General features: G+C 45.5%; 6 protein-coding genes across 9 annotated transcripts; 3 read left to right on the forward strand and 3 right to left on the reverse strand.

The window, feature by feature from the left end:
- Positions 1–27,472: 27,472 nt before the first annotated feature.
- On the reverse strand, positions 27,473–36,920 carry LOC105186231 (uncharacterized). 2 transcript variants are annotated; one of them, XM_011146289.3, is made up of 6 exons: positions 36,808–36,920; positions 36,479–36,704; positions 33,879–34,065; positions 30,874–31,052; positions 29,754–29,900; positions 27,473–28,177 (listed from the first exon to the last, which is right to left on the reverse strand). In XM_011146289.3, the coding sequence occupies exons 4-6, from the start codon at positions 31,001–31,003 to the stop codon at positions 28,047–28,049; spliced, it is 408 nt and encodes a 135-aa protein (XP_011144591.1). In that variant the 5' UTR covers positions 31,004–31,052; positions 33,879–34,065; positions 36,479–36,704; positions 36,808–36,920; the 3' UTR covers positions 27,473–28,046. The 2 variants fall into 2 exon arrangements, with proteins under 2 accessions (XP_011144591.1, XP_025156396.1); XM_025300611.1 differs by lacking the exons at positions 33,879–34,065; positions 36,479–36,704; positions 36,808–36,920 and having other exon boundaries at positions 30,874–31,108.
- LOC112589020 (defensin-1-like) lies at positions 32,474–33,227 on the forward strand. The gene is made up of 3 exons (XM_025300673.1): positions 32,474–32,562; positions 32,659–32,862; positions 32,949–33,227. The coding sequence occupies exons 1-3, from the start codon at positions 32,474–32,476 to the stop codon at positions 32,989–32,991; spliced, it is 336 nt and encodes a 111-aa protein (XP_025156458.1). The 3' UTR covers positions 32,992–33,227.
- Positions 36,921–36,981: 61 nt separating the features above from the next.
- On the forward strand, positions 36,982–41,356 carry AIF (Apoptosis inducing factor). The gene is made up of 12 exons (XM_011146286.3): positions 36,982–37,517; positions 38,059–38,330; positions 38,418–38,454; positions 38,557–38,723; positions 38,797–38,927; positions 39,107–39,282; positions 39,362–39,553; positions 39,634–39,824; positions 39,912–40,164; positions 40,248–40,408; positions 40,499–40,729; positions 40,837–41,356. The coding sequence occupies exons 1-12, from the start codon at positions 37,433–37,435 to the stop codon at positions 40,906–40,908; spliced, it is 1,968 nt and encodes a 655-aa protein (XP_011144588.1). The 5' UTR covers positions 36,982–37,432; the 3' UTR covers positions 40,909–41,356.
- Positions 41,357–41,374: 18 nt separating this feature from the next.
- On the reverse strand, positions 41,375–46,048 carry LOC105186255 (protein broad-minded). 2 transcript variants are annotated; one of them, XM_019842836.2, is made up of 8 exons: positions 44,224–46,048; positions 43,690–44,027; positions 43,417–43,610; positions 42,919–43,341; positions 42,507–42,826; positions 41,952–42,129; positions 41,660–41,875; positions 41,375–41,571 (listed from the first exon to the last, which is right to left on the reverse strand). In XM_019842836.2, exons 1-8 carry the CDS (start codon positions 45,900–45,902, stop codon positions 41,452–41,454), a joined length of 3,468 nt encoding a protein of 1,155 aa, XP_019698395.1. In that variant the 5' UTR covers positions 45,903–46,048; the 3' UTR covers positions 41,375–41,451. The 2 variants fall into 2 exon arrangements, with proteins under 2 accessions (XP_019698395.1, XP_025156393.1); XM_025300608.1 differs by having other exon boundaries at positions 41,375–41,875.
- A 60-nt stretch (positions 46,049–46,108) lies between these two features.
- Positions 46,109–49,907, reverse strand: LOC105186229 (TBC domain-containing protein kinase-like protein). 2 transcript variants are annotated; one of them, XM_025300609.1, is made up of 12 exons: positions 49,445–49,907; positions 49,114–49,363; positions 48,805–49,033; positions 48,455–48,729; positions 48,212–48,358; positions 47,820–48,102; positions 47,575–47,752; positions 47,313–47,519; positions 46,980–47,254; positions 46,798–46,925; positions 46,420–46,582; positions 46,109–46,348 (listed from the first exon to the last, which is right to left on the reverse strand). In XM_025300609.1, the coding sequence occupies exons 1-12, from the start codon at positions 49,647–49,649 to the stop codon at positions 46,241–46,243; spliced, it is 2,448 nt and encodes an 815-aa protein (XP_025156394.1). In that variant the 5' UTR covers positions 49,650–49,907; the 3' UTR covers positions 46,109–46,240. The 2 variants fall into 2 exon arrangements, with proteins under 2 accessions (XP_025156394.1, XP_019698396.1); XM_019842837.2 differs by having other exon boundaries at positions 46,980–47,239; positions 49,445–49,906.
- Positions 49,908–50,689: 782 nt separating this feature from the next.
- Zir (dedicator of cytokinesis) lies at positions 50,690–59,329 on the forward strand. The gene is made up of 21 exons (XM_011146283.3): positions 50,690–50,778; positions 50,926–51,062; positions 51,499–51,676; positions 51,748–51,926; positions 52,015–52,156; positions 52,231–52,434; positions 52,500–52,691; positions 52,771–52,995; positions 53,071–53,345; positions 53,416–53,731; positions 53,814–54,119; positions 54,207–54,412; positions 54,499–56,262; positions 56,457–56,584; positions 56,658–56,920; positions 57,016–57,275; positions 57,375–57,809; positions 57,899–58,251; positions 58,337–58,539; positions 58,680–58,999; positions 59,080–59,329. The coding sequence occupies exons 3-21, from the start codon at positions 51,536–51,538 to the stop codon at positions 59,132–59,134; spliced, it is 5,967 nt and encodes a 1,988-aa protein (XP_011144585.1). The 5' UTR covers positions 50,690–50,778; positions 50,926–51,062; positions 51,499–51,535; the 3' UTR covers positions 59,135–59,329.
- The last annotated feature ends 8,548 nt before the right edge of the window (positions 59,330–67,877 follow it).

Below are 67,877 nucleotides of genomic sequence, written 5' to 3' on the forward strand. Positions count from 1 at the left end.
TCCCGAGCTCGCGGAAAGCGCAGAAAAGTGCGGTAATCGAAGAGTCATTTCTCACGAACGCGATAAGAACTCTATTTATTTGTATGTACAACGAGAGCTCCTCCCTCTTCCCCTCAGCCCTCTTTCCTTCTTCGCGTCGAGTCTTCGAGTTCGCGTAACCGCCGAGACTTTGATCTTGATCATCAGTAGGAGGACTGAAGTGCGTCCATTGACATACTTTGCCTTCTAGACGACGCTCTGCTCTCCCGAGAGAGTGTGTGCGTTGCGTAACGATAATTAGATAAATCAAGTCTCGCTATAGAGGCCGAACCTGATTTTCCCCGGTCGCGAGCACGTTTTCCTCGCATATGCACGTGTACGACGGAATAAATGGTCAACATTATTGACCGAAGGAGTTGTGTGTACGTCCGTCGGCACGTTGCAAAATACTCGCGCGCGCGACATGGAAAGGGTGATGGAATCTCTCTCAAGCCAGCCGCGGGATGCCACGAGTACGTGACGTAATATTACGTGCCTCACGGTCAGAAGGTGAAAACGCACGGTCGGCGTCTGTGCTGGCGGGATTTTCCCGCCGGAAAAGCCGTACTAGTGCATCGTCGTCGAGCGAATTTGTCGAGCAAGTCGATCGACTGGTTATCCAGTTGTGCTGCTGCCGTTGTTGCTGTTGCTGCCATGGCTGCTACTGCTACTGGATTCTCAGTGCCGGATCCGATGTTACGCGGCGCGGAATATAGATGTATGATCCGAGAAGTGCCTCGAATCGCGCCGTCTTCTTCGCTTTAAAAGCGGCAGTCTCCACGGGCGCGGCGAAAGGAGATTTCTCATTAGAGGGAATTTCATGGAAGACCCAACAACGAAGTTACTCGACGGGAAAACACCGAGGAGCCGTGGGTCGAGTTTTAATCTCGGCGTTTAATTCCACAAATTCTCAAAAAAATTGTTTTCGCGAAATAAAAGGTCCCATTTGAAATTTAATATGTGCCAGCTCGGCAAGTAATTGTTACGCAACGTCGAAATTACGAAGAAGTCTCGTTTAGTGGCCGAAATATGAAACGTAGTGAGCGTTTTCAAAATTTTAATTACTAACACCATTTCAGGTCTCTGTATTACGCTCTCTTCCATCCTCCTTCCTCCCCCTCTCTCTCTCTCTCTCTCTCTCTCTCTCTCTCTCTCTCTCTCTCTCTCTCGTACGCTTTTGTAGCAAATGCATATTAAAAGCGCACACGTCGAATGCAGATGCGAGCATCGCATGTGCGGATAGCGTGCGCGTGCCCATTGGAACGCTTTCTCGTTCGCATATTTATCGGCGATCATCGATCTACGCGGAGAGGGAGATGGGAGCGGTATGATCCAGTGATTTGTGTAGCTCTAGTTAGAAGTTATTCAAATACATAACGAAGCGCGTACAGCTGACGGACAATGCGGGAGAAGTTGCCGTGGAAATACAGTGTTACAGAGAGAGAGAGAGAGAGAGAGAGAGAGAGAGAGAGAGAGAGAGAGAGAGAGAGAGAGAGAGAGAGAGAGAGAGAGACCGAATAATACTGGCATAAAGTCGGCAGACCGAGCTCGCATTTACGGTTGGCTACTACGCGCGAATCGACCAATTCCTGTTTTTTAGTATAGTCGTAATTTTGGATACCATGTAAGAGACGACAACGACGACGTCGTCGACGAGGACAACGCAACGCCGACGACGACGACCAGTGTAAACGTCTCTCGGGAATATCGTTATCTTCTCTCGGAAATTCTGCCGATATCACGACGCTGGCAAGATTCACGGAATTATGTATCATTAACATTGCGAACGCGTAATACGTATTAACATTTCCTACACGCGTTTGGGTATTCCCTCCTCTCTCCCTCTCTCTCTCTCTCTCTCTCTCTCTCTCTCTCTCTCTCTCTCTCTCCCTTTCTATTGTTCTATTATTCTATTGAAATTTTCGTTTAACGTCTAATAAAAAATTAATTAAAAATGTCGACGTGAGCAACGTGTCGCGCATATTCGCGATAAAATTTTAAACTCTCGAATATCCGCTCGGATTTTTTCTCCGCCGCGCTGCCTGCGAAATCGCATATCGCAGCGCACGTTAACTAGATCTACCAGCTACGCAATTGAGCGCGAGTTCACGTGGGCGGACCGGTTTCGTAGGAACGAATGTGGATCTGCATCCGATGTTTCGTCGAGAGCGCGGCGGGCGATCTTTTCGCAGGATTATTGGGTTATCACGCTGAAAATCGCGACCGTGCCACCGCCTTGTTGTCTCGCTGTGAGGACTGCCATCGATATGGCACGCACCGGTAATGAGCCGCATTGTCTACCGAGCGATGCTTCATACAAAGCTTTTCAGGAACCCCTCCCTTATCCTCCTTCTCCGCGAACGCGCCGTTAATTATGTAGGTGTACCTCGGTGGCGGTCGCTCGTTTTGTCAGATACGGTTTCTTGATATCGGGCTGCGTCGACGCAAGCTGACTGTCAGGCTTCATAATGACGGATCCTGAGTAGCTTTACGCCGTGAGCTTTATCACGTCATGTAACATTGGCGTCCAATCGACCGGTTAAGCTATGGCTTGTTATAGTTAGCCGTTGGATTCTGGCTGTTGTTACTCGACTGTAAATTCACGCTATGAATATCCGTATGCGAATATACGTCGCACTTCGCAGGCGTAAAGCGCACCGCGTCGCTGGATTTACCGTTCGGTTTCAGCATCACACGTGTGTAATGTGATGCAATGAGAATGTTATGCGATCACTCGGAGAGCATCGTTACCATCCGCGGGCATCTCGAAGGGAGACTTTAAATCGACGCGGTGAACAACACAACGTCTCGTAAATCACGCAGCTCGCTCAGTTCTCGCTGTGACATGTGAAATCCGCGCGACTGCATTGTCGCGACTGCATTGAAAGCTCGCGAGATGCAAGCTCCGAGCCGACGTGCAACTCCTTAAGGGATGCATAAGCGACGTTACGCGGCGCGGAACGTCCCGGCGTGTGTCATAACACACGACGACGATGATACAGCATTCGAGGCATTTGTCACGGATGAGTCGATGAGAGAGGTGGAGCTGCTCTCTCTCTCTCTCTCTCGTATAATATGCTCGCAGCGCGCCTTACTTCTTACTTACGAGCGCCGCGGGCATTAACAGTAAGCCCAATTAAATTAAAGCCACGAACGCAAGGAAGTAGGATCTTGTACGACCCGCTGGATACGTGCAGCGCGAAAAGTTCGGATTTGCGTGCGCATTCGATGCTCGTCGATCGATATCCTCTCCCCTCCTGCTGCTCCTCCTCCTTTTCCTCGCCAAGCGGCGCGCAGGTCATCGCACCGCGCCCGTCATCGAAGCTCGTTGCGCTTATTTCGAAACGATTAAATCGCGAGAAGATTACGTCGGCACGTTTTACGACTTCGCTCAGGGGTTTTTGCACGCGCGATTACACGGCCGAGCGCGAAACACGCTCGGGATAAATTGCAAATTTGCCGGCGGGCGCGAACCGCGCGTGACCGTCGGGCCGGGTTAGAGGGAGAGGAGGGGCACGAGGGGAATTAACGCGTTAATAATGTACGGGTTGACGCGTTGCGTCGTGGCGGCGCTATCAAAACAATGAGAGAACCGTGCGAAAAGGGGACTCGCGAGGCCTGAATGAACCCACGGCAATCTCTTCGTAACGGACGGACAAATGCCGGGAAGAGCTCTAAAACTCACTGTGGCAAGGCTACATTGTGGACTAAGTATGCAAATTCGGCTCATAAAACGTACACGCTAAATGCAAAGCGGAGAGATGAGCGGATCGACGAGGGAGGGAGGGAAGGGGGAGAATAGGGCGGGCAGATGCGCGACTGCGAAAAGTCACGCGACGTTACGGCCGATAGAGATGTAAATCGTGCAAACGACAAACGCACGCTCGTCGTCGTTGCGTGATTTGTGGGCGCATTCCATTATCGAACAAGTTTTCGAGAAATATCTTTCAATTCCGCTCGCTTCGACGTTTCTCGGCTTATAACGGCTACAACGCGAGGATCTCTCTCTCTCTCTCTCTCTCTCTCTCTCTCTCTCTCTCTCTCTCTCTCTCTCTTCCTCCTCTCTTTCTCTCTTTCTCTCTCGCTCATTATCGATTAATACGAAAATGTTATTTCGCGACAATTAAGGTAGATGAAACAGTATTAATCCGCTATGTTACCGCGTTAATATCGACGGAAATTATAGGGCAAATTTATTAATGTAATACCAATCGCACAACCATGTCGCCGGTAAATGCGGCATGTTCCGAATGTTAATTCGAATTCCACGTAAAATGTCATGGTGAAAAGAAAAGGGGAAGAAAAGGATGATAGAATGATATTTCCCAGTGACGAATCTATTATCGGACGGATTAAGCGCTCCGGAACTAACTGCTCACGGTAAAATCGGAAAAATGGGCCCGCAGAGCGGTGACGCGGCAGATGGTCGCGATGGTCGCTCGCCCGAGTCGGCCCTTAGCTCGCAACCGCGAATTATAGTTCGTACGGAATTCAAAGGGATCCGGGGCATAAATGAAACCTGGCCGCGAACGATTACGAGACACGAGGGACGGAAGAGCGTGACCGGTTCGGACAAATTGCCTCTCGATTTATGGCGACAGCCACGAGAGTCGGCCGTGGTACGGGCACGATTTGTGAGCTCCGCATGCGGGAAACACTCGGCGTAAATACACGCCGACGGTGGAAAAAAGTCAGGATCGTCGGCGCGGCGGCGGCGGCGGCGACATTCGCCGCCGAATGGAACTTGGACCGGAAAATTTCCTTCCAACCCGACGAGAAACTCCCGCGTTACATGCTGCATATATCGAGAGTAATTCGTATTAATTGAAGACGAAGACGCGGAGTTTCACGTCGAGCCAAGCTCCGATAACTTCGCTCTCGTTGCAATCTTCGGCATACATAACATCTTAGGCGAAATGAGAAATCTACGTATAAAAGAGAAGGGCAGAGAGAGAGAGAATGAGTTTGCGTAAAAGAGAAGCGGCGGTTACTCAGTGATTAACTCGTGTACAATTTTCTGAGGATTCGTAAGAGCGCGATGCACGCTCTCTCTCTTCTTTTTTTTTCTCATTCCCTCTCATCACTTCGCTCTTCCTCCGTAGCGTTAATTTCACCCGAAATATGAAAATAATAGACCGATCGAGACCGTAAGTAGGAAAATATTTTCGGACAATCCCACCGGTCGCTTTCGAGTTACGTGCCCAGCGTGGGATCTGTTGCATGTAATTAAGCGGCCAATTAAAACGATACGAGCGCGTGACTAATTGCGGTGCCGATAATGAGTTGGTCGAGGTTCTTCTCTTTCTGTTTTTTTCTCCCTGTTTCAGCGTGTGGCGTACTCGCCGTCTTTCTTTCCGCCGATGAAATTACAGACGTACGAGTGGCGAATGTGTTACACGGACGTGGAAAGGAAGACGTAGCGCGCGATATCTCGATCCTCGAGGAACGCCGCGCCGCGACGAGTTTAACGGCTGGATGTCGCGAGGCGCGCGATATGTTCGCGAGACAGCTGAGAAGTCCCTAACCTAAGAAGCTAAGAATGAATTTCATTAGAGACGTAACGGATAGGATTCGAACGGTAACGTCCAAATGTCCAAATGTCCTCGTCTCTTCGTCTTCGTCGTTGTCGTCGTCGACGTCGTCGTCGCTGTCGATAGTACTTCGTGAATCACTGCGCACGTCTATCGAGAAATCGATTCCGCTTGGGCGACTCTAAGCACTTTAGGGACGGTACTCGCGAGGGAACTTGAAGCCGCTCTTATCCGCAACTTAACTCGCTTCTAACACGCGTCTTTGCGCTCGCAAGCTTCGCCCCGACGATCTCCGGCGATGTTCAAGTTACCTCGAGTTCTCGCTAACGTTCCTGCCCTCATCGATACGCTATTTTCTGCACTCCCATCGTTGTCTGCGGTTGTCTGAGACGACGATGAATTCGTCATGGCTTAATCCAGTTAACTCGATGTTAGATCGCTTATACATGTATAGGAAGCGCGCTTGTATAAAATATAACATCAAGAAACATAATTCAGTGGGTCAAAATTTGACAGGTTTGATTTTCTCAACCATAATTCCATATTAGCGATTTTTACTTGAACTTTATCTCAAATGAAATATTCAGAATCAAAATTAAAATTAGATATTTTTCAATGAAATTACGATTGCAAATATAATCACGTAAAATAACATCGTGTGTATGATATATAACATCATGTATGATATATCTTGAAATTAAATTGGAAAATTTAGAATTAGTTCCAAATACATACTTGCTTATTTGACGTGGAACAAGTTTGAAGGGTTATTAATATGAGACGCATTCTCTATAAAGATCACTTTTCGGTCTTGGGAGCCGAATAACATACGAATGTAGGCAATTGCCGAACGATGTAAATGCCGACAGATATAAAACTTTAAAAAATTGTATATTTGAACCACGTATAGGATCAAAGAAATAGATTTTAAATGATTTACTGGGAGGGGGAGAGGGGTTCAAGGGTTACTGCCGCGCGATAAAACAGCTTTGTAGTGGTCTAATAATAATACATTTCTAAAATATCAAAGAAAGATGTCTGAGTGAACGAAATCGTTCAGAAATCCCCCGACGCGCGACTGAATCTCCTAAAACATGCGGTAATCGTCGCAGCGCATACACGAAGAAATCCGAAGAGCTCTTTGAGTTATCGAGACTTGGGGTTTTCCTCTCCCGAGGCCTGACGCTTCAATTGACACTCGAGGCAAAGCTCCACTCGTCCGTCCACATACAAGAGTCGAATTTTGCGAACGTAAAGACACGTTATGAAGTAGCCACTCGTCCGGACTTGGCGACAAATTCTTTTCCCTGAAATAATGGCGCGCCTTCGCACTTTGTCGTCATCTTCGTCGTCGTCGTCGTCGTTGTCACGCGCTCCCTTCGGAAGAGTTCGAAGGGCTTGAGGGCCTGCTCTCTCCTTCGTTCCGTCGACTTTGACGATTCGACGCCCCGGACGAAGGGCCTCTCGTGCCAAACGAGGTGTAAGCATCGGGGGTATTCGCGCGAATTATCGAGCGAGCGACGACGACGACGACGACGCCGACAACGACGGTCCAGGTTCGCCAGGAATTGATTTTCCACCTCTTCCGTTTCATCCGCCCTCTCTGCCTCCTGTCGATGACCCGTCACCCCATCCGTCCCATTCCCTTTCTGCTCGACGTTCACTTCCTCTACGAACGCGGCCCCATAACCGCGACCTTTCTCTCTCATGTTCTCGCAAGTTTTTCATGTTTACGCACTGTGTCGTGCATTCTCGCGATTGCAATTGCTCGCACACCTATATAACTCCCGTAACTCTTCCCAACGCCGTCATCGCCATCGCCATCGCATCGCCGGTTACGGTCAACGCCGGTCTTTGAGAAAAACTCGACGTGCGCACGCTCGGTAGGCGACGTATTAAATAATAAACCTAAAAGCAAACGGCCGGTTTTCGCGTTTTACCGGCGTCGGAGTTCCTTTTGTCGGCGCGTTCGTTTAACGCCTTGCACCTCGCATAAGTCAGTCTCTTTTCACACACGGCTGCTACAGAGAGAGGAAGAAGGAGAGGAAGGTTTCGCGTGCATCAACAACGCGCTCCCCGCGTGTCGCAGCCGCGCGCGGATGCAGAGGAGTATGGATCGATAATCTCGCGAGCGAACCGTATATTGGCGCGATTGGCAAGCTCGCCGATTGATCACGGACTGGACACGTGTAGGCGCTCGAATCAGTGTGGCGACGATCCATCGGTGGAGCGAACAGCGGCTGCACCGTGGACAGCTGCCAATCGCGAATGTAGCAATTCCAGTTTGGCGCGACGCGACAGCCCCGACACGGTGGAATTCCACTCGAGGAATCACGTGAGAATTCTGTCGCGCGGGAATTCGAGCGTTTTTGTTTCTCCCCTTCGCTCACGGCATCTCTCTCTCTCTCTCTCTCTCTCTCTTTCTTCCTCCCTGTCTCACCGCTTCTTCCACGTCTCGGTTCCTCGATGCTAAATTTCCAAGCTTTTCCACCGGTATTCCCGGCACGCGAGGATCGATAGTGATCTCGGACTTCTTTGCTCGCGCGATCGTCTATCGGCGTTAGAGAATTCAACCCGCCCGTCTTTTTTTGCCCGGTTCCGCTCCTCTGCGAATTCCTGGCCGTAAGCCACAGTCCCTTCGTGGTCCCTTGAAATATCGGCCGAAACGCGACTTCAACACCTAAGTAATCGTTGGCCGATCGGATCGGTATATCACACATAATTCTGATATATATATATATATATATATGTAAATCGCGAATTTATAACGCCAAGATTTTAATGGCGAGCGAACGAGCGAGCCTCGCAGAAAGAAATGACTACAAAGTTTCGCAGTCGTAATTTTCACCCCGGTCGATGCGTGACTCGAGCTTAAGAGTCCTGGGCATCGATTGTCCGAGCATCGCCTTCCCTTGGCGACGGATATCGAGATTCGAGCCAAACTCACGAGAGAAGCAAGAAAGAAATAACGGAACGGACAAATAAATCGGAACAAACAGATTGCTCGGCAAAAGTCCACACTGAATGGCGATTATTTAGCGACGTTAAGTATCCTCCGTTCGCTGCTTATCGCAGCGAGCAGAACTCCGAATAGCGGAGCGAGCGAGAACTCCCGATCGCGATGTATGAAATGAAAGCGTCTCCCCCAGTCAGGAGGAAGGGAGAGCCGACGTACGTATTTTCTCCCGGTTTTCGTTCGCCGTCGAACTCCGGCGCGAATTCGATTCCCCGTGGCAAAACTTATCACGATCGATCGATCTTCGTCTCACGAGCAAGCATCCTACATCATCCCCCTCGGTCGCGCTCGGCTCCTCGGGCGAATCCTCGGGCCATCAGCGAGGAGACGGCGGCGCGCGCGTACGGCTGATGCTGCTCGGCCGTAGGCTTGGATTCGCGCGTATGTATTTCCGCGCGTCGATTTGCCCAGCGGAATATTTTCCACGGTTCCCTGAACATTTCGCGCGGCCGACTATTTGCCGTCGCTCGCGCCTGCACCGCCGATCGCGGCTAAAAAACGCGAAGCGCCCGCGATCGCCCGCGCGCATAGTTTGCTGCATACGGCAACGTTTCCGGAGAAGTTGCAGCGCTCAACTACCCGCTGGAAATCAACATTTCTCGCACATCCGTACGTGCCGTGTTTCCGCGCTTCGGCCGATTCGGCCGATGCGTGCCGGCGCGCGACGCTGCGATTTCGTGAAACAGCGGCGGAACCGCGTCGCGTATATCCGATTTCCCTGCATAATCACGTGACATGTTTTCCCGACATCCGCACGCGATTCGCATTTTTATCCTCCGAGGCGCCGCGCCGCGCCGCGCGCCGGCCGGCTGACGGAAATCGATGGCACAGATATTACAGTTGAAACAAAATAATTTGATGGGATAAATGGGCGTTTAACTACACAATTGCGTGCCGCGACGGGCGACCGGATTTGATAACTGCGCGTCGTCGATTCAATAGCTTTTATTTCCGGGACGCAGAGTAATTCACCGTTTTCCGTTACCGCGTTTGCATTATTTGTTTTTATAAAAGCTGTTATAAACTCTCATTGAGAGGGTAAAATTGCGGCTTTCGCGATAAATTACAGCGGGGCCGATTCAAAGCTCGGGCTGCGCGTTAGTGGAAAAAAAAACGATGGGTGACGGGGCGAAGGCGGGGCGAGGACGGGGGCGGCGGCGGTGTTTAATCGCATCGATCGGTATCAACTTCAGTTAATTAACGGAACTGCACTTTTGCACGCTGACCCGCGGACGAGCGCGCGACATTTTTACGCGTATTTTCGTGCGATAGCTCTCTCGCCAAGCGGCTTTCGCTTGCTCTTTCGTTCGTTCGCGTCACCGCCGTCATCAATCTTCCGACCGAAGGAGCCGTCCATTGCGAAGTCCATTCGTAGCTTCTCGCGCGTCTCGATTTCGAAATTCGTGCGTAGGTTTGGAGTGGCGCGCACACATACGCATACACAAACATACCCACACATAAACATGTATACACGCGACACAGAGGGATTAACATGTGAAAGGAGACAAAAAGAGAATATGCGCGACACTGACGTAGTGTCGATCTCTTCTTCTTCTTCTTCTTCTTCTTCTTCTTCTTCTTGCAGGACGTCCCTGCGATAAAAAATCGAATATAATCCAGAAAAGACGCACGCTCGTCCTTGGCACACAATTTCGCGACGCAACGAGGCTTCCGCGATGGGAATAGCGACGAGCCGCGTTCTTTGTACGCGCGAAATCAAGTAATTCGTCACGCTTGCAATCTCGAGTCCCACAATCGCTGCCGAATGGTAATGACGTCACGCGTATTCCTTGAGACCGTCTCTTTAACGCGTCCGCACCGGGAGAGCGTTATTCGTGTTTTCGAGGCTACTTCGAACGCATCACGAGCGTCGCGGCGAAGGAGCAAACGGGCGGAACGATAAGGCACGAACAATCGCCCTTTATGGCCCTTTCGAGACCGTCGTATTCCTTCACGGCATTCATTGAAATCACATTAGTTTATTCAAGACCGTGACAAGAGAGGAGGAGGATATTAGTCGCACAGCCCGCATGCCAAATCCGTGAGTATCGATCGGCGGGCATTGCCGTCGGTTTCGCTCCTCTAATTAATTCTATCTCGGCGACGCTACGAAGTGGTTTCTCGTGTTCACGCGTGGTGTTCCTCCCGGTGCAACGCGCGCGAGGGATGTCATATCTCGGCGCCACGTGGAAAGCAACGAGCGCGCTTGATCCCGTTTGATATGACGTTCCATCTGCTTTAACTGCTAATTACCGACGGTCGCGACGCAAACGCTCGCTTATTCGAACGTGAGTCAATTGCAGACAAATCTATTGTATGCCAAACCGCTAATTGCCCTGTCCAGCCCATCGAGCATGCTCGAAGAGCAGTCAGTCCCGTCGCTTCTTTTTCCACCGATCGTCAGTTCTTCACGTCCTCGCGATGAATCTGACAGTAGATTGAATCACGGACAAAAAGATAAAGACTAACGTCTCTCTCTCTCTCTCTCTCTCTCTCTCTCTTCGATCAGTTGGGCTGGGGTTTATGTGTATTCTCGAGACACCCGGTAGCTTGGGTATTATTTAAAAATGATGTCGCGCGAATGCAAATATGCGATAAAAAGTCTCTCGGTTAGTTTCGAGGAGGGAACTTGAGAGATGAAACTTGAGAAACGATTGTTAAAGTATCGCCGGTCGAGAGTACGAAAGTTACGGAGTAAACGACGTCCAATTACATTTCTACCGAGGATACGCCGCGAGACTCCAAATTAGTCGGAGAGTTTATAAAGGAAGGAACGAAGGAGAACGCAAGAAGCACGCGAAGTCTCTTGCGACATCCCCTCGTCCTACGGTCACCTGTTCGTTTTGAGTGAATCCTGCGTCCAGGCGATATCGCTTGGCGCACGCTCGCAAAAATTATATTATTCACCACGTTAGCGCTTGATATCTTAGCACCTTGATGGTACGACGGAAATAACGAGCCCGGGAAATCGCAATTAAAAGCGCACGAGCGCGCCGCGGAATACGTTAGCAGCGGTCGAGAAATTAGTGTTGAACGTATTTCATAAAAGCATCAATTATTTTATATCCCATTCAGTTCCATCGATCGCACCATTCAGCCGGGTTTACGGCTGCGATCGGAATCCCGATACGATTATCGGGATTCATATGTCTCCACGCGGGGCGCGTGTATGTGTACATGTATGTGTGCATGTGTACACGCCCGGTGTTCTCCTGGAAGAGTTCGGAGTTGATAATCGGCACGATCGCACCTCGACTGGAAATACGGGATGCGCCGTGCCGAGCGAGCTAAGTGGTCTGGCGAGGGCCGGCAATATCGGGAGAAAGTATCCGTAACTCTTGTGACGCGAGCCTCGTAACCGTTAACTCTCACATCGGGTCGTCGCGATTGCGCAAGATCGCTATAAGAGTGCAATGGCAGCTGCATCGGCGGCGGCGGCGACGGCGGCGGCGGCGGCGGCAGTGGCGGCGGCCGAGACGGCGGAGGCGGCAGTGGCGGCGGCCGAGACGATGGAGGCAACAGAGACGGCGGCAGATGCAACTGGCGATCGCCGCGGCGCGGCGCGCTCCATGCCGCCTCTTTGCTGCTTCTTCTTCTTCTTCTTCTTCTCTCTGTCTCGTCTCCTCTCATGGCAACCTCGAGTGCACCGTGTCAAGGCTATCGGAGGCCGACGACACCGCGCGTACCGGCGCGTAGTCGTCACGTCTCGATGCTCTCTTCGATCCTACGCTCGTCCTTCCTTATCATCGACGAGAGTGGAAGGAGACGCGAGAGAGGGAAAGCGGAAGTACGTCACGCCTGTCTGTCAAACTGTCACGTCTCGTTACATCTCGAGCACCTCCCGGTAAAAAGTCCTCGCGGGAACGGTATTCCTTGGGATTTATCGGCGATACATGCGCGGTGGCCAAAATTGGCAGTTCTGCTCTTGCAAAGTAAGAGCATTCGACACGCGAAATTGTCGAAAGTTTAAATCTTTTTAGAAACGCATTCACACATGTATACGTACAAGAAAACAACTATCACTTCCGATACTTAAGATGTTTTAATTGCTAAGCATTATTTTTTGCACGCGCGACAGATAACTGTTCCTCGCAAGGTTGTGCCGCGAGAAGCGGCAGTATTTTCGAAATTGCGCTCGTATCTGAGTGAGATTTAATGTATGCAGTTTAAGAGCGCGACGCCCATTAAACTCTCCGACGTCAACCGGGATTACACGCTTGAAAAAAAGTTTCGACGCATCCGGCTGCTTGACTTTTTATTTACGCCGTAAACTCGCGAGATACGCGAGGCAAAAGAATATTGCCTACTCCGCTGGAAAATATTTTTGTTCGACCGAAGGATACCATTTCACAGAGCGCGTACTCGTCTAGCGTAAGTTTTATTCAGCCTTTTTAAAAGCGAGTCTCGCGGCCCCCCGCGGCATCCAACGCCGGCAAGAAAATTAATCTCGCTCGCGCTCCACGCGCTCGACGCACTTGCACGCGTTATCCTCCGCGCGTATACGTCGAGGAGGAACGTTGCTCCCCGCGAGAATCGCGGACGATCGTCAGTGAATTTCGGCGAGACCTCGCCGCGGATGCTGTAAAACCGAAAGACAGTCGGGCCAGCGCGAATGAGCGGCTTTTTGCCGAAGCGCGAGGCTCGTCCCGCGACAGGATACCTCGCAATTCCTTTCGGACTAAATGCGGGAAACGGTTACGAGGAAACGCACTCACGGCTCTCACCCGCGCCGCGAATGGCGGGAGAAGGAGAAAAAATGGGGGTTGCACGAAAGGGAGGGGGCGAGAGGGAGAGAGGCGCGGTCGGAGGCACGCGAATCGACCTTTTACCTCCTGCGCGCACGTCGGACCCACCGCTGTGTTGGCAAACATGAAAAACAGGATGTGTTGCAGCGAGGATATTGCGAAGAGGACACCGCATAATCATCGGCGAGAGGTTCACGAACTTGGGGGAGAGGGGAAGCGCGATAACGCGGTCGCGGCGTTTGACTGTAATGTTATAAAACCGGCGGACGTTATCGAACGCGACCTCCTTCTCACTCGCGTGCGTTAAGAAACGCACGATTTTCACTCGGGCATCGAGATTCTTATTTTTATCTCGTAATAGCTTCGTATGTGTGTGTGTGTGTGTGTGTGTGTGCGTGCCTGTCGTAAGTTCATAATATAACAGCATCGCGGATGCAACCGCAGGACGACGACCGCGACGGAGATGGCTGAGGCATTGCCACCGACGCGATAAGGATATCAGCGACAGTTTATCTGCGCATTTGCATGAATATTGCGAAAGATTGGCCACGATTACACGCCGAGATATTCACGCAGTGCCGCGTCATTGCAATTTATTATTTGATATATAGAGCGCCTTAAAAAGGAAGTGTCGTAAGTGCCGCGCGACCGGCAATGGATACGTTCGAAGGAGAGAGAATGCACAGTGAAAAAATTCGCACGCGAAACTCGGTTGCAGTAATTAACGAGCGCGCGCGGTAATCGTAAGTATTTCTCCACGCTCGGTACGTATCCGTTCGTAAGACAAATCCGCTGTAACCCGTTCGTATCAACACCGTCATCGTCGTCGTCGTCGCACGCCGTACACAGCTAACAATAATGATCATAAAAATTTGTCAACGAGGAGGATCTCGGGGAGGAAGCGCGACGGCGAGGGAGATACTCATTACTCGGCGTTAATGACAGTTAGGTTGATTATAAGTCACGGGGGCGACGACGGCCGCGTCATTAATGAAACGACCGGGCGCGATGCATTCTTCGTGCTAGTAGCGACATAACGAAGCGTGTCCGTTTTGGAGAATACTTTCGCTCGATAGAGCGTCCACTTACTTCCGTACTTTTAATTATTGAGAAATCCTGCCATTTCTTCTTCTCCGTATCATACGATCGGTATCCAACGTGCGAATCTGTTTCTGAGAGAATACATTCGTTCGTTCGTTCGTCCGTCGGACAACCTGATCGGCCGGACGTGACGGTCGCTTAACCGATTGAATTACGTTTAATTCGGTCGTGATTAATAGGCGGATATTTAATTTACATCTCACATTCTGCCGTATGCCGTTGAATATTAAAAAACGTGTTTTCATTTGGAGCGCTTGGGACGGCGGCATTAAGATAACGCCGCGTTTTCGTCCGCAATTTATGCATTAGCGCATTTCCGAAAATCGACGCGCAAATTAAATTAGCATGAAAGCGGCAGTAATTCACTTCCGTAAAATATGAGCGGTTCTTGCACGCGAACTTCGATTTACACGGTAATTCGCGGGAAAAGCATTTCTTGCGCAAATAGAGAGAACTACATATTTCTATCTGTCTGGCTCTTTTTCTCTCTCCTTTACGTATGAAGCTTAGTGTAAAACAAAATCAACCGCCGTACAACGCAATCCAGTGCCTAGCAACATTACGTAGCATTTAATGCAACGACCCGAGATTCTTAAACTCTGTGTGCCTACTTGCTCCATAATTCTACACTTCCACGCATTTGATTAGATGTAGATTCAGCTCTTAAGCGAGATAAGAGAGGCAGAGAGAGAGAGAGAGAGAGAGAGAGACCATTACTTCCCAGCAGGAGAGATCCAGCTGATGATAATTAGCCGTGCGAAATGCAGTGTTACCAGTTAAAATCAAGCGTCGCGGTTGCGCGAGCACCAGCTCTGTCAAAACATTTGATCCTAAACTTGGCAATGTATTCTGAGAGATAATCAGTGTGCTTTTCACTCCAATCCAAAGTCCTATTTGTAGAATTGTATTAATGTTGCACTTTCATTTATCAGCGATTTCACACACACGCGTTAATTCTATATGCGTGTTTCTCGATTTTTAAAACGATAAATGTTTCTTACTTCATGTACGCGGAATATTTCAGAGACTGCATTGGAAAACAAATAAATGGAAAGAATACAACCAAATTAATTGAAAAGAACACGTATCGAAGAGAAATTCCTTTAACTTTTCATCGCGTCTCTCGCGTACGTTCTACCGCGTTCGTGTATTTTTAATTTACCACGAGCGAACTGTATGCTTTCCCATGTGATGCCGCAAAATTTATGGTTAACGGTACGTATGTAAATCATGATATACGGCGCAATTTCTTCGACGTCGGCGGAGTGAAGTGGAGAGTCCGTTAATCGCCCGGACTTCTTCGCGGGGTTTCTTCGCGAGATGACGCGGCAGGAGCTTCTTTCGGCGCGCTCTAAAGAACCGAATGATCGATGACGCTCCTTCAGCGCCGTGAAACTCGCCTCGTGGGGAGAGCAGCGTGGCGGCTCGCACAAAAAAAGGTAGTTTCCGCGAGGCTCGTGGATAATCGATCCCGCGCGTCGTTTTCCGCCGGCAGTTAACGATTTTCCGCGCGACACGGCACGCGCACTCCCGACAACGAGGCGCTGCGACATCATCAGGCGGTTACGAAACCTCACTCGTACCCGTTTAATGAGCGCACGAACGGCGAGATGTTGCCGCGGATGTTACATCAAAATATGCGCAGATACATGCAGAAGCGCCTTGTAGAAATAAATTAGTTGCGGATAAGAGAGTAAATATTACCGACGATACGTTATATTGTATTCACATGTAAGGGCATACTGACACAATATGATTGCGAGGAATCAATACATCTCAGCGAGATAAACTCTGTTTTTTTTTATTGAATACGAGATTGAGCGAATTATCGTTCGGTTCGATTTATACGGAATTCTCTGATCATAGAGAATCCCGCGTAAATCGAGTTCGTATCAGTAAACACGAGATACGCAAATTTGCGCATACCGCCCGTTTCTCTTTTCGCGCGTGATTACTCGCTCTGACAATTAAATCGAACATCGCTGCTCGACGCGACGCATCGAAGCTCAGTCTCCTCCGGTCATTCCTCCCGCGAATATCCGACCGGACTCGTCGGTACGGCCTCATCCTTCTGAACGCAGACCTTATAAATTGGAAAGGGTGTCGGCTTAATAGGCGATTACGAAACGAGAGTCGTGGCTTGAAAGGAGAGAAGACGGCCGAAGGGTGCAACCGAAGAAGACCGGAGAAGGGGAGTCTGAGTGGAGGACTCGCAATTAGCTTTATTAAGGATGAGACCGAGCGCGACAGCGAACGATACCTTCGTGCCGAGTTCTCGGATCGTTTTTCTAGGCGAGGTAAATTAGGTGGCTGGTGAATGTCAGTGCGTTCAATCGGTCTCGATACGCTCGGCGAACTTTAGCAGCTGTCAAGGTACCGTGCACGTTACGTGTGTGACGTGGGGTCTCGGGCTGTGACCAGTTAATCCGACGACCGGTCTGATCCTCTCAGTTCTGACAATTCGCAGTCCCACAACAGGATTTTGCCATCCAATTGGTGCATGCAGACGATACACAAAATAAATACGCATGGTGGCGCGCAAAAAGATATAATGCGCAAATAATAATGAAAATAGGAAACGTGTTACATAACATATAAATACGCAGGAATCGGATTACCATGTAAAACGGCGAGGAATATGATAATTCCGGTCAGGGCCGAGCGATAAAAATCGCCGGTCCGAGTCACACACGTCGTGACGGCGGTAAGATTTATTAAAATATTTATCCGGCGTTGAGGGGTCCACTCGCGAAAATTCATTCGTCCCGACACGTCCTCCCCTTCCCCCGATCTATCATCTTACGCGAAGGAAATCTTTCCGCAGCCGGGATCACGGCGCGTCTACTCTATTTTTCATCGGTCAATGAAGTCCGGATTCTAAGGATAGATATATAGAGAGAGAGAAAGAGAGAGCGTCGCCCGTAATCTTTCACGGGATATCGCGCACATATACGAGAATCCCGAGAGCAGGAAGGGCTCCGTTCCGAATCGATTCGCCACGAAACGATCCGGAAGCGAGGCCCGCCACGCCGCACGCGTCCGAGAGAAACACCCCGCGACTTGGAATTAGAGCCGCTGAATACCGCCGCCGAGTCGCGGTCTATGCTAATGTCAAAATAGAAATTTTCGTTCCAAGCTCTGCTCATGAATAATTCAGGCCGATTACAGCCCATACTCTCAGATCTTTATTCGATTATTCGATAGAAACGAATAATAGTAGATCGTGGACGTTTACGAGGTTGAAACATGCAAGATACGCGGCGTGCGACACCCGAGAGAAACTCATTAAGCTCAATTCAACGGACAGAGGGAGAGGGGGAGAGAGAGAGAGAGAAGGGGAGAGGAGCACACTCTCGGTATGCAAGCCGGCCGGTACATGCTCCGTTCTCCGCGGCGACTATGCTCGCAACGCGAGGAACGCGAAACGTTCGACGGATCCTCTCTTTTATGCGCCAAGGTGCCGTCGTTATTATTACACGACGTGGCGTATCCGACGCGCGCGGAGAGACGTCCCGTGAGAATAAATTATTCGCCGGCGATAAATAACTGTCCGCGCGCCGTGGAACGTATATAAATGACGCGACGGGTCTCTGGCGACGCTACCGCGCAAGAAGCGTCATTTTTACCCTCCTTTCCCGCCCCTTTCCTCCTTTCTTTTTTCATTAATGTATTTCTGCGACGCACGGCGACGGCGAGCTCGCCGCACATTAATGATATATGCGATGCGATTCGAGCTGGTGCTCCACAGAGGCACTTTGTATCCTTGTGCGACCTTGTGTCGTAATATCCCGTACCATAAACATCTCGACCGAGAAGCGCTTTCGGAATTTTCCACCTTTCCGACAGCTAACAATGAACCGATATTTACGTTGGCCGCGAAGAAAAGAACGCTGTCTCGTTCTGTCCTTCTCTCTCTCTCTCTCTCTCTCTCTCTCTCTCTCTCTCTCTCTCTCTCTCTCTCGCCCTCCTTCTCCCTAAAGTGTTTGTAATCATGTGGAAACAATTTCCTGGCGAGTAACGCCTCTCGGTGTCGAGAGCTACCTCGTGGAAAATGCAGTCGGCGAATTAAGTCGCGGCAATTTCTCGTATCGCCAACTACATACATACGACTGCGAAGGACTGCACTTTGCGGCGATTCTTCCGCGCATTGTGTGCCCCAAGCTCCCGAGGAGGAGAAACACGACGGTGTTTTGCAGACATCTTCCACAATGTGTGAGAACAACGCAGCCCGGAGTCACGGCAGCAGCCGGGAACGCGCATGCACTCACGGCCGGAGCTTTCGATCGTGTAGAATCCGGCGTGTTACGTGCGAGCCTCCGCAAACTCGTCACGCTCAATTTACGGTATCGATCGATCGGTCGGACCGACCGCCGCGTCGTAAAGCGGAGCAGCGATATTCGGAAACGCACGGGAGATATTTGACCGCGTTGCGAGCCCACCGATCCTCTCCCGGAAAGCGAAATGCCCGTCTCCTTCCTTCCCTCCCCCCCCCCTCTCTCTCTCTCTCTCTTTCTCTCTCTCTCTATCGGCAACGTTACGATTGCGCTACGAAATTCGTCGGACTTTGACTCGACAACGGCTGTCGCTCTTTGTGCAAAATGCAGCATCGCGGAATCTGGGAAAAAGAGAGGAAGAGAGAGAGGGAGAGAGAGAGAAAGAAAGAGAGAGAAAGAGAGAGAGAGAGAGAGAGAGAGAGAGAGAGAAACGGCCAGCGTGGAATCTGCTCTTCCACCTCGATAACCTGGCGAAACTTAAGGCGCGTCGTGAACGTCAATTTTCTCGTCTCGCGACGCTCGATTGAACGTCCTCGATTCGCGGCAAGCGAATAAGATGTTTTCCAAAATTATAGACATTTCCCGTATGCAATGTCAGATAGAACAGCAGGATTGTGTAATTCATTATATCGGTTTTAACGTCGAATCACACACACAGTTTCGTTCATCTTACAGAGTCTACTTGCGGGAGTCCGCTGTTAGCGGTCTCACCCATCTATCCGAGGCAAACTTCGATGGTCAACTATCTGTTTGAGAGACGGCAGTTTCTCCAAATAATACAAAACGATTTGTTGGGTTTACACATTCGCGCGGAAAATCCGAAACTAATAAAAATAAATGGATCCTATTCTCGCGCGGAATTTTTTCTTCCTGCAAATATTTTTGTTCACAGCGCGCACGCGCGCGCGTACACGGAAGCTTTAATTTCACGTCGATGACGTTTTACGGGCTTAACTTTTGTCCGGGCGAAATCGGTCAACGAATAATTGGCGGGATACCTCTCGCAAGGCATCGCGCTATCGCGCGTCCGGGGACTATGATTTATATACCGAACGCGGGTTACAGATCGGATTTGCTTTTTTCGCGGCAGCCGAGCTTTCGCGCGCGCGCGCGGATTTGAGTATCGCTCGCGCTCGGCGCGGTTGTTACCCTTTGCAAAAAGCATCGCCGTCGATTCAGGAATTTCAACGTAGAATCCGATCTTCCGCCCCAATAAGCGCCGCGGAACGAGATAACTCGATCCGCGGCGAAATATCACGGAAAAATTCTACGCTCTCGAAGAACATGGCGGAATACGGGCTGAGGGCATTTTTTTATCGTCGCCGGTCGCGCACAAAGCGAACGACGACGAATCAGAAAAATGACGAGTTTAGTCGCCGGGGCAGTGTCCTCGCACGCATCAGGGCCCACGACGAAGAATAGCTTTCTTCGGGGCGTTACGTTTTCCTTCTTTTTCTTACTGCGCCGCGCGAGAGAGACCCCATTTGTGGTCGCGGTTATTTATCCCTCTTCGATAAATCCCTTTTTCTAACGAGAAAACACGATTCCCCGAGACGACCCATGTTGACCCAGATATTTCTTTTTTTTTTTTTTTTTTTTCGAGAATTCGTGCCACTCCATTTTTTTTTAACTTGGCGATATTTCGGCACTCGTACTCACGCACGCGCGCGCGGATATTACGGAAAATCCATTCGCACGGAGAGAATGAATTTTCACCTCGTTGTGCGCTACTTTTTACTGATCTCGCGGAATTTTTCTCCTCGCGCATCCAAAATAGCAGAAATACGATTAATTTCACGTAGAACGGTATCCATTTAGTTCGTGTTTTACTGGATTACCGGAGACTACCTTAATAGATCGCGAAAATTAATCTCTAGCGACGAGTGATATTGTTCGCGGTTAGTTTCGTGCGGCGAAGCAGATATTTTCGAATGACATTGAGTGATTTTTAAGTAACGGATGACATTGAGTGATTTTCAACTTTTGGTTAATGCTCCACTTTTGACGCGAGACAAAACAAACAAACCCGCGGAGGAGGGATAATACGTATATAACTTGTAACACACAAAAGAGCGTTGTGTTAAAGAGGGGACATGTGTGTTCCGCGCTGTAACACGCGAATACGACCCTCCCAAGAGTTACGAAGCGCGTTTCCGTTCCTCGCACTCGCCTCGCCCTGCGATCTTTATTTCTCTTTCTTCTTGGCCGTCCCCGCTTCCCTCATTTCGCGGCATTCGTACGATCGTCAGGGAGGGTTCCCTCGTTAACACATAAAGAAACGGACGTTTCTTCCGTATCCCTAATGGGAACCGACTCAAAGAACATAGCGGAAGACGGCGGCAACTTTTATTTCTCCCTTACGTGCCGCTATCATCGAGAGCTCATAAGGGCGAAAGGAAGAGATAGCTGTTGATAAGTACGTACACACGCGTTTAGTTTGGTTTCTTTCGCATCCAACGGATGTACCGAAACATCAGTGTCTTCGTTCCGACACGATTGCGAGAAAGCACTCGGCAAATTTCGCATCGTTATTAACACTCTTTCGGTGCTTTCTACGAAGATCTTCGCACATCACGCCAGTACCACCGAAAGCGCCGATTATTATTGCGATCGACGTAAATTTCCCGTCACGACGGTCGATGATAGCGATCGTGTATTTCACGGAGTTTGCGGGAGCTATTATTTCTACTTTTACCACCGTGGAAATGCGAAAGTTCCTTCCGCCTTGTCCCGACGATCGCCGTAACAAAAATCCTAAGTAAATCCTGAGAAATAGCAGAACTGCTGTTAAAGAGAACGAAGCCCGTTGCTCGAAAGATACGCACTCACCGGCGCTGAAAGATAAACCGAGCGCGGCGGAGAGACGCAAGGACGACGCAATTTCCGCGCGGAGACGAAGAAGAAGGAGGCAGCTGAAGCAGCAAGCGCGCGCGTTCGGCTCCGCTCTCACGGTTTCGCTCTTCGACGTTCGCGCGAACGCTGTCGCATTTACAAGCTTACAAATCCGCCGTATATTTCCGGCGTTGTGCGGCGCGCTCGGTGATACGAAGCAACTAATTATAAATCCCGAAAGTTGCAGGGCTACTACGTGCTTTCTGGACGGGCCGCGAGCGTGCGACGTCGCGCTCGGCCGCACGACGACAACTTTTCCACTCGGCACTCCCCGCGTTTCGCCCGCCCATCTCGCCCCCTTTCCCGCCGTAGAAGCGGCGCAGCTCGATTTTCCCGGGGCATAATTAGTGCCCAGGCTGCCTCCGCCGCCGCCGCCATCGCCGAGACAGTCCTTGTACCGGCGATATCGGCGCGCCCGATGCAGCTTTCTCGCTCTCCAAAGTTCGCCTCCGTGGGCAACGAATAAGAGGACTTATCAGCGGAAGTTTCGAAGCGGCGAGCGCGAACGACGGCGCACGGCGCTCGTGATTAAAAGGGAAAATCTCCGTTAAGCGGGGCCGCCGTTGAGCGTACGAGCGAGCGAGGGAGCGGCTCGCGAAACAGGATCGCGGCAGGAAACTGTCTCGCTTTTGGCGATAATTAAGCTCCCGCGGCGGTTTGCACGCCGATTGCACGCTTACCGCGAGATACACGACGAGAATCGCCGCGGGCGGAGGTAATGGCTTCTGTGAAAAATCTCGGAATAACTATCTATTGCGCGCGCGCGCGTGCTTTACGGCCGCGATCGAGCGGTGGAGAACCGACAGTCGCGCGCGCGCGCGATCAAGGCGGAATAATGACATCTGAGAAATTTCCGCTCTCGGAGTCCGACTTGACTCTAGATCGCACGATACGCATCGAACGCGCCGCGGGGATTATGTAAGGTGAGTGTATTTACGATTTGCAGATGACGTCGTCTCTCGGCGAGAGATAGCGTCGCCAATTCGAAACTAGAAAAATTGCACTTCTCGGTGCGAGAGCTGGCGATTTGTAAAATGCGCATATTAAAATTTCACGGACATAAAGTGGAGACATTATGACGACGATGCGAGTGAGGTGTCACGCGTCTCTCGGCGTGATCTTCAACGAAAAAACAGGGACACGAGCCTATTCGGGAAGAGGAGGGATTACGCAGTCGCGCATTTGAACCGCGTGCCCCGTGTATTCGTTCCACGTTATACTTGGCGCGATATAAATAATCGATAGCGCGAGTACGCAATTAATTATCGTCTCTTCATGACGCTGTATTCCCGGCGGCACGGCCGATCGGCCGGAACAACCCGTATTTGCGAAACTCCCGCTCGTACCGTCTATCACGGGAGATATTCGCGCCGCAGCAGCGCAGCTCTCGCGCAGTTTTAATCGCGGCCGAAGTTACATATTCGTGCCGCGCGACGACCGGGCTCGCCCTGACTCCAGGAGTTTCGCGAGCGAACTTCTGGATTCGCGAAAATTGAAGCCGCTCGGAGCGACCGTGTGCGTCGAGTCGCGACGATTTCCCGCGCGTCGCGAGCTCGTTTTGTGAACAGTAGACACCCGAGCTGATCTCCCACCCCCCCTCCCTCTCCCTCTGCCGCTTGACCCTGCGGCGGACTGTTATTTTCGGTAGATCCGCATTGTCATTTTGTGTCCAACGTAATACGCGAGATTATTGTTTCCCGAATTGCGAGAGGTTAAGCAGCGTGGAATGGCGTGAATCGACAAAGAACTGCGTACTGACGATAGAATTATGAGATGGCAAATAGAAATTCTCTTCGCACGGACTTTTGCAACCGTCGAATTATATTACGTTTTACTATTTATCTTTCAGGCAGATCCCATGGGCACTCACGGTACACGTACGGTATACATTCGGCGCAGGGATTTGTTCTCGCGCAATTGTTTTCGAACTTAGCAATTTCTTCTTTCTTTTGTCTTATTCTCGTCCGCGGAATCCGAGAATGCGCCTGGAAAAAAACCCGCGCGCACACACCGAGATATGGTTTTGCGCGACTGTTGCGGTCTCGTCTAAGAACGGGTAGCATCGAATTCTTTTCAGCCCCCGGTGAGGGCGTTGAAAAAAAGCGGGGTTGGTAGAAAGCGAAGGGTGGAGGGAGAAGGAGGCGAGAGCAGGCAAGCACGGTAAGAGCGAAAGAAGCACGGGATGCAGTTGTCGACGTCGTCGTCGTCGTCGTCGTCGTCGTCGTCGTCGTCGTCGTTGTCGTCGTCGTTGTCGTCGCCGTCGTCGCCGTCGTCGTCGTCGTCGTCATCGTCGTCGGCACGAACGATGGCGAACGGGAGGCTACAGGCGAACGATGGGAGCCAGAGGGAAGGGGGGGATGAAAAGTTCGAAATAAAACGATAACGAGCGCACCGCACGCCGCGGCGAGCTCGCCGGCAGAAGCCGTCTGCTTATTACGTCACGCTGAACGTAGTTACTAATTAGTTACATTCAAAGCGAGGACGACTGCCACGGGAGGACGGGGTAGGCGGACGCGACGGGGAGGAAAAGAAGGGAGCGCTCGCCCACCTACCACGGTGAATTTGTTTTCCCCTGCGGAGAGAGAGAAAGAAACACACGGTGTGAGAGAAACAGAGGGGAAGAGGGTGGCTTTCAAATGTAGGAACGAGGGAGACGAAAGCTACGGGAGACACGGTGAGAGGCAAAGAGGCAGCGGCGGGAGAAACGCTGGAAAAAGAGAGGCGGTTGGCGGCGGGGGTAGTTGGCTCACGGGGGTGGAAGAGGCCGGAGCAAACGAGCCGTCCTTCACCCCGTAGGTGGGTAGTTGAACGTGGTCTCCCGCGTCTCCTCTCTGTCTCTCGCACTTCCGGTCTCCGTCGTCCCTTTTTCTTCCTTCCTCTTTCTCGCTCTTCTCCTCCCGCTCTTCCCCGCCTCTCGCAGTCCCTCTTCATCCCTCCCCCCTTCTCCCTCTCTCTCTCTCTCTCTCTCTCTCTCTCTCTCTCTCTCTCTCTCTCTCTCTCTCTCTCTCTCTCTCTCTCTCTCTCTCTCTCTCTCTCTCTCTCTCTCTCTCTCTCTCTCTCTCTCTCTCTCTGTCTCTCACCCTTTCTCTCTCTCCCGTTCTATTCCGCACTCGGCTCTAGCAACCCTTTTATTTCGCGATCTCGTTTCCGCGGCAGCGTTCCTTTTTTTCCTTTCCGACCTGTATGCTCGCCCCCTTCGCCAGCTCGCCCCCCTTCCTTCGTCCCGCCCACTCCGTGGCGCCCCAAACTCGTCCGCGCGCTACCCTCTACGCGCGCTTTTCCGGCTTCTCCTGCGCTCCGCCGTTCCGACCGCCTGCGTATCCACTGCGAAATCGATCGACCGAAACGTGTTCCGGAGTGGCCGGAACGGTACGAAGGAAACAGAAGAAAATGTGGTGTGGGAGGAGGAGAGAGGGGGTTGTACGAGAGACCGGGACGATTTAAGGGAAGGTTGCAAGAAAGGGACGCAACGGCTGTCCGAGCGGAGCGACCCCGTTAACCCCCCCCCAGTCTGGAGTTTTTCTGGGTCTCCGGCACCATGTTGTTGTTGTTGTTGTTTATTCTTGTTTTCCCGCTGTATCCTCGCACCTCGGGACGAGTCCAAAAAATAAGATTGTTGCAGCAGACGTCTGAAGTTAACGCGATCACATGTGTGCGTTCGCGTTCGACTGATCTTTCTTTTTCGATTCTGACGCGTTTAGTTTTATACCTGCCGCGTTACGCGCCCGTCTCACCTAATTTATCCATGTCGCTTTTTCGTTGTGCCGGTTTCTCCTTGCCGGGAAATGCAGCGAACTTTGTGATTTTTCCATCTCTCTCGATTCCGCGATATCGCTCACATACTAAACGTTCACCGCGAATGGAAAAAAGATTGCGACACTTTTAGCTCGATGAATTTCCAAACGTATCCGATAGAAGGGAAATTTGTTGATAATACCCCAAAGATAAATTTTTCTGTTGGATACTGTTGAACGCGATCTGAAATTCATCGAGACAAAGATGTTACGCGATATCTTTCTCCTCCTCCAATCTTTCTCCCACCGAGACTGTACGTCGTTTCCTCATCATGCGCGCTCACAATCATATCTTATTATCCGTCATTATCCGTCGTCTTGTGTACTTATTAATGCATACAGAAAGATTGTTCGCGCGCTATGTCCTTCGGGTGATATGTCTCGGGGCGAAGCAAAGTTATGTCTATCCATTCAAGCCGACTTTTCGAAAGGGCGGCGGCTTCGAGAGGCAGGCACAGGCGATGTTATTAATGACAACGGGCGATATCGGGTGTCGTTAAGAGTCCGGAAGCTTGTACCGTGGAAACGGCCGGTTTAGAAGTAACGGGCGGGTACACGCGGACGCTGGTCCGGGACGCCCGTATTAACGCCCGGGAAATCGGATTATGTCGTGACCTACAGCACCGCCTGTCTACTAACTCCTGCATTAGCCTCCCTTCGAGCAAATTGCGTTTATCCTGCAGCAAGAGCGGGACGCCGATCGGTTTCCCTCTCACCCTTCCCCTCTTCTCACTCTCTCCTCTCTCTTTCTCTCTCTCTCTCTCTCTCTCTCTCTCTCTCTCTCTCTCTCTCTCTCTCTCTCTCTTGTTCTCACAACTTCTGCGTCCTTCCCCCTCCTCCCTCTCTCTCTCTCTCTCTCTCTCGCTCTCTATCTCTTCCCCATTCTGGTTTCGAGAGCACTTTACGTGGGTAAATTGCTAATTCGCAAGTCGCGCAAACAACGCCACTGCGAAAATCCGCGTACTCGCGCGCACGCCTATAATAATTACTCCACAGGTATTTAACGTGGGCTCTAAAACTTCCACAACGTCGTCTTCATCGTCGTTGCGTTACCTGTTTCTCACACAGCGCACCATGCGTCCGCTATTGCCCAATTGCCCGTTCAACGTTTATAGTTTATAAATATCCGTGCCGCGCGCGCGCTTTTATCGCGGAAATATCAGCGATGCGAATTCCCTAAGTGCCGGTAATACCGTGAGATAGAAAGTGAGGAGAACGCTTAATGCACCCGGCGGAAGATTGCGTGGCTTCTGAAGTTAACGACGACGGTCGCTCCTACCGCGATGCGATGGTTCTCCCCGCCTGCTCGCTCGCTCGCTCGCTCGCTCACTTGCTCGGGCGCGCGCGCGCGCGTTCGGCGCGTGCGATCGATAATTTCAATAAGGAAAAGTCGCCACGTGATTGAGGAGTGAAGCAGACTAAATAAAAGTCGACCACAGATGCGGAAGTAAGTGGCTGCGCGAAGACCTGATACAAACCTGCCTTTTGATTGAACGTGTTATTTTAGCAAGAAACGTCTCGCGTGTCAAACGCGATCGATGTTCCGCCACATATGCCGTCCCGCGTGAGCCCACCTCAATTAATTCGCGGAAATATATTTATAAGATTACGCGACTCTCTTCGTTTGTCGATCCCGGAAATGGAATTGGAGCTGGACGAGAACGAAATGAAATCGGAATGTTTTGTACGGCACGAATAAACTGATCGTAACGAGGGGAATGTAAATCACGCCGAGTGGATGTAACCGACGGCCTACTAACCGTCGTCGTAATCGAAAATATTACGATGGCGATTTGATGGCCATGTAGAAAGTGCGAGAGCACGTCGAAGGTTGCGGTTAATGACGACGACCGGGGGAATCGGACGTCTCTTTTGTCCGTGCAGTCTCTTTTCTCTCCCGCAACAGCAGCGACGGCCGTCGAGGGTTCTCTCGCAATCGTACCGCCACGCGTCTTCGCAAAGTGACAGGTGTAATCACGTTTACTACGTCATACAAAGCTCTCTCTCTCTCTCTCTCTCTCTCTCTCTCTCTCTCTCTCTCTCTCTCTCTCTCTCTCTCTCTCTCTCTCTCTCTCTCCCTCTCTCCCTTTTCCTCTTTCGATCGTGGCTTCGAATACTACGCGCTACCGAGCAGTTGAATCGAAGGATCGAGACCGTCTTTCGAAATCGACTTGATCGCACTCTTTGGAGGACACGCGCGTCCTCGAAAACGGCATGAGCCTGTCGCAATGACTTTTACGAGATAATCGCTCGCTCGTGTCGCGTCACGCGCCTCTCCTGGTCCATAACGCTTAATTTGTAAACATTGCCATGATTTATAATTTCATTGTGAACGAATGCGGCATTATCTCATTAACGCGAGAAACGTTTCCGTGTGTTTTGCTTCGCTACTATGAGTCGTATATTTCATGACGTCACAAATCGTACATATATACATTTATACGTACATACACATACACACTCGCGTTTCTCATATTTATTGCGTCTCGCGACGCGAGATCGCGATCGCTTACTATGTACATTTTGTTTATCAGATCGATGCACATAGATGGGAACAACGGTAATATTAATTTCCGTTGTACTATCAGTTAAATGGTCAAACAAACGATCACTGGGTGTAATATCGATTCCTAATACGATAAATTTTCGGAAAGTGAACAGTTTAATTTGTTTGTTTAATTGAAACGTTTTACTGGATTTGTTTTGTATCGGGATGTGCGGTGCGACCAGTCCAGGTCGAACCTTTCAGATTGCCGCCGCATTCCCAAATTCGGAACTTGCGCGTGTTTCTCCGAGATTAAAAATTCTAGAAAGCAAATTAAAATCAGTCGAGGTAAATTTACCAATATTTTTTTACCGTCCAATATATTTAGTACATAGCGCATATTGATGATATTTTTTGGCGAATATTCTATTTTTCATGAAGAAATAAAAAAAGAAAAAATGCATACACGTACAACGGAAGTGAAAAGTGATATTGAATATTAATGCGGAATACATCAAGCGATTATCGTTACAATTAACGTTGACCGGAAAATAGATTTTATTCTACCTCCCGGTTCGCTTCTTTCTCGCTGCAGTGTTTTCCTGTGATTGATATGTACGCGATATTATTTGAAATGTAAACGCATAATTGTAAATAACACACCCATACATCGCGTTGCACGCACGATGTATAATAGGTGATAATAGATATATAATTTGGAACGAGTGCATTTTGCATATTACTCGAAATGTGTTCTGTAAATTATATTCTTGCATGTATCATTACACAATGTATTTTCAGCTCGGTTATCTCGCGATGAATCGTTAACTTTATTTGAGATTGCAATTATTCCTACGGAGTACGAATATGAATTAATTTAATGAATTAAAAAAAAATATATATAATAATCGGTTACTAGAGCGACAAAAAGGTCTTAATAAAGCCTATTATTGTTATAATTGTTATTAAAGCGGCCGAAGAGTCGTCTGTACGCGCTCATCACGGCGATGAGCCCGCGGGAAAAGCGGTCTCGGAAAAGTCCAGAAATTTCGAACGACAAATTAGATATTCGCGATTCGTGTCGTGGTAAAATTTTATCGCGAGCTTACCAATGTATGAGCGCACATGCGCTGCAAGTGGTATTCTCCGTCTAAATAGCGGTTGAATGGCAAACGCTCGTACGCAGGAAATCATTTTCAACGAGTGGACAGCGGGCCCGTCAGAAACGAGAAGTGCCAAAGGGGGACAAAGACGCGTAGAGAGATACGAAGGGGAAGAAGACGAAGAGGATATGAATGATGAGTCCGATTTTTAATGAAAGCCGCGCGCGCGAAAGCCTGCGCGGAGAGAAAGAGAGTGCGCGTACACGCGGTGGCCGCCGCCGTCGCCGCCACCGCCGCCGCATTTGTTTCTCGAGGACCCTCCAGACCGCAGAATCATCCGGTTACGCCCCAGGGGACGAGGGAGAAAAATCCTAATAATCGCTGGTCGAAAAATATCGCCGGTAAACTCCCTCGGCCGTTTAATTGCACGCCGAAGCACAAAGCATATTGGTTTCCCGGTCGCATTTTCCCACTTTTCTTTCTATCAACTCCCACCGCTTTCCCTTACCCCTCTCTCCCCCTTCCACTTTGCCCCGTCCATTCCGCCGTCTATTTTCTTTCTCTGTCGACCACGCTTTTCTCCCCTCCCCATCGAGATCTATGGGGTATACGTGTCTGTGGTACGTCTTAATTAAAATCGACGATCTCTGATAAACGCAAAACTTATTATCAGCTAATAAATACTGCCAGCTGCACTCTTCTTATCCTGAGATTCACCGTTCGGACACACGCGCAGACTCGTTGACGAATTAGAAGATTTGAAGGTATAAATGATGAAAAAAACAACTACTCACCATGTAGACGAACGATTATTAAGCCGCTTTCCGTTCGTTCTTTTTCTTTACATCCGCGACTGTTTGTCGAGACATTGCTCTTTCCGAGCTCTTTCGTGACGGAGTAGATCACATATTTTGACGTTTCCCAACATGGTAACTGCATATCTGTAACAGCGATGTCGAAGAGCATCGTATCAACGTGTTATTGTTTAAAGATATAAATTAGATAATATCGTCAACTATATGTAATCGAACTGTATCCCAGGTCTCTCACCGTCTGATTTTCCGATCGTTATGATTGCAACGTTACACGTCGTCGGAAATTGTCTATTATTCGTTACGTGGTACGACAACACCAGTGACATGAAATTCAGCGTTAAACGGGAAATCAAATATTTGTCATGAAAATTTTACGCTCGATGTCGCTTGATCGTCAGAAGTCGCAATTTCGATGTGTCATTTGTGGTATGCCGGTTATCTCCTCCCCCTTCCCCCCGTTTCCCATTCCCTCTGGCCGTCCGTCATGATATTTGATGGTGATGTCGCTATCACGTTTAAGAGTGTGTACCGTATTGTTAATATAACCTTTTTTTTTCAAGACAACTCGCGAACACTTTACGTGCTGTTTTAATTTAAATACTGTCGCCATTATTCTGTTTACGTACCATAATTAAAAGTGAATACGCGAATTAGAGCATCATTGCTCGATGAATTGGAAAAAAACTTGCGTATTTCGCTTCTAGTGCTAAGTTAATTATATATGACATTTAAGCGATCATTCTAGAAATGTTTTATCATATATTCACGAGTGAACATTTATCAAAATTCATATTCGTCAAAATTGACGTAAAGTTCCATCATTCTCTTTTTAGATATATTAATAATTTTTTGCTTTAAACAATGCGAAATTGATGATAAGAGAACATTAATTTTCAGAGTTACATTAAAACGGTTTAAGCAGAAAAACTTAACAATTACGAGTATATAATGAACCGATTTTTTATTCTAAATTATTTATCAACATTAGAAAGATTAATTGTGATGAAAAAGAAAGAGAAAAAAAATGTATGCATATTCATGGTTTATCAGCAACGTTTTCCCGAGAAATTGTAATTATTGAAAATCGAAGAACTATTACCTTCGATACACTCGGTGCGTTCTGGCGTGTTACAACCACCCTTCGGTCGATTTTTTTTGTGCGACAATAGAAGCTGGCTTGGCTGTCTGATAACTTCTCGATTTGAACGCTGCAGTTTCGCCATCTGCATTATCTATTAACTTGCAGAAACAGTCAAACGGGGCTCTCTGTTGAAGTCCCTAAAATATTCGGCATTGTTTAAGTTCTCATATATTCAGGTATTTCAAATTCAAATTCGCGCATAAATTCTTAACTTCTAATTGTTAATTCTCAATAATCATCGGAAAATTGAATACGAATATAGCAACGTTCAATTCTATACTTTTACTCTTAATAATAGAAATCGTTTTTCAGATTGTAGAGATTTGTAAATTTATTTACAAATCCTCGCGTTGTAGAAAAGAAAAAGAAAACATTAACGATATATAGTGGAATTTTAGTTATAACTTCTGTTATACTCGCGCGCACATTTTGAATACGTAAATATCGTCAGCAATAAATCGCGTGGTATGCAGATGAGAAAAATATTTATGCTATCTATTAAAACAAATACGCGCTGCCGGCGAACGCTGTCGTTGCCGTAATTGTTGTTCTAGCGGGTGGGATAGTGAAACGGGTAAATTCTCATATCGTCGCAAAACAAAGCACCGGATATTGTATCGCGATCGATCGCACTACGCGTAGCACATTTCATTATCGACGCTTTAATTCTTTTCGTTTTCAGTAAATTGAATTACGTAACTCTCGTTCTTCTCCCGCGTTGCTGCATACGTAATTTCGATCAGATTAAGTCGTATAACAGATCTTGACCGACTAAATTCACTTTGACGCTGCAGCACGCCAGTCAACGCGTACAAACCGTCACGTCTCCCACTCGAAGTCGAGTATCGATTTCTGCGATTATAACACGGATTCGCTATACATTAGCGATCAGACGTGACTTCATTGTCTCATCTTCAAAATCGTATCTTTAGATAATCAAGCTCGAAGGTGAATTTCGATCTTGACTCCTTGTACTACGATTTAAATTCCGATGGCACGTGCCACAATCAACAGCAAGGTCAGTTACGCGTCGAGCCATTTAGCTGTTTGGCCATGTGCTCGAACTTGTGCCAATCGCATACATCTATATGCATAATGTGTGAGGTATAACTGGTTTAATTTTGTAAGATGTCTGGGAAACAATTACGAACGATTTATTAGTGAACAAAAATGAACAAAAATGATTTATTACCTGGACATTATAGCGTTTTTCTCTAATATTTTTAAGGAAATATATTTGAACATGCGAATATGAATCAAGAATAACACGTAACTGAGATGGAAAGGCATCGGCGACAATTGAACCACGAGCCTGACTCGTGTTGTTTACGTTTGGCCCGATCTACGTACTACGAGCCTGACTCGTGTTTGTTGTGTTTGTACCGATAAACGTACAGAGCCCTCACTCATAGTTTTTATGTTTGGCCCGAATTCCTCGAATCTCACACGATATCGTAGGTGAAGAGGTTAAGGTCTTCTCACACTTACAATATAAGATTGAGTAAGTAACGAGAGAATAATTAGTTGTTTTAATTGAGTCTCGAAGAGTTTCGTGATCATGAGGCCTTATGTTTTCACCGCTTCTCTGGTCGTTGTCGTGACTGCTGTCGTGGCAGCGCCAGCTGGAGCATTTGTGCATACCGTAACGTAGTACGGCAAAATAACGTAGTACAGTGAGCGGTATTAAATTACTTAGTAAATTAATTTGCGCATATAAGATACGGCCATTGATCTTAATATTAGTTTACGAATAAAAAGCGGAATTTTAGAAGACGGATACAAACTCTTGAAGCTCTTACATAGCTCATTGGAAGAACGTGCCGGAAGATATCGTAGGCTCACTTGCGAGTTCAGCGATAGCGCTTGCAGCGCAAATTGCTTATCAATGGGAAAAGCCGGCGGTCATTGCATCGATTCGAATCACATCGCCATTTGCATATGCGACAGGTGAGCGATGGTGAAACGATCTTCTTCGCGTCAAACGTGGTATCATTCCAGATCTCGCGTCTTAATAATGCAACTGTTACTTTCAGGAGAACGATATCGGATCTAATCCGGAAGAAGTTGAATTGGTGAATTTTCCTCGAGCGTGTGTTTGCAATAGGGATCGACCAATACATTTGTTCCGATATTGGAAGTCTACTATCATTTCGAAATCTCCTCCCTCTCTCCTTACGCGTTTCATGTCACGTCTCGAAATAGAAAAAAAAGCAATGTTGTTTCTTCGTAAAATTCACACATGTTTAAACCAGTTTAAATCGGTATTGGTTAAACCACAATTTAAAACAACACGCGCAGCGACTTCTGCGATTCAGCGATTATATATATATATATATACAATAATATGATGAATGTATTATTGTGTTACATAATAGTACATATTTGCTTTCGAAGAGAAAACAAAGGTATGTAAGTTGTAAAAATGTAAAAGATATACAAACGTAATATTGATTTTCATGTAAATACCTAAGTATTTATTGCAGGCGAATGTATAGGTGGAGAGAGAGGAGGATAAAAGAATTATATATGCGCCGGTGAAAAGTGCTAACAAAATGCAAAATCCATGTTTCTTCGACAGCAACAAATTAATCCCTGAATTGGTTTCCAACTTCTGAATCATACAGGTGATCAATGATTCGCTGAGAATCGCGAAAGATAACTTTTTTACCGAATATCCAGGCATATGCGATAAAAATGTAATGTAAACAAAAAATGTGTAATATGTAATAAAAAATATGTAATAAAAAAAAATGTAAACTGATTATGCATGTACAAGTTATTAAGACACACACGTGCGTCTCCTGAAATAACCGCACATAAAATTCCATAAGAACTTAATATGTCACACCAGTCGGCGATGAGAATAAACCGAGGATCGTTTTCCACGTGTCGCAAGTCACTTATAAATCACGTCGATGCAACGGCGGTTACGAAAAAGTAATTATTCGAGCTCGGCGACTCACTTGCAGCACACGCAGACATATTGGCTGTTGCGGCTGCCTCCGGACCTTTCTCGAGCTATGCAGCGCCGCGACGCAAGCGGAGTGGTCCAGTGCTTAAAAGCACCGAGGACGTCGCAAGTGGCCCCACGTGCACGGAGATGAACGTTTCTGTCGAGAAGTAACTTAGATGACTTCCGTGTGTTGTCACCTGCAAACAAATAGTTAGACAGAGATCAGGCGAGAGGAACAGGCGGCGGATAAGACAGACGATAACAATCTCTTCCGATCGCAAAGCGATCTCGCGCGTATTTCCGCGCGAGACGTGAAAAATATTCTCTCTCGATTGGGATCGACTTCGTCCGGTCGTCTGGTGAAGTGTTAGAAACTTTCCGGTCGTTTCAGATGCTATCCGAACGCCAGTAATAGGACAGCCGACGAAAAACAGGATCGTTTCGATGTGGAAACCTTTTTCGAACGACTCCATAATGCATCCCCCCTGTTCGCCGTGCTATGTTCAACGAAAACATACCGTACTCGACTCGGTATGTGTACCGAGCTGAGTACAGGCGCTTTCGTTGAGTATACCACGTGTTTGTCGATGATGGATCGCGAGGCTGTGTTAGATCCTGGCGATCGGATTTCCGAGTTACCATCTCAAATAGAGTACGAGGCAAAAACATTTCCAAAAACATTCTGAACGTGTCGAAAGTGTCTGGAGAATGTTCCAGGTGGTCCCTGAATACGTCCAGGGTAATCCGAGAACATCTTGTGCTATTCGAGGCATTTCCAATGGACGATGGCAACTAGAGTTAAGAATAGGAACATGCAAATTTTCATTCTGACACGAAGGACGAGCGGTTGAGTGTTGATTAAGTTTCAAAAGTTATACTATTGTCGAACAGTTATCAGATCGAATAGTTCATATTTTATATATTAATTAAATCGATTATCGTGTCGCCTGCACAATGGTGCGGTTTATAATAATCTTAAATGTGATTTTGTGCATGAATTAACACGAAGAGTGTTTCGCACGTTTCGCGAATAAAAGTTCGCGCGCCATTCGCATGTGCATATTTGCGCATGTAACGTTATCAGTAGTATAATAATGTTTATTCGTCCGATGTTTGAACTTGTGTCGTTATTCGTGTTTAAATATCTGATTACGGAGAAGAAATCGAGAGAGAAGTATGCTTACGCGAGATTACTCGCGCGAAAGAACAGAAAAGAGAGGAAAAGAGGCACAGAAAAAGAGAGAGAGACAGAGAGACAGAGAGAGAGAGAGAGAGAGAGAGAGAGAGAGAGAGAGAAAGAGAGAGAGAGCTGCAGTAATTATATTTGCGCAACTATATTAATACGAGATTCATACATACATAACCTATCGCCGGGAAATCCCCACTGTGTTGCATCTTTCCCCATCAATATCGTAATATTTGCATGTATTTATTTACACGTGTGATTAAAAACTAAGTATCGACTATTAAATATTGATGCTCTATAGTTATCGTGCTCGGAAACCGAGGCGAGACTCGACTAAATTAAACTCAATCGATCGAATGATAACCGTGAGAGGAGTACATGCGTATTAACAATAATGGCGAGGAGTCAACGTTAATAGAAATGTTTGCTCTTTTTTGCTAAAGCGTTTTCCCGTACATGATTATATACAATCAAACGTTAAATATCGATATCGCGAACAGCTCGCGCGGATATCATTCCGATAAACACAATCATATTTCATAATAATAATATTCACAATGCTGTGAAAAAAAAACATTTGTTAAATATATGTGTTATGTTTGAAAAATGTCTCTTTAAAAGTGTTGGGTCTAATCGTTGCAGAATCGTCGAGTTCACACTCGCTTATTCGATCCGACACAATGACCGGAAGTCACGTAAATTGGAGTTCACACAATTTGGAAACAAGTTCATTGATAAAATCTAGTCTAATTGAACCTAATGATAATTGAATCTAATCTAATGAAACCGATGCAAAGAAATATATTATAGAAGAACAGTATTATATTTATAATGAATTTTTTTTAATTCAATGATAGCATTTGATATATATGTTTAAATTTGATATTTTTAGGTTTTTGCGATGTAAAGAAATATTTTATTTGATTTTCGGGCTTTAAGTGTGTGGGTGTGTGTGTATGTGTGTGCTGCATCCATCTCGGATTTGTTTGTGACGTTTCGTGAACATTCCAGTTCACTCCTTCCGAGAGGAAAACATCGAAAAACTATTCTGGATTTCTGGACGTTTCTCTCCTTGAAGAAATGAATTGGAATGTTCACAAAACGTCAGAAATAAATTCAAGATAGACGCGGCACAAGCTCAAAAATTGAATTACATATATGTTTAGGTAGGTTAGAAGGAGAAGGGGGAGGTGGGGAACGAGTAACAAATTTTCTACTTGATCGATACCGATATGCGTACGTATGTACTAATATCTGCGAATTAAGTTGTTATTTTCTTAATGTTCAGCGCATATATCTGAGAACCATTTTACCGTCTATTATTTTCAACGGTAACGCTCAAGAAAAGACGCCACATAACGACCTAATACCGATTAATACCATCTTTAGATCATTCTTTCTTTGATATCGTTACTGCTACATACCTCATGCATGTCAGATCAGACTTAAGCTCTTCTTTATAAGCGAGCCTGTTGCCGAATACAAGTGAGAAATCTATAGGAGAATTTGGAAGACGTTTCTCTGCAAGCTAATGGCGCCATTTTCGTATCTTATCCGTTCCATGGCTGCAAAGCGAAAGAACCAATCGACCAGATGACGCTTTCGGGAAGATGGACGTGAAAGGTGGTAGCTGGCGCCATCTAACAGTGTCTAGTAAAAATCGCTTTCATTATCGCGGATAAATGATGGCCACATGATGGCGTTACGCCGGTAATAAGAGAAGTTATGTAAGAAAAATTAAAAAAATATAAACCTGATATTGCAGATTCCAAAGATTCTGTTAACCTCAATGAAAACGTAATCCATTCGTTTCCTCTTTCGTGCGTCATATTTCATCGATTCTCATGGCGCTATTATCAATTGACCGGCGGACCGAACTCGTCTGAAGTTAGCCACGCTCAGCCAGTCCGATTCGTCCCGTGCGGTTTCGGCGCGTGGTGCTCTGTGTGGTTAGATTCGTGCATACATGCCCGGGTAAACGAAGGCACTCGCAAATTCGGCGGGGTGCGAAGGGCTTTTGTAAAATTTATATACTCTCTATGTCCATTCGTTTGACATTGTTGCCTTAATCACGTGGCTAGCTCTCGGTAGGTCTTGGTGGTCGGAGCCGACAGGACGGTCGACCCGATGCGAGGGTACGCACGATAGAGAGCAGCCAAGAGAGGAAGGAAAACAGACAAACGGACGAACAAGCAAGTAGTAGAATAGGTGTCCCGTGTGATGGAGTGTCCCATGTTGTGCATCGTCGAGTTCGTTCTTCCGGTCGAGGCCGAGAGCAGCAGCAGTAGCCAGCAGGTATACACTAGTAACGGCAGCAGCTGAGGGAAGGCGCGCCACCATATTGAGTGAAACGGACGGACGACGTGGACCCGGTGAAAATGATCGTCTGTGGTAGAGTCATCGGCCGATTATCGTCCAGGCTGATGCATATGACTCGTTTATATCAGCCGGTTAATTACGTGGGTACGTATCGACGTTTTCGCAGCCGCGATCTGCTTCGCACGCATTTCGCACTGTCTTAGGATCTGCGATGGTCACGAGACTTCTCGGGAGAGCTCGTCTCGTTTCCCGCCTATTTTATGACCGGTTTTTTCTCGGTAGTAAAGAGACTCTGTTCGACTTATGCTTCTTGTGTCGTTGATTTCGCACCGTCTACGGCGCATTTGCGCGACCGTATTAATCGCAGCTTCCGGGCAGTCGGAACTGTGTTTACAGTAAAAGTTTCCACGCGGCTTGTTTGCTCTGAAGTAGGCAGCAAGCACATGATGTAACGCAAGAGAGAAAATTGTATCATGTTTTAGGATAAATCGCTCTTTTGCACTTTTTTTGTCTTACGCTTTATATTTTTTGGTGATCAGTTGTGATTGTCGTATATAGTATGTCTCATCTTATTTTTTCTTTTTTGCATTATCATTGATAATTGCCTTTGATCAATAAAGATTTCCCCTTGATAACATCTTTTTTGATTAATGTTCTTTTAATAGCTAAATAAAAATGTTTGCAGGGATTGTAAATATTAGCAAGTTACATTACAGTAGCGATGTGAGCAATAAAAAGTCACGAGGCACCACTATCAAACCTGAAGAATGTGTGCCTGAATCTAAATATTCCAAGCCACAAAAAGAGGTTCCTGCTTGTGAATTACGTAATGGGTCTTGTCCTCCGAATTGTAATCAAGAGCAAAAGCAATCGGGTGATGGAGGTGGCAAAAAATATCAATTTCAGTATTGGCACTTGCTGGCTGCCTTGGTTGTAACCGGAGTTGCTGGATACACGGTGTGTATTGATAATTCTATACTTAACAGTACCAATCACACCAATTTGTTCTTTATATTTCTAATTGATTTTGGAAATATTTAACAGCTATTCTCAACATTTGGGTCAAAAGATAATGGAGCAGGTGAGTTAAAAAATAAGCTTATAAGTAAATATCATTAAAACAAAAATTATTTTGATAGGATACTAAAGTTCATATCAAATATGCTATTTGTATCATTTGTAGTTTCTAAAAAGAAGGAAAAAAGGAAGCCTAGAAGATTTAGACAGAAAGTGAAAACTCCAGCAGAATCGAAATTGATACCCCAAGAAGTACCTTATCTATTAATAGGTGGTGGAACAGCTGCATTTTCAGCATTTAGGTCAATTAAATCTAGGGATCCCAAAGCTACAGTATGTCAATAGTATAATATATTGAAACTGATTTCCTTATATATACAGCACAAATAAAAATTTTCTTTGCCAGGTTCTAGTAATAACAGAGGAAGAGGACTTTCCATATATGAGACCGCCATTATCCAAAGAACTTTGGTACAGTACAGACAAAGATACAACACAGCAATTACGTTTTAACCAGTGGAATGGAACTCAGAGGAGGTAAAGTTTAATAAATCTAACATATTCCGGACAGCTGATTCACCAGTAATGCACTTTCTTCTCTCTGACAGGCTACTAAATAATTACATCATCCAAAAAATATTAATTATACAATATTATTAATACAATAATGATAGTTTTACATATACATAACATTTTTCTGTACATTTATGTCGTAGCATATTCTATGAACCACGTGAGTTCTATTTGACCATTGATAATCTCATGAAATCTGAGAAAGGTGGAGTTGCTGTAGCCACAGGTTGGAAAGTAACGAAAATCGACGCTATAAATAAAACGGTGATTCTCGAAGATGGTTATGAAATAAAATATGATAAGTGTCTCTTAGCAACTGGTGAGTTTCATTGAACATATAAAAGTAAGATTTTACAAATATAGAATTTGATCTTTTTTATATGGAATTGCATCTACAGGTTCATCGCCAAAAAATCTTCCGGTATTTGAATCCACTCAGGACAGTGTGAAAGATAAGATCACAACATACAGAACAAAGGAAGATTTTCTTGATCTAGAGGAAAGTATATCCGACCTCAAATGTAAGAATATCGCTATCATCGGTGGCGGATTTCTGGGCTCCGAACTCGCCTGTGTGCTTGCTAAGAATTGTACGTTTCGTTCTGATTTATTTATTGGCGAAATAATGTTTGAAAAATTATTTTATTAATATAAAATTTGTTTTTAACAGATAAATCTAAAAACATTTATCAGATCTTCAGAGAAAAATTTATAATGGCTCAAGTATTACCGGAATACTTAAGCGAGTGGACCACGAAAAAGGCTGAAGCCGAAGGTGTTAAAATTGTACCTAGCAAAGAAGTTGAAGATTTTAGATATAAAGACGATCGATTGTCTCTCGTTCTCACTGGTGGTGAAACTGTATGTTAACATGTGATTTTAAAAGATTTCGTGTACTTTTTTGCGACTAATGGACTTTGTTTTGTTTTGTTTTGTTTCATTGTTAAGATGGATGTTGATCGAGTGATAGTAGCAGTAGGTGCGGAACCAAATACAGATCTGGCGAAAACTTCCCGTTTAGAGACGGATTCTAAAATAGGAGGATTCCTCGTTAATGCTGAGTTAGAGGCAAGAAGCAATATTTGGGTTGCTGGTGATGCAGCATGTTTCTATGATGTTATTCTTGGCAGGCGAAGGGTCGAACATCATGATCATGCCGTTGTCTCTGGAAGATTAGCAGGCGAAAATATGACCGGTGCAGGTAATTGAATTTATGAATATCTCCGAAATGTTTAACTGCAAGAGAATAAAGTATAAAGGGACACTTGAATTTTGTTGTCATAGGTAAACCATATCTGCATCAAGCGATGTTTTGGTCCGACTTGGGACCTGATGTGGGATACGAAGCAGTAGGTATTATAGACTCGTCCCTGCCAACTGTTGCAGTCTTCGCAAAACCAAGCGCGAAAGAAAAAAATTCGGAGTCGGCTGGCAATCCTGACAAAGTAAGCGAACTTCCCACGATACAATAAAAGTATATAGTACGTTTAAAATTACTTATATCATATTATTTTTTTTCTTCCAAAAAATAAAAGTCGAATCCTGAAAAGCAGCAATCTAATGTAAAATCAGAAGAATCATCGGAAATCGTGAAGAACACGGATCGTACGGGTTCAGAAAAGAAAGAAATAAATGAAGATGATGCAAAATCAGTAAAAGCACCCAAGGAAGACTTCAGCAAAGGCGTTGTTTTCTACCTCCAGGACGATATTGTAGTAGGAATAGTGTTGTGGAATATCTTCAACCGAATGCGAGTTGCCAGACAGGTGAGATGATTGTAGATGTTTGTGCTAAGATATTAAGATATATCAATCGGTTTCTCTGTTTTTCACATAATTTAATTTAACCTGATTTTTATTTCGTATCACTTTAGGTTCTTGCAAAAGGCACAAAGTATGATGATCTGAACGAAGTAGCGAAAGTATTTACTATTCATGACGATTAATTCTTTGGCCGACGACAAAAGTGAAGGACAATACTCCGAAATTATTGTACTTTTGCGTAAAAAAGTATTTGACTTTCTTGTTCGAGGTATTGTTGATGATGGAAAACCCGCAAGTAACAACTAGTATGACACTATGCTGTGCAGATACGCGAATTGTATATGGGCGCTAGAGCTACTTTGTGTATTATACATATTGATTTCTAAATACAGTTTGTGTACACGAAACTTTCATAGGAATATGCGATGTGTATGTACGTTTATTATAGTTAGTATGCTAACTGAGAGCATTTATAGGAAATAAAGGAAAAACGATTTTATTAATTATCACGCAACAGTCAATTACTACTTATTGTAGAAATTAATTGTTTTGTTAACGTATAATTGTACACACATGCGCACATACGTACGCACTTTGGTGTATAAGTATTCTATAAAACATTTTACATTACCAGAGTTTACATTATTTTTATTTACACAAACGCTACGCGTTTTTCTTATCATATATCCCAGTTTTTCAAATATGAACCGAGGTAGTCCAGTGTTTTATAATTCATCTTCTGAATTTATGTTTTTGGTCATCGCCGGTAAAACTTTGTTTCTGTATCGCTGACCTAAATTATCCATATACGAAATGTAATTGTGACAACGGTACTCGTCCAATGCCTGTGCGAAAATATATTTGGCGAATTACCTCTGACGATACACTTAGCAATACTAATTTCACCGAATTTATATGCACATGCAGCCCTACCATGTTCTCTGGCCACATTTTTCCGCTTGTTAAATCTTCCAGCAGAAATTCGTCGCAGAATTGCAAAAGCGATACGCAGTAGTACACCATGTAATCGGGCGGATATAAAATGCAAATTGCGATGAAATGAACTATCTCGCTCCACGAGAGAATTCCCCAGAAACATTGCGATATCATTCTGTTAAATATCATCCAGCAGTCGATGCCGCATATATCCTTATCGCGTTTAAGGCGAAACATTAAATTCTATTTTTAGATTTAAAATTATCTTCGTACAATAAAAATCGATCACCTTCAATCCGTACTTGATATTTGGAAGCTCGATATTGACCATGGCCTCTAAAACTTGCATGAAAGTAAATTGCGAGCTGGTGTTTTCGTTATTCCTCTCGTCCATAACACGACCCAACTTCGGCCAGAGAAGCATAGTCGATGGGAATTGAATCAATTGCGTGATGAAAGTCTTGCATCTGCAATCAATTACCGCTAATGATCGTATCATCTGGCGAAAGAGGTCAATGATGAGACTGAGTAGTTGAGGGTCGTTACTCTGAGTAATGACTAAATGAAAAACAAGTTTTCAACCTGAGACCCGATGCCGATGATGATACATGATTAGCTCGAGTTAATCGATGTCGATGGCAATGCAATAACCTTGCTCGATCAATTTTATCGTCTTGGTGATTATGTGGCGGATTACTACCGTGCCTTTCGATCACGAAGTGATAATATTGATTGAAACAAAGACACCGTCGAGCGACTGATTCGCCGACTGATCAGCTGAGGCTTAAACTCTCTTTCTCTCTGGCGGGAAATTAATTCGAATAATTATCAAAGTTTAACATACTTATCCAGATCTCCGTCGCAGATAATAAATACTGTCGCTAAGAGCCAGTCGAAGCCCTCGAACTTGCTCGGTTTGTTGTACTGTATGAACATGTAGGCGGAATGAATAAACTGCTTCAACTTCTGCTGGGTATCGTCATTGTTCTTCAAGATCTGCCGTTGCTCCGCGTAATTTAGAGCGACGTTGATCGCGTGCGCGTCTTCTGGGACCCAGTAGTCCGCGTCGTACGTTATATTCTCTTGCCACACAAACTGCTCCACCCACTCTGCGGTCGGGATGGCTTTGTGCATTTGGTTCAGTAAATTCGTTACCACAGAGTTCTAAGGTAAAGACCATTGCCCTGCGTATAGATTCGATCCATCGCTATTGGATAATATTTGCGCCATAATTGTAATTCGTTCAGTGAAATCACCTTCATTGGAGACCGCGACGCTTTGTGAGCTGCTCGAACTTGCGACACCCAACCGATGTCCAACAGCCCGGGTCTCTCTTCTTGCAGCATGTCGTTCAGTTCCGAATCGTATTCCATATAAGCATCTGCCGTGTCCTCGTATATCTTGGGTGGTGGGAATTCTGAGAACAGCTGATAATCCTCCAATGGCAATGTGTATTCCTTTTTCTTGGGAGTCATATAGTAGGATTTCACCAAGATATCATGCCGCAGCAAGCTGGAATCGTCGATTACATATTCCTTCGTGGATTCTGTCTTATAATTATCACCATCACCGTCGTCACAGTCTATCATAGACCGCTCGTAATCGACGTCCTCGTCAGCTTGTTCCTCGCGAGCTTCAATAATAATCGTGCTTTCCTTCTGAATATTTAACAAAGCTTCCTACAAATCGTACAGCTGTTATCGTGCGTAATTATAATTACATTTTTTCAATGCGCAGTGCATTTGTCGCGTTACCTGAAAGTTCAACGAGTTCACTAGGTAGACGAAGACATCCAAGTTCCAAATGACCGTGCTTAATGACAGCAGACCCAAATGGTGGTAACTCGAGTTCTCATTCACTGCGGTCTGCAGTAATTCCGACAGGTTCGAAGGATAATCCTTCTCCTCGTCGTTATCCGACTCGTCGTTCGTCATGAATGCCGCGAAACCTACCCCGCAGTACGAATCATTTACTCGGGAAAGACAAGTACAATAAAACGGTGCAAGAGTCGCTTGTGTGTTATTTACAATTTAAATTAAGGGAGAACAACGTGAGTATATGCAGAAACTTCTTGGTATTTTCTCGGTCCCAAGGATCATAGAAGTGCGCGGGATCCTCCGCGTTCGCGCAGGTTTGCGACAACAGAGTCGACAGGACGTGCGGCGCGAGATCTGCGAGCACAGTGCAGCCCAGATCGAAGTAACCGGCGGACGAGATGAAGCTGACTATATCGGTGGAACTCCAGGACGCTCTCAGCGGGACGATCAATCCGCGAATCAATTCCTCGAACACGAGTTTCTCGTTGACGAGCGCTTGCAAACCAAGCGGTATCGATACCATCTTCAGCAGAACCTTTTTGATGGCGCTGAAAGGTGATTTAAAAATTTATATTCAGTAATTTTGTATTACATATTACATATGTGTTACATATGTTTCATACAAATTCATTTTACCTAAAGATCAGATAAAAAACGTTTTGTATGAATTAATTGTTTATTAAATAATTAGAGGTCATTATCCTAGTTGAAACTTGCGTTGAAATTCGAGTCCTCGGTTACTACCTATCGAGCTGCTGAATCTTATTCTCATTCTCGACGCCGTGCTTGCTCATCTTCTTGTAGAAATTAGTGACGGCTGGATAAAACTGCGTCTCTATCTGTACCTGCGCGGCCTCGTACACGTCGTATACATCGAACAGTTTCTCCATCAGGCCGAACGAGCCGAGGATGCATTCCATATCCATTATGGAAAACGGTCGTTTTAGCAAATTCGTCACGTACAGCATGAAAATCGCGACCGGGCATTTCGACGGTGCGTCCTCATTGGACTTTGAAGAATGCTCCTTACAGTCGGTAGTCAAAAACGCAGGACCGTCCGCGGTATCCACCATGTGGGAGATCACGTCCAACGTGTGCGGCCATATTTTTATATCGTTCTCCGGGAGAGATACCAAGTGGCACAGCGCAGCGTGATAAAATTCCATGTTGTACAACACTTCCGACACGTTCAGTACGCTTTGCAGAGCGTGGCGACAAGTGTCGTACACCCCGCTCGGCGCCTCAGCTGCCAATTTGTTCAGCGAGTTGGACAGCTCGGTCGAGAAATCAGCGATCTCGAATGACGCCTTCAACGAACCGCCCGTCAGCAACGCTCTGCCCACCTCGTAGCTGCAGAGTTGCGACACGAGGACTAAGCAGTGCAGGTAGGTGACGGTCTCAATCGTATTTCCAGGAATACATAGTTCATTGCCTTCGTCCACGATGGAGGCGGTCAAGGAACAGGGTGTCGCCCGCAGGCCGTTGGACACGCACTCCACGACGTTCTGCAGGAACGTCGGTGACCTGGCCAAAGCGGCGACGAACGTCCTCCTGGTGGACAGACCGTGCAGCCATCTCTTGCTCCACTTGGCTCGCGGCTCCAACACCGAGATGATGTTGAGCATGTTTAAGGTCTTGGGCTGCAGCGTGTTGCCGAAGCTATGTGTACTGAGAAATATCACAAATTGCTCCACGATGTCCTCCGTGGTCTTGTCGATGTGTCGAACGCTCTTCAACAGCTCTTCCTGGTAACGGATTATCAGGTGCATTATGCAGAACAGTTTCTCGTGCAGGAAGAACTTGAAGTTGATTCCGGAGATGAGAGTCGGTAGGGTCTCGCGCACTTTTTGCGAATGGTACTGCGCATTGAAGGCGTTCAGTAGATTGCCGTAGATACTGTGTACATGCACGCAACTCAGCAACTTGGCGTGCACTTGCATGCTGGCCTCGAATATGGCTCTGCTATCGTCCGTGAGACCGTCCAACAATGTCTTCTGCAAAACGTCCCATTGAGAACTGTTGTTCACATTCGACAAATCGATCTTCAGCAAGATCTCATAGCCGGACAATCTCACGTGGACCGGCTTGTCGCGACTGATCTTGTCTATGACGTAGTTATATCGTTCTCCGTCCTCTCCCTGCGGAGAAGCGGCCCAGTCGTCCGTCGTCAAATCACTCGTGAACGAGAGCAACGACTGTGAACGCGACGCCGGGGACGACGGTTTCACAACTATGTACTGCTCGGTGATCGCCATTTTCATGGAATTCAGCAGATTGGCCATGTCCCTGGAATATGTGAGCTTGCGAGCGATCTCGCTACTATCTTGCTCCTGGTCTATAGCGTTTTGTATAGTTTTCCCGAACTCCTTCCTCAGACATTTCCTCAGCCACTTGCGCAGATCCGGCGGTACACCTTTTTCCATAATTATTAATTATTAATTAGATAGAAGATAATATTCTCTAAGAATAACTACAAGCAACGTGCTACGGCGGCACGTGGTAAAGCTTTCACAGTTTTGACACTTGTTACCATGGCAACGGGGAGGGATATTTTACAGCGCACGCAGGATATATAAAGTGTGGATTCTCGACGAATATGTCCTCGTAGGATAATCAAGTCACACACGTGTATCCGATAAATCCTTTTATCACAAAAATTGTACAGCCTGCTCTACAAATTTTATAGATCACAAGTAATATCAATTGTACTTCATCGTCTGAGTATTATGTACAATAATGTCATTATTAAGTGTGATCTTGATTAACGCGCAGGTACTATGATGTTCGGAGCCTTGGAACGTAAGGCGTTGATACCGCCTTGCAGAGAACAGACTCCCACGACACCGCATTTCACTAGGAAATCTGCGAACTGTCGGATGAACATGTCAGAAAAGATCTCTTCTTTGCGATTTCTGATCTCTCCTCGATACGAATACGTACCAACGCGTTATTTTGATCGTGCGGCCCGATGATCACGACGACACTGTTCTTGTTATCTGTCAGAGGTTTCGCGTGCGGTCCGAGCGTGTCGACGTGAGTCTGGGAGAGTTGTACACTCGTAAACGGGATATTAATACTGCTAAGAATAGCGCCTCTTTCGAACCTATTGAGAACAGAGAGATTTCATTAATTTAGAAATCAATTTTTATATCTTTATATTTTATAAAGTTTGTCGTTAGGTATTTAGGTACTGAATTATAGTTAAATTAGATATAATTTATAAATTATACTCAATTCATAAATAATTTCTAAATTAGTATAATTTATTAAGAATAGTTTCTTTTATATCTGTACAAATGTTTACGTCCGGATACTTACTGTATATTGCTACGCACGTCGACCACTATTACTTTGCTTGGCGAGTTGTTGTGGAGATTTAGGAAATCGTCCACGCTGATCCGCGGCATTTTCTCAGTTCCCGCCTCAGGCTCGGTCCAATTTGCATCCTGCGAATCGATTGGTACAGAAATGCATCAGATGTAACAAAACAAATTTTGTACCTTTGTCGTGTTATACTGGTGCTTTCTATATGTAATACTAGCTGGTGTGTTTTGATACATCATCATAGAATCTTTAACGCATAACTCTATATCGATCTCGGGCAAATCGGAGAACAGGAGGATACACTCGTTGAAACCCGACATCAACAGAGAGTCTCGCAGTTGCTTCAGTATCGCCAATCCAACTAAGAGAGGAAACGACGAGTTTCCTAGCAATAATTTATCCCACAGATGTAATATCTTATGCAGCGGAAACACATCTAAAATACGAATAGCTTCTCTCAGCGGTGATAAACATGACGTATGCTAAAAGTATTTACTAGCGAGACTCACGTGAAAACATCGTCAAAAACCACGGTATGGCGAATAGTTCTGGAACAAAGTTAATGGACTTCAGGTGATTGGCCAATTGAGGATCGTGGAACGCTATGATCTGAGAGAATTTTCCCAAATACTCCTGTATCACCGCCGAATTGTCTTTCAAGAAGAATTTGTGCAGATACTTCGGTATAAAGGCAGATAAACATCCGAATGCTCGAGCTGCAACGATATACACGATTAAGACATAATCGCATACTTGAATGAACGATCTTACCTTCGTTGTTAAAATTCAGATAAAGAAAGGGCGCCGTCAGCGAATCGAGTCCTTGCCAGTAAACGTAGTGAGGATTGTTCCTGACCCACGCTTTCAGTAATCGTTGCAGTCGTTCATGCCCGGCGCCGGATGATAGTAGCTCGCTGTATTGATGACACCTCGGTATATCCACCTCTATCTGACAAATCATTGGCGAGATGCATTTACCATGTCGAGCTATCGCGCTCCGCGCACACCGGTCATACCTGTCGATCGGTGTGTGTGGGCGTTTCCTTGTCAATCATGTCGTAACGCTTCTGTATGTCGCCAGTAATACCGAGCAAAGCCGCCCATACAGCACCCCGTACTGGTGGCGGTATATCTTTGTGAGCCTCCTCGATAATCGCATCTTGAGTGAGCGGATATACTTGTAAGAGTCTATCATACAAGACTAGCCGATAAAACTGATACTCTGTGTCGCGCTCCCGTATAATTAACGGCAACTGAGACGCGGCGTCCGTCAAATCTTCCTGTGCCTGAACTCGCATTCTACAATGTGAAATATTATAAAGAAAATGACTGTTTTCATGTGTACGTATGAATAATATCTTTGCAATCATTTCATATCTATATGATATAACAAAGTAACTTTACTCACTGATTTGTCAACCAAGGATAATTTGCTATGTACGGAATGTGAGCCAAACGTTGACGAAGAGTCTCTATAGGAACCTTTATGACCCTTACATCAAGCAAACTGGCGGTATCTCTCTGGCCAAACATTTGGCCCAGCAGTATGACCAAGCTAAAATATAAAAAAAATTTCAATCTATATGACCCCATTGAATATGGCTTGTTTCTACAATCGTTACATTCACAGAAATATATTTGTGAAACTTACTTGGGAATAGATAAAACAGGCGGACTCGATCTGACGAGACCCTGTTTCTTTAGATCTATCGTAATGTCCCCGCCAGCCAACTGCCACAGATAATATAATTCGTCCATTTTCCTAACTATTACATTTTTATAAAGATTCTCTTCCTTCTCTTGAGCATTTCTTGTTAAATGTTCAGCAAATAATGGCAATTCTAATAATTCTTCTGGAGTTTTACGTTTAGTAGGATGAATTTGTAGACATGAATCTACAAATTCTTTCAACTCCTGTGATAGCTTCTGCATGATACAAAGAGAGACACATAATATCAGGATACAAAAAAAATAATAACAAATATATAAATAAATTTATACCTCATAGGCGTGAAAACAATTGTTTTCTCTGGCAAGACGTTCGAATATGCTAGTGTCGCATAATATTAAGCTCATAACCTTTCTCAAGCATTGGGATAATTTTACACCAGGCCAAATAGATTGTCCCAACAACTGCTCCGCTATGATCAGCCCCAGAGACCAGGAATCAACTTTGACACCACTTGAATTAGGATTCAAAAATACTTCTGGTGCTGTATATTTTGGAGAACTGATAAGAAAACATTTCATATAATATTTTGTTAAGTAAATTCATTCAAATTATTAGAGAAAAGGAATACTTGAAGATACCCAATTGGGAAAGACACATTCTTTCCTCCATCTGTCATATAATATAGTCCAAAATTGTATAGTTGTACATCGCCATTGTTCTTAATCAAAATATTATCTGGACTCAGATGCCTGTGTACTAAATCAAGTTTGTTCATATGCTGTAATCCTAAGAGACATTGAAAGGATATCTTGACAATCTCTTCTGTACTGAAGTCTTGTTTAGTGTTTAATGGATCTCCACTATACTCTGCAACAACTACTATTCTCTCTAAAAATATATGTAGATTTGGATTATACAACGTATAAATGAATTTACTAATTTATGTTTGTGTGTTTGACAGTGACTTACCGTGCTTACTTCTAATTATATCGAGATAAGGAGAAAGATGCGGATGGTAAATGGTCTTCAAAAATTGTGATTTTCCATAAATTGTTATAGAATTTGGAGTGAGTGGTAGACCGTTGCTGCCGCATACTTCCACTGGGTGACTTTGCGCAAAAAAGGTCATACCTCCCAAGCATCGTTCCTCGTTTTCCAAAAGTGCCGGGCACATATTTAAGAAATTATTTATAAAATTCTCCAATTATACGTGCCGGTTCCACTGTTCTAAGTCAGAATTAGCATTATTTATAATTATTGCTGATCCATTTGCATATTTGACGAAGAGAGAAAGAAATCCGCCTACTTTGCCCATCATTTACAGCTGTCACTCAATCAATAAAATAACATGAAAGCTTAATTGTAATATATATCACACAGTACCGACACCAATGGATATTGTGATATCGGGTGCGGTCCATCAATCGCTATAAATGCTTCGAAGCGTTTTTATTTCTCTCTCTCTCTCTCTTTCTTCGTTTGCATCCGAGAAATAGAACGAGAAAGAGAAACGCTTCAAAGCATCTGTAGCGGTCGCCGGACCGCACTCATCATAGTATAGTAACAAAATTCGTTGTGTCATTATTGGTCTGTTCTTTGTAGCTGCACTGCTGAACTGGTGCAATAAGCTAGAGTGAGAAAACCTATATTTGTCTCACTTTAACTTATTGCACCAGTTCAACAGTGCAGCTACAAAGAACAGACCATGTATAGCTGCATGATGATAAGAGTTCGTTATCTTGATAAAAAAATATAAAATTTGCAATTTTAATATGTTTAAAAACTAGAGGCTTTAAGATGTAAAATGTTTCTTGAATCATCTCATTATCTTTATCTTTGCCGAAATTACAGACAATTGAATTTTATTTATGGTCTGTTCTTTGTAGCTGCACTGTTGAACTGGTGCAATAAGTTAAAATGAGACAAATATAGGTTTTCTCACTCTAGCTTATTGCACCAGTTCAGCAGTGCAGCTACAAAGAACAGACCATATATCTCCAGTAGTAAATATGGCTGACATGCCTTAAACTTTATCACTTGGAAGTAACTCGTAGTAATTTGTCGGGTGTTTTCATAAAAACAGTGGCGACTCGTAGCGGAAGTAATCGGAGTCACAGTAATTTGGGTATCTCTACATTTTGCTTTACTAAAGTAGTACAGCAGTCTAGAAGTTGGCTGCGCTGTTCTGCACCCGTGCAAACTGAATCCTGGAACCTGATCCTTTCATTGAACCGGACTGTACAGTTTAATGATTGGTCGAACTGACATTTTATTCATTAGACGTACGTATAATCGGACAATAGGTGAGAAATAAAAGATTTCTGATTGAATTATCAACTATTAGTATAGGAATTAATCAGATTTGTAAATATTGAGATAATAATTCGACCTTTACGAGAAGAAAATTAGATTATCGTTTCATGAGTCGATCATTGTCCATCTCTATCAAGGAACGTCAGTCAGGGGTCACGTCAAACGCACATACGTCAAAGCTTTAAAGTTATTTGAAAGAAGTCATGGATTCTCTCTGCTGCTGATGAATCTTGATCGTTTTTATTCCACCCGCTTTCGATGAATTCGCGTTAACGTAAGTACAGACTCTTGGCGCAACTTATATTTCTCAATTTACTCTTATTTATCGTGGTTACTCTTATTTATGTGTTCTGCTCCATTTCGAACCGACTTTCATACCTTATGAATACTAATCATTATTTTCTAATTCTTGTTTTTATCTTTAAGATTATAACTTGTTATATATATGTATACATTAAACAAAATTGCAGTAATTTTGTAAATTAAATAATTGATAGACAAAGATTTATGTATGTAAAAATATGGAAAATTTAAAAATATTATATTCATTTAAAAGCCATTTTATATAAAGAAGAATTTATACAATTATAATAAAAACAAGTACATGAATTTCTGATAAATTTGGAAAAAACAGAAACACTTACTAAAATTATTTGCACGATATCAAACAGATAACCTGTGAATTTGCAGCTATATACACTTTGTTACAGAATTTCATCAACAGAGTATTTTACCGGGACATTTATAATGTCTTCGGTCCAACGTGCATTTGCTCACAAATTGAGTAAGCAGCATGCTGCTGATGTGAGACGACAAATTGCTACTTCCACTTCCTATTCCCGTGATTTATCTAAGAGTGGCAGCAGTATATCAGGATTTTCTTCCACGGTGTGTAGATTGTTTAAAAGAAGAACTGAATACTTAATCTTGCTTCAAATTATCATTTGATGATTTTGCAGATGTCTTTGTGTGAAGTATTAGAGCCGCTTGATTATGAAGAATTCTTAGCACAACATCAATCAGTATTAGATCGTGATCCCTTGAAACCAATATTAGACTTTCCACCAGGGGATGTTGAAATGAGAGTTATAAAGAGGAAGATTCGGACAGAGGAGCCAATAGTTCCACATGAGTCATTGTAAGAAATATAATTGAGAGAAAGAAAATTGGTGATTTAAAATTGAAGATTTTTATATGTATCCTTATTTAATGATCTGCTTTTACAGAGATACTGTGTCTCCTTATGTAAAAAGATGCATTGAAAGCTTTACATCAGATTGGGTTGTAATAAATCGCAAATACAAGGGAAGAATTTCACCTATAGCCAGAGACAGATTGCTTCAGGATACACCTAGACAAGATTTTGAGGTATTTAAGACTGTTAGAAGAAAAAAGGATTTATCTTTGGTGAGGAAGCTTCTGAGGAAATTTATCTAAATCAGGTAGATCAAGAAGATGCAAATGGCTGCGGATCACCAAATGAAGAAGATGATTTGTCTAACTGCGGAGATACCCCAAGAGGATCATGGGCGAGTCTGGATTTGCGACATTCACAACATGATCCGCTTCTGCCGAGTCTATTGGATCGTGTTTGTTTGGAGACGATCGATCAGATGAACGAACAGAAGAGATTGGAAGATCGTCAGGTAGAAGCCGCGCAACATTATGAATTTTGTGAACTTTACTTTCAATCAAATAAAATCTCCTTCAGGAAGCTTTATTCCCACTTTATACTCCGCCGACTTCTCCGGACGACGAGTGGCAAGAGATCGGTGTTGCTCCCGAGCCTACAGAGCCATTTGCTCACAAGATTCTTGTGAAATGTCTGCAATTGAAGTTAGAACTAGAAGTGGAACCGATATTCGCGAGTCTCGCATTGTATGACGCCAAGGAAAAGAAAAAAGTATACTATCTGTCAATAAATCACAACTGCAACTTTGAGAATGCACAAAATGCCACAAATACAATTCGTTGTATCTCAGGTATCAGAAAATTTCTACGTCGATATGAATTCCGAAGGCTTGAAGAGAATGCTCGGAGGGCACATTGCTTATAGCGATGCCAGTACCTTAGCCAGAAGTTGTGTTCTGAGCATCAGTAAACCCAGCCCCGACTTATTTCTCGTTGTACGGTTGGAGAAAGTATTGCAGGGTGACATTTCGGAATGTGCTGAGCCATACTTGCGTGAGGATAAGAACAAGGATAAGGTAATTTCGTCAACAACACGTTCTGATCGATAACTTTTTTTTTTACAACAATTGCACTGTTTGCCCGTCCTGCAGGTAAGAGCTGCCGCTGCCGCTGCGTGCGAACGTTTAGGTCGTTACAGGATGCCTCTTGCATGGACTGCGATTCATTTGTCCGGAGTAATAGGAGGCGGCGGCGACGCGGACAGCACCGGCAGCGCTGGATCTTTGGATAGAAAATCGGGCGGTCTAGAACAATGGCGAAAGAAAGTGGAACCGCCGACGCGACGAGGTTCGCTAGAACGACGAAGTTCGGACAAAAGACGTAGTTGGTCTCCAGACGATTTCGCTAACTGTCTCGACAGTTTCAGGTTCGTACATACTACCTATATTTATTCAAGGAGATATTAAACAGTGGATATTATTTTAATACTCTTGCAGACCCATCACGTTGACTGTCTCGAGCTTCTTCAAGCAGGAAAGTGAACGACTCCGCGACGAAGATCTTTACAAGCTTCTGGTCGAACTGCGAAGACCTGGTTCCAATCTGAAACGACTGAAGTGCTTGCCGGGGATATTAAAGTTGGATCTCAGTCCTAGACCCGAAGAGCTGCCTAGATGTCTGGATCCCGACCTCAGAAGATTAGTTCCATATCCTGACGAGAAAAGCCGACCGGTCAAGGAAATACTCGAATTCCCGAGTGAAGTCGTTTCGCCAGATTTGACGTATCGCAATCTCTTGTATCTCTATCCGAAGGTGTGTACATCGAATGAGATGAACGACCGAATATTCTCTTCGGTCGATTAATATGTCCTTGCCGTTTTTCTGTCGTTTCTAGGAAGCGAATTTCAGCTCCAGAACTGGCTCAGCTCGTAACATCGCCGTCAGAATTCAGCTTATGGGAGGTGAACAAGAAGCAGATGCTCTCACTGCTATACTCGGCAGATCGTCATGTCCTGAGATGACGTACGAATACTTTACATCCGTGTCGTATCACAATAAAAATCCGAATTTCTACGACGAAGTGAAAATGAGACTTCCTGCGGATCTGAGCGCTAAGCATCACTTACTGTTCACCTTCTATCACATTAGCTGCCAAAAGAAAGCTGAACAACCTAATGTCGAAACAGCGGTTGCGTACACGGTAAATTCCAATCAAGAATTTAGAAAAATGATGTAGGGTAAGATAATCAAATTCACTCACTGGAAGACATAAAATTGACCTTCGCAGTGGCTACCGCTTCTGAGAGACGGGCATTTGCAATCGGGTGAATTCAGCCTGCCCGCTATGTTGGACCCGCCACCAGCGAACTATTCGTACATCGCTCCCGATGTTCTTCTGCCAGGTACTCGATGGGTGGATGCTCATCGAGGAGTCTTTACCGTTATTTTGGAACCAGTTTCCAGTGTTCATCCGCAAGACAAATATATCGATCGGTAAGATGCAAATTATCCATTATCTTTTAACGCAAATGTTTATCATGAAATACGCGATAACCAATACCAATTTTTCGTATAAACAGGTTTCTATCCTTATGTGGCTTTCTGGAAACCGGTCAGGTACCGCCTCGTATTGGCGAAGCCGGCATGGAATCAGAACTGAAATCAGCGTTACTCGAGTTGGCGCGTGCCTCGCATTCCGCTTTGGTGCGATCTCTTCCTCAGTTACTAGATCAACTGCTGTGTCTTCTTGTGCGACCACCGACATTGCCGTCCCAGTCATTAAATGTCGCTGCCATCATTTTTGAAGCCTTGGGCCTGCTGGTGCGAAATATCACCAACTTACCCGATGGTCAGTTGGACGCACACGGAAGACACGCGCTCTTAGCAACCTACATCGCATACCAGTGTTCCTTACCGAGCATGTCCCACGGCGCGGGCGTTGTGCGAGCGCAGAGCAACCCTGATTTGCCCCTGGAAGACTTGGAGATGGAAATTCATTCACGAGGACTGGACAGAACCGCATCGATGCGACAAGAATCTCCTTCAATCAACAGTCAACCCACCAGAAGGCTGTTGCACGAGGAGCTCGCGTTGCATTGGGTCGTATCCACAGGTCAGGCGCGTGAATTGGCGATAACGCATTCCTGGTTCTTCTTGGAGCTGATAATGCGCTCGATGGTCGTCACGCTGTCGGAACTGAACAGCTTGGAGGCACCGCGAAAGCTGAGATTCTCGCCGCAGTTCTGCGACGACATCACAACTCTTACGTCCGCGCTCATAACTGAGGTGACGACTCGTTGCGGCAAGGAGATTCGCGTCGCGTCCAATCTGATATCGAGCCTCGGCAATTTCTTGTCCGATTTGCTGTCCGTGATGGATAGGGGATTTGTGTTATCGCTCGTACGTGTCGCCTGCTGTTCGCTATCGGACGCATCGATGCACATTCCCGATTCTGCGGCGTTGTTCGCCCTGAAACTCGATCTCGTGAGGACGGTGTGCTCACATGAGCACTATGTGGCGCTGAATCTGCCGTTCGGCACAGGCTACACGTCAGGATCGGCCCCAGCATCACCCAGTCCTTCGACCGGCAGTTCAGGCAGTCTAATTTCCACCCTGGTGCCCGGAGATAGAGCGAGATTTTCGGAACTTAGCCAGGAATTCAGGCAGCAGCACTTCTTAGTCGGCATCGTTCTGTCCGACTTGGCGAACACTTTGGAAGTACCGAACCCGATGCTGCAGAACAAGGCCATCGGCACTGTACGGCATCTGATGAGCTGCCACGACGCCGACTCGCGATATTCGGATCCTGCGGCGAAAGCCAGAGTCGCCGCACTGTATCTGCCGTTGCTGAACATCTTGATGGATGCCTTGCCGCAGCTCTACCATTGGGATTCTAAGGACAAGAGTGTCTACCCGGATGAGTCTGGATCGATCACGCAGTCTGTAGCTTTGGCTATTGCTGGCGGAGCGTCGGCGGACACCGCGGGCAATCAGTGTCGAGTGTGCTTGAGCTCGGAAGCCACTAGACACCTCTTAATGTGTGCTTTGTGGGTACTCAAGGGCTTGGAGCGAACCGCATTAGCGCAGTGGTGCTCTGAGCTGAGTGCAAGACGTATCCTGAGCTTACTTCAAGTGCTGAATATTGCTACCGCAGCTTTCGAATATAAGGGTAAGAAAGCGTTGAAGAGGTTGCCGCCGCAAGCTGCGGCTACTAGTGACATCCGATCGCGACTGGAGGACGTGATCCTTGGTCAGGGAAGCGCTAGAAGTGAGATGATGTTGCGGAGGAAGGAAAGAGTGACCGGCGACAAGTTGAGATGGCGCAAGGACCAAATGCCGTATAGGTAAATCATACTTGCAATTAAAATTATTAATTTAATTTCCTTTTAAATAAAATTATTTAATCTTTGTCATTACAATCAGTATTAGTATCGATTTGACTTATTTTTCAATTTGATTTGTTTTATTATTATAATTAAAATCAAAACTATTTTAGTTACAATTAATACTATAATTCAGTGTGACTTGGTTCTTTAAGATCTTGCGAGCAGCCAGAGGGAAGAGCCGTCGAACAAGACGCTCACATAGAAGGAGCCTTGGCGGCTGAAGCCTCTCTCGTCGTATTAGACACCTTGGAATCTGTAGTTCAAGCCGATGGCGGCGGAGGTATATCTATGAATCCTGTTTGCGTTTTATTACAGCGAATCGAATAAGTTCTGACACGCTTACAATTATTTAGGTGCGGTTGTTGGAGCGGTGTTGAAAGTATTATTGAGGGCGCTAGCTAGAAACCAAAGTACGTCAGTGCTGCAGCACATGTTCAATACACAGCGTGCTCTGGTTTTCAAGTACCACAGCGCTTTATTTGACGAAGAGAGCGAGCGCTGCGGGGACTTATGCTTGACGTTGCTCACTCGATGTAGCTCACCGTTGAGCGCTGTCAGGAGCCACGCTGCTGCGAGTTTGTATTTACTGATGCGACAGAACTTTGAAATTGGAAACGTAAGTTCTCGCGAGATCTCGCTATCTCGACGATGTTATCTCGTTACGCGTGGCGTGGTGACAAGTTGTTTTAATATGATGTTTCTCTCTTATAGAACTTTGCACGTGTCAAGATGCAAGTTACGACGTCCTTGTCCGCTCTCGTTGGCAGAGGGAGAGCTCCTAGCGAGGGAGCGCTGCGCAGAGCGTTGAAAACGGTGTTGGTATACGCTGAAAGAGACACAGAGCTTGCGGACACAAGCTTTCCGGAACAAGTAAAGGATTTATTGTTTAATCTTCACATGATCCTCTCTGATACCGTTAAAATGAAGGAGTTCCAAGAAGATCCCGAGATGTTGTTGGATTTAATGTACAGGTAAGACTACGATATTTTATTTCTATTTAGGGATATATACTATAAATTATTCATTAAATTGATAAATATTAAATTAATTGAACATCAATTTTTATCTAGAATTGCTAAGGGTTATCAAGGTTCGCCAGATCTTCGGTTAACCTGGCTAGCAAACATGGCGCAGCAACATATGGAAAGGAAGAATCACACAGAAGCCGCGATGTGTTTGGTGCACAGTGCTGCTTTAGTCGCGGAATATCTACATTTGCTGGAACCCGGTGGCGGTGGACGGCCGGTAGGAGCCGTCGCTTTGAACGCTGTGACGCCGAACGCGTTGGAGGAGAGCGCAGTGGGCGACGATGTGCTGGCCAGAAGAGAAGAAGGACTCTGTTTAGGTCCTGATTTCTCTGAGAGTGGCTTGGCAGGACTGTTGGAGCATGCTGCTAGTTCCTTTCATGCAGCCGGAATGTACGAAGCCATTCCTGATGTCTACAGAGTGTTGCTGCCTATAGCCGAAGCCGCGCACGACTATAAGAAATTAGCTAACATTCATGGGTAAAACATTCAAATGATCATTATCTCAGGCGATGAGAGAGACAGAGTTTTATCGTAAGCCAATGTCAAATATCTCTGTGGACTTTTAGAAAACTTCACGAGGCGTATACACGCGTGGAACAATTGGCTGGTAAACGCGTTTTCGGGACGTACTTCAGAGTCGGTTTTTACGGTGCGAGATTCGGCGATCTTGCCGGCGAAGAATTTGTGTATAAAGAGCCGACTCTGACGAAGCTCCCGGAGATATTCTCGAGACTCGAGAATTTTTACGCCGAGAGATTCGGCGCGGAGAATATAGTTATAATAAAGGATTCAAATCCTGTGGATCCCAGTAAACTGGAGCCGGACAAGGCATACGTTCAGATCACTTACGTAGAGCCGTATTTCGAGGCGCACGAGCTCCGACATAGACCCACTGTTTTTCATCGCAATTTCAATATAAGTGAGTGCGTTCAGACAGACCGGCAGTGTCGAATCGTCGCGAGCGTGATTTCGTACATTTCTCTTTGTCACGATGTTTCTTTCAGAACGATTCGTTTACGCAACGCCTTTCACATCCGGTGGCAAAGCCCACGGTGAACTGCGCGAGCAGCACAAACGGAAGACTATATTGACGGTAGCGACGCATTTTCCGTATCTCAAAACCAGAATTCGAGTTGTAGCCCGGAAGCAGATAGTTCTCACTCCTATCGAAGTGGCGATCGAAGACATACAGAAGAAGACTGCTGAGGTATTTTAAGAATTTTGAACATTTTAAGAAAATCTTTTTATAAATCGCTATATTTTCTTTTAATTATTTTACAGGTTCATTATAAACGCGATACAATACTTATCTATGTATCTTAATGTTTATTTATGTATCTTAATTAGGTGGCTGCCGCGACAGTTCAGGAACCACCTGACGCAAAGATGCTTCAGATGGTGCTTCAAGGATGTATCGGCACCACTGTCAATCAAGGACCCGCCGAAGTGGCGGTCGTATTTCTGTCGGGTCTGCGTGAGCAGAACGTACAGCCAGATAGACTACAGCACAAGCTTCGTCTGTGTTTCAAGGATTTCCAGAAAAAGTGTCTTGACGCTCTGCGGCGTAACAAGAATCTAATCGGTCCAGATCAGCGGGATTATCAGCGAGAGCTGGAGAGAAATTACCAAAGATTGACCGAACGATTGGCACCTCTTATCGCCTGGAGGTAAGATATCTTGATTGGAAAAACAAGTGTTTCTTCGAGATCTCTAGTATTGAAGAAATCTTTCTTACTCTGCCATGTAGCGGTCCCTCCTTAATTAATCAGCAAGTTGTACCGGCAACGTCCCCGCGGTGGTAAAGAAGCGAGGCACTGCCATAGAAGCTTACCAAAGAGTATCGATTATTAACGTATAAGATTGTCACTTAGCACACAGGTAATTCTGCTTACAATCATGTTACGTGGGAAGTGCACGTACGTTGAATCCTTGTGTTTTTTTTTTTTTTAATGATTACATTCATTCCTAACTAGATTTAGATTTACATCTAACACAGACAGAAAATTGTTATATATTTAAATTATTTATATTTAAAAATTAATATTTTTTGTCTTAAAACAAGATGATCTTAATAAAAAAAATTATATTTATCATAGATTTCAGATATTAGTAGTTTGTAAAACAAGGATTTAACGTGATTTATTTATATGACTGACATTTTTATACTTATAAGTACTTAGATATTATGATAAGCTGCGACCGTCATATTGAGCGAATTTGTCCATGTTCAGAATTGATATTTTTTTAATAATTGATGATATATATATCTATATCACGCTCAGTACATGTCGTAGAAATCTTCATAAATTTTCTTCCAGTTTATACGTTTATTTATTAAATGCACTGTAGTGTAAAATACGTATAAGTAGTATTATAGCAGTATTTACATTTATATTAAATCTTATATATCTCTTATAGTAGATATTCACTTCATAGTAGATAAACACTTTCAAGTGTTATCCTTCGGCGAGGTTGGTTCTTCGTATACAATTCTTCATCCAATTGTCTCCATCTCTTTTCCTTCGATACTTACATATTATATATATATATATATATATATATTTAAATAACATATTCTCGCGTTCACAAATAAAGGTCAATTTGACATTATAATTATCTTGACATTTTATGAACTGATCATCGTGTACATGTGATTTTTCAGGAAACTAAGCCCTTAGATTTCAGGTTAAACGCACTGTTTTCAGAATCCTTTGTTTACGTTATGCTCGATACAGATAAAACGATGTGATCAGATCAAAAAATGTTAATCTAGTTGAAATAGATAGAAATACTCCGAAGTGTATAGTTGGAGATCCGTATAGCCTTATGTCGAAATAAGCTGGAAAGCGGTACATGTGAAACTGTCGTTGCATACTCATAGCACCTTGAGCCTTGATACCAGCGTGATACGCGCGCTTTTGTATTTCTACAGGTACTTGAAATATATACATGAGTTTTGTACGCAGCAGGCTTCGTTGTGTTTCGAAGGGCGAAAAAAAAAGAATGGGCGAATATATCTATCTTCATTCAACCGATAAATCCCTTACCACTCTATTCATCCGAGCACTCAACTCATTATTCTTCATTTCTTTACCGCTTTCTTCTATCTTATTATTTCGGAGCAGCCAGCTTTATCGCCACTTTTCACGATCCGATTTGCTGATTATGTCGAGGGTTGTACGCCCCTCGCGTTTACGTAGCTGGACCTTCCTATTTTTTACAAGCTAAAAAATCATTCAATTCACACAGGTCATTCTTTTTATATTTTTCGCGGAAATTTAAAGCGCCGTGACAGACATTATTGTGAGATTTGGCCAAATAGAAGCCGCAGCGGTAAAAGAATATATATATATATATATATATATATATATATATTTGTATAACTGTTCCCCAAGAAGTTCACTCGTGCTTCGGCGCATCGTCCGTCCTTCGTTCTCTCTCTTTTCTTACCCGCCTCTCACGCCTAACGCTACCGCTAGGGTTGCGCCGCCCTAACGGTTAATTTGAATTAAAATAAAATAAAATCGTATCCCACATTATCTTTATCGTTCCGAATAAGTATACAGGTCTGTATTATTTTCGTACACTCTGTCGAGATCCGAGTGAGTTTCAGCCCTTAGTTTTCATCTTCTAAACGTGTCACTCCCCCGATCCCGAAATCTACTTTGCATAATACTTAAGAGCTGATATGATTAGCTTCGTAACTACCTCGTTCGGCGCACTCGAATTCATCGCACGGGCGTCGCACGGAGACAATAACGATACAGACGAGAAAGAAATATAGTTTCTTCACGGAACTGCCTCGGCACGACGAAAGAAATCGAGTAGAGAAGAGACCAAATGAAATGTCGTAGCGGAGGCGAGAGAGAGGCTTCCATATTGGAGGTCTCAGATAAAAGGTTTACCTTTGAACTCCGGATGAGACTTCTCGAAGGATTTTCTTGAGGAAAACTTTGATCGCGTTAAGAGATTTCCTTCGGGGTACTAGCGAGACCGCGTCGCGGAAAATTCTTCGGAAGTATTCTCTCGCGACGCGGAATAGAGCGAGGGTGGAGAAATAGGAAGAGGGAAAGGGAAAGAGGAAGAAAGATACGGGAGGGTGAAGGGTGGGTTGATGGCGTAAGGTGGGACAAAAAGTATTATTCGAAATTCCCTTTCTCCGCAGTAGCGCGACTTCTTACGTCGCGCGAGTACGACGACTGGAAATTTCTTTCCCGTCCCTGTTTATTTTATCTACGGTCCATTTAACTCTCAAATGCACCGACGATTTTCTCTCACCGTCTCCGACGCGCCTCCCTCTTTCTTTCGCATTCTTGTTGCGTGTCCTTCTCTCCATCGTTTCCTTTATTTGGTAGTTTATTTTTTTCGCGGTCATTATCGTTCTATTTTCCCTGTTTCTCCATCCGTATTCATTGTACACGATAAAATGTGATTAATGAAGCAAATTAATCGCATGACAGATTAATCGGAACGTATTTTAGATTGTTATTATAATTGCGCGAGAGATATGAATTATACACAAGGAATATTAATCAAAAGATAAGAGAATTAATAGAGATGTTAGCATAAAGTTCTGTATTTCTCCGATATTTTGCGTTTTATGTCATATAATTTATAAATTCAATGATCCCTCTATTGATCTCTCTGTATATTGCTTGAACTCAAATTGACCAATAGCATGCGCGCATCCGTCATCGTCAGTTAGTTTCGCGCCGGTCGGTCGGGTAGAAGTCGCAGTAAAGTCGCTCCGTGTTGTTCGCATTTTTTCCCGTCAAAAGTGCATCCCGCGTACAAAAATGCGTCGCAAGTGCCGTAGAATCTGCCGAGTGATCGTTGTAACGTGTTAATCGTTGTGCACGATCGAAATTCGCCGGGTTTTCCGATATCCATATTCACGCGAGTGGTGAGCTCTCGATTGAAGTTCAAGCGGTACAGTCACGGCCGAAAGTCAACCGAACGTTGATGCTACCGACGCGACACCTGAGGGTATAGTCCGGTGAGTAAATTTATTCGTTTGTGCCTGCATGATTAATTGCTTATTCATACGCGATTATCCGGAGTTCTCGCAATATAATAATCGCGCTTTATTAATCTCTCGACTATTAATGAATCTGGAATTAAAGCATAAAAGGGATACGATCCTTTGTAATTTGCAATGAGATGCACTCATCGCGTGTATTTCAACTTGCACAAATTGTAGAAAATTATACACGTCTGTTGAAATAATATTATTACTAAAATGTTCTACATATATCGTATTAACGTGTACATTTATTTGCTAAGTATGCGATGTGCGAAGCTTACTGTATTTATTCCTTAATATTCATAACGAAATTGCTTCGTTATTTTATTCACTGTAAAATTTACAATCTCAAGTCGTACACGCACACTTGTACACAGCGGAAATTATTGTTAAATTAAACGATCATATATTTATGAGGAATTACACAAATGAATAAGAAATATATAAACCGAGCGTCTCTCGCGAATCTTGCGAGAATCGAGATGCGGGTGCGCGCGCACACACACACACACACACACACATCTGCATCCTACTGCAAAAAGTTCAACCATTAGGCCATTTTTTCGAAAGAAAAAAAGAAAGAGAAGTAGAGCGTATTACAAAGGCGACATAACAAATATAAGCAATAATCGCGCCCGAAACAAAAGGCGGTGTATTTTATTCCTCTTCACGTTATACTTCGTACTAAATTATAATTAGTAGTACGAAGAAGAACTCGATTAGCGGTGCGGTAATTAACTTAGGTATTTCATTTAGCCGCTCGCATTGAAATCTCGTTGCCAGCGTAATTCCGGCCCCGCAATATTCTATAGTTCGGTGGTCCTACATCTCCGACAGCCTCCGGCGCTAAATTCTTGTTCCGGCTCGTTCGCGCGGAACATTCGCCCGCGATGTTATCGAGTCGTTAGATAGAAGGGCCCCCGCTGTCTCGGCCCTGGGGATCCTGCTGTCTCGCGAAATGACGATCGCAGCTTCCGTGATGAATTATTTAGCGCGTTTTGCACGTTGCCTTTGGGGGTATATAACGGAAACGCGTGACGGCGGACCACCCGATCGATAACGGTTCCGTTTGATTACGCACTGCAAAGTGCACGAAATTAGCAAACTTTCCAACAATACCGAGCACGGTGGTGAGTAACTGAGGGGGGGAGGGAGGGGGGAAGAGAGGGGACGCGAGTCATGCTCGACTGTTTTGCGACGAATACGTTAATTACTTTTCCGACAACATAGCGAGCGGAGTAATTTTCTCCGCGTTGTCTACTTGACGACGAGAGAGAAGGGGGGAGAGAGAGAGAGAGAGAGAAGAGAGAGAGAGAGAGAGAGAGAGAGAGAGAGAGAGAGAGAGAGAGAGAGAGAGAGAGAGAGAGAGAGAGAGAGAGGAATGAAGAGTGCGTAAGAGAAAGGGTGAGCTTTTTAGACGATGCCTGCTCGTTCACGAGACTCGGTGCTCGCAGTCGCTTTTTCCCGCTCGCGATCTCTCCTGTCGCGAGTATGCTCTCGCGCAATAGCTCGGAAGTCGCGCGAAGAGGAGAGCCTTTTTCATAGTAACTTACGGCAAAATCTTACTTCCCTCCTCCGCGTTCTCGTTACCCGTATACAACACGCGTGGAAAGCGTGTTTGCCGACGAAGTCTAAGTACGTAATCCCGGCTTATAATATTAAACGTGCAACCAGAACTGTGCAGCTTCGCACCGACATTACGGATTCCCGAAAGTCGTGACGATGTTTCGTAATCTCGACTCCTTAAGCCTCTCCATTGACGGGAGCAATAATATTAGCGCAGCAAGTTAGAATTCTCCAGAGGGTTTATTGAAACATGAATAAACGATTCAACGCAAACGGATTCCTCGATTTTATCGGCGGATTTCCTCGACGAAACGAGAGCGAGCGAGAGAAATCGCGTTATGAGAAATTCGCCGTCTCTCCTTTGCGCGTAGAATTCTTAACGCAAAAAAAAAAAAGAAAAAGAAAACCCGACGCAGATACGACAGCTCGCGTTATGTCATGCGATGGGAACATTTACAAATCGCTCGCGCGCGAGCGTCTGTAGAATAAATAACGAAGGAGACTCGTCTTCCGTGTGATTTGGCGTGTCCGCATGGATCTTTCGCCGTCCCCTGTCATATCGAACACTTCGCAGTTGTCGAGAAGCGTCTAACAGTAGGTCACGCGCGCGTAGTAAGGTTAGGTCAGGTCGCGCGCACGCAGCACGTGACAGCGATCAGCTGATCGACCGCCGCTCGGCATCGCCGCGGGCGGCGCCCTACAGAATCACGATCAACACGATTCGACGTAATCGCCGATATCTTCAGTTAGGGTTGTCACAGCGACACGAGGCAAAGCACACTGGAAAGCTGAGGCCTTTCCGCATGCGATGAGCTCGGAGAGATTACTCGTGTGTGGCTGATTCGCCGAGTACGGTTGATTGATCGTGAACAAACGTCGCGTTAAACAGTTGTTTACGAGATTACAGATGCATACGCATATGCGTTGCAATTTGTAGTTCTAACGAAGAGAATATTAGGTGTACATCGTAGTCGTACGAGCCGTAGCGAGGTAAAACATATTAAAAGCATTTTACGTTCCTCTCACGGCTCGGCTTAAGGAGTAATTGCGAAATGTCAGCGCGACGGCTTTCGAGTGCACCAATGTCAGCCCGTGTGACATTCCCAGGCGATTTAAAACCCTTTTATCATTTCTCTGTCGTCATAAACATAGTACATGTCATGACGTCGGCGGAAGAATCCCAGGACGTGACGAGTGTCCTCACGTGCATCGGGAGTTTGCTTCGGGGAGGGTCGTGTCTGCGAAGTGCGCTCGTAAGATTTGCGTAAACCACGTGCGGTTACACATACCAAGGCTTCGCACAATCTCCTTTTTTCTTCTCCGCCCTACCGACATTTCACATACATGTGTCGGCAGGTACGCGACGAGATAGATGGAGAAAGAGAGAGGGAACGTCGCGAAAGGATGACGTGTAGATACGCGCGCACTCACGGTTGTAAAGGACAATGCCGTACGAACGTAGCAGCGCGAGAGGAATAAATAACGTATATCGCGAACGCGGCATGTATTTTTAGCGTGGATCGTATACGAGAGATTTCGCGCGCGGACAACGACCACGACGACGACTTTCGGTAAACGCAGATTTTAATGGTGTCGGTTTTATAGAGCTATTCGGGCGTGCGCGTGAAACGAAAGCGGACCTGACTCGCATTTATCATTATGGGTCCCGGTTGGTTCGACCGGCGACAATCGCGAGGCAGGATTCTCTCGCGATCTCTTTTCTTTCGTGCGGAATTTTAAGTCAAAGAAATTATTGTAACGCGGCCGACATAAATCATCGATCGTCGACGATTGATGCGACGTCGGGACGACTTGAACGATCATCCCGGACATTTCACCGCGCGATCCTCGCGACGGATAATGAATGCAATCCTTTAAACGACGTAGGGGAGGACGCGCGAGGGCCGGTAATTGATTTTCGATGGACTATTATTCTTGGTATTTCAGAAGTGTGTGTGGTCGCTCGAGCGATACCTAAATGGTTTCCGATGACGCGCTTGTTACTTCATTTGCAACGCATGAGCACCGACTGGAATTTTTGCCGCTGTGAAAAGATGAATAAAGAGTAAAGCGCGCGATGCAAAGCGATTATCGCATTGTTCGCGAATTAAGCTGAGGAAAAGAATCGCGCGTCCGCGCGTGACACGCGCGTGTAAATTATGTTTGCCTCGATCGTACCTCCGCGAGGAAATCTTTTTTCGTCACGTTGAAAGCGCGATAAAGAAGAATCCTGGATACGCTATAAATTAATATTTTATCTTTTTGGCATTGTTACTTTTTATAGTATACTCTTTTGTGTACTTTTCCGATATAGCTATGATATATATTTTTTCTCAATAATTGATATCTCTTGATGATGATGAGTCTTTATGAACTAGAATAATTTTCAAAATATACCATGAATCTCGACTTTTAGAAACCTAACGTCCATTTTCGCAGATCGTCTGCGATCGATCGCTTTCTCGCGTATTTTCCTTCCGTTAATTGTCGAAAGGAATCCTTCAAGAACACCGTCTGCTCGCACTTCGCGCGGTTATTGACTCTAGACTACTGCAATCACGCGGTAAGACTATACCCTTGTCATTGTGTAATTATTGCCTCTGCGTGTGTTTAAATATTTGTCGACGGGCGTCTCTCTCCTATGCCTTACACGTATTCGCGGATGCGGACGTGTAAGGAGTGGTATATGCATCCCGATGGTACACACTGCGGCTAGCGCATTCTACATTTCCGATCGTATATTTAGCCTGCCCGTGTATGTGCGCGCACGCGAAATCCGACTGCACTCAATTATACCCTCGAAGCATACTTTCCAATCCAACAAGGGATTTTTTCAAATCCGTTGTTTCGTCCTTTTCGTCTTGGTCCAGCTCGTCCTGCTGCTCAATTTCTCGTTGGCAATCGATATAAATGACATGAACGAATGAACCGCTCGGAATTACCGTAGCATCTTCGTCGGCTCGCCCAGTTTCCTAATGACGTAGTCAGTTTGCAAGTCGGTCGCAATTATTTTATCGATGATCCGGCGAGTGGAAAACTAGCTTGATTAGACAGCGAAGTAGCGCACGACCTTGCTCGTAATGACGAAATTGAGAAATTATACGGAACGGGAGGTAACTCGATTTAGGGCATCCGTTGTATGGGGCGCTTCGTTAACCTCGACGCATCGACTTCTCGGGGATTAGGGTAGTTACGTTCGGCTGCACCTTCGAGGCCTCTGCAACCTACAAGCTACAGTCACCTTAAAGGTCCATCCCCCCCCGGCGTACACCGTCGTGTCTGTCTGCGCCTTGAGGAAACGTCGAATCGTCGCGATGGCACACCCATTGCTTTTGCGAATTAATCATCCAGTTCGCGAATTAAGCGCGCGCGCGCGCTCGCTCGTCACCCGCCGCGCGTCGAAGCCCTCTATTTGTGTTCGAGAAATTACTGGCCGAGAGATATGAATACTTCTCCTCTCGCATCTGTTTTCAAACTCTTTCGGCGGCTGGCTTCTACGGCGACGACAGAAAAATCTGATATTGTGAATATGAATATTTCAGTGCCAATACTGCGCGAGAATCGTTCGTTCTTATGAACGCCAGCGCCCGATACTACGTGACTGGTCTACAGCGCGGGAACTCTCGGCGAATTTTCGTGAATATATTCGAACCACGAGGTCTGCGATAGCTAATATTTATCAGCGGATTCTCTTTTCGCGCGAGCGCGGCGACGAAATTCCCTTTTCCAAGGATACGGCGCGGTACGGTGCGGCGGCGGCGGCGGGTCGGTCGGGAGTTCAGCTGTGAATAAATGAAGGTGACCTTAAAGGTCGCACCCTGGCGAGATGTTTGCACGTACTTTTTCGCGAGCTAGTGAGAGAGAGAGAGAGAGAGAGAGAGGAGAGGAGGGGAGACGCGCTTAGCCTCGTTTTCGTTAATCCTGTGCGAGGGCTCACGACGGAGAGGCGGGGTTCC

This window comes from Harpegnathos saltator, unplaced genomic scaffold, assembly GCF_003227715.2.
Source record: "Harpegnathos saltator strain DR-91 unplaced genomic scaffold, Hsal_v8.6 scaffold38, whole genome shotgun sequence".
NCBI classification, from domain to species: Eukaryota; Metazoa; Arthropoda; class Insecta; order Hymenoptera; family Formicidae; genus Harpegnathos; species Harpegnathos saltator.

Bases quoted from the DNA above. Each gene is read 5' to 3' on its own strand.
- LOC105186231 (XM_011146289.3), bottom strand. From the start codon at position 31,003: ATGCAGATGGCGAAACTGCAGCGTTCAAATCGAGAAGTTATCAGACAG. The intron at 29,901-30,873 runs GTAATAGTTCTT...TCGCTGTTACAG, and splicing joins ACGCACCGAGTGTATCGAAG to ATATGCAGTTACCATGTTGG. The intron at 28,178-29,753 runs GTGAGTAGTTGT...TTTGCTTTCTAG, and splicing joins AATAATCGTTCGTCTACATG to AATTTTTAATCTCGGAGAAA.
- LOC112589020 (XM_025300673.1), top strand. From the start codon at position 32,474: ATGAGGCCTTATGTTTTCACCGCTTCTCTGGTCGTTGTCGTGACTGCT. The intron at 32,563-32,658 runs GTAGTACGGCAA...TCTTAATATTAG, and splicing joins GCATTTGTGCATACCGTAAC to TTTACGAATAAAAAGCGGAA. The intron at 32,863-32,948 runs GTGAGCGATGGT...TGTTACTTTCAG, and splicing joins GCCATTTGCATATGCGACAG to GAGAACGATATCGGATCTAA.
- AIF (XM_011146286.3), top strand. From the start codon at position 37,433: ATGATCGTCTGTGGTAGAGTCATCGGCCGATTATCGTCCAGGCTGATG. The intron at 38,928-39,106 runs GTAAAGTTTAAT...TTTATGTCGTAG, and splicing joins TGGAATGGAACTCAGAGGAG to CATATTCTATGAACCACGTG. The intron at 39,825-39,911 runs GTATGTTAACAT...TTCATTGTTAAG, and splicing joins TTCTCACTGGTGGTGAAACT to ATGGATGTTGATCGAGTGAT.
- LOC105186255 (XM_025300608.1), bottom strand. From the start codon at position 45,902: ATGGAAAAAGGTGTACCGCCGGATCTGCGCAAGTGGCTGAGGAAATGT. The intron at 43,342-43,416 runs GTAACGCGACAA...TACGATTTGTAG, and splicing joins TGAACTCGTTGAACTTTCAG to GAAGCTTTGTTAAATATTCA. The intron at 42,130-42,506 runs GTATGTTAAACT...AATTGATTGCAG, and splicing joins TGCGACGGAGATCTGGATAA to ATGCAAGACTTTCATCACGC.
- LOC105186229 (XM_025300609.1), bottom strand. From the start codon at position 49,649: ATGTGCCCGGCACTTTTGGAAAACGAGGAACGATGCTTGGGAGGTATG. The intron at 49,034-49,113 runs GTATCTTCAAGT...TTTTCTTATCAG, and splicing joins AATGTGTCTTTCCCAATTGG to TTCTCCAAAATATACAGCAC. The intron at 46,349-46,419 runs GTACGTATTCGT...TTCATCCGACAG, and splicing joins ACGATCAAAATAACGCGTTG to TTCGCAGATTTCCTAGTGAA.
- Zir (XM_011146283.3), top strand. From the start codon at position 51,536: ATGTCTTCGGTCCAACGTGCATTTGCTCACAAATTGAGTAAGCAGCAT. The intron at 52,435-52,499 runs GTAGAAGCCGCG...AATCTCCTTCAG, and splicing joins AGAGATTGGAAGATCGTCAG to GAAGCTTTATTCCCACTTTA. The intron at 58,252-58,336 runs GTGAGTGCGTTC...TGTTTCTTTCAG, and splicing joins TCATCGCAATTTCAATATAA to AACGATTCGTTTACGCAACG.